General features: G+C 39.0%; 1 protein-coding gene across 2 annotated transcripts; it reads left to right on the forward strand.

The window, feature by feature from the left end:
- Positions 1-414: 414 nt before the first annotated feature.
- Positions 415-41,853, forward strand: Vom2r54 (vomeronasal 2 receptor, 54). Of its 2 annotated transcripts, XM_006241129.1 has the most exons (6): positions 415-626; positions 33,050-33,341; positions 33,698-34,498; positions 35,140-35,367; positions 36,772-36,895; positions 40,925-41,853. In XM_006241129.1, the coding sequence occupies exons 1-6, from the start codon at positions 415-417 to the stop codon at positions 41,851-41,853; spliced, it is 2,586 nt and encodes an 861-aa protein (XP_006241191.1). The 2 variants fall into 2 exon arrangements, with proteins under 2 accessions (XP_006241191.1, NP_001092964.1); NM_001099494.1 differs by lacking the exon at positions 415-626 and having other exon boundaries at positions 33,057-33,341.
- The last annotated feature ends 21,324 nt before the right edge of the window (positions 41,854-63,177 follow it).

A 63,177-nucleotide genomic window follows, 5' to 3' on the forward strand; every position in this document is an offset into this window, starting at 1 on the left:
AATAAGTTCCTCTGAAGTAACATGTGTGTATTATTTTCATGGACTCCCATATGATCATTTTCTTGGTAAACCCTTGTGTCCAGACACACAAGAGAGTCCAACTCTGGGATCTTGCAATCTTGGAGGAAATAACTTTGATTCTGCCTGGAGATGAAAAATATGTTATTTTATATAATAACTTGTTTTTTACTGAGTATGGGCATGAAGGATAATGAGAATTGGAACTCTCCAAGGGTGCACAAGCACACACACACACACACACACACACACACACACACACACACACACACACACACATACACACTCCAAGGGAGAGAGAAAGAGACAGATGCAAACACACACTCAAACATATATATGCTACACAATGAGACTTAACACTTTAAGACTTAGATCTCAGCTGAAATATCTATTAACATGCTATTTTCCTGGCTTTTTATTTCCTGGTTTTTACAGATGCCAACTCTTATCTGGGACATTGCAACCTCTTCCTGCCTAGAAGAAACGAAACACCATTTATACCAAGATGGATCTGCGATAATTGGTGCATTTTTCCCTATTTTTCATTTAGACCCACTGAAAGAAACAAGAAATTGGGAAACACCTTTTGACATAGAAAATGAATTAAAGTAAGTGTATTAAATTGACACACTCCTTTGAAATATTCAAGTGTTTCAGGTTAAGTATGAATTTTAGCACTATTGTTTGTATTTCCCATCTTGAGTCTCTGTATCTTCCCTTCCAAAAAGCTCTCTTTAATTATGTTTTCTTATTGGCTCCTTTTGTTCTCTCAATTGGAAGGGTAAGAGAGAGATTTGGTTTCAGAGTTTTATGTTTTATATTATACAATTAAAATTTGTCAACCTTTTCCCTGTGCTCTCTCTAATACCTCACTATCTTAGCACATGCAATGACACCTCTGTAGTAGAAGAGTTGTTGGTAGCTGCTTGGCACACAAGTTCATGAGATTGAAGAATTTCAGTCATGAGTCTGTTAAAGCAGGTAATACCTTTGAAGTCTGTGACTTTGGATTTCCCCCTCAGGTTCTAGTTTGATAATTGTTGTTTATTTCAGCCTCGTCTGATTTGGGTGCAGTACGGTAAGAACTAGAATTATATGCAACTTCACTTCTGTTTTGTATCTTTAACATTTTGCAAAGATTGAAAGCAAATGTTTTCTACCACTTTGGGTATCATATATTATTAAAGCAGGTTTGGCCTACTCAATCCATATGCTTCCATTATACATTTATTTGATTTTATGGATTATTCATAAGAACATATTCTATGAGATATGTCCACTTGTGCTTTTCCTTAGATCATCTTAAATTTACAGGAATAAAATGTCTGGATAGACAGTTTTTTTCCAGTTACCTTGGTGAACTTAGTGAGAAATCACTATGTGCAATTATTTCAAATGAAATAAAATATATTTTGCTACACCCAGGTACTTCTATCACTGTAGGGAATAGTAAAATTAAATATTAGAAATGGAGAAACATAGCATGTGCCCAACCCCGAAGTCAACATGGGGAAATAAAAATACGCAATGAATTTTCAGCTCATGGTCAATTGACAGTAAATTGCTGAAATAGCATAGATTCTGGGGAAAGTGACATTGGAATATTTTGCTAACACCTTAGTATGGTGATAATTATCTGGTAAAGTCAGTGGATAGGGAAAAAGACTCAGAAGTGAAATGTGATTAGGTAATGAGGACATCTTTTCATATTTTGTGAGAAATTGAAATAGAAAACATGATCAGATTAATTCAAATTTCACAACTAGGTGAAATATTTCATTTGAACCTCTACATGTCCCAGTTTTTTTTTAATTTTCAAGGAATAATGCTGCACTTGTTTCTGATTTTCCTCTGCAGTGCAGTATCACCTCCATAGGCTACACTGTTTACTATGCTATGTCTCTACAGACAGTATATCAGTAGCAATATGGCTAGCATTAGCAAATGATTGCACTTACAGTAAAACAGACTTAAGGACCTAACTCACCAAATAAAAAAAAAAAGAAGAATGACTTCTTAGATGATTTAATAGGTCATGAATTAGGGAATTATTATTTTGAGATGACTTTTGCTATTTTCCATGTATAATAAATGTTTGCCTTATATAACACATTTTAAAAATATCTAGATTTGTATAAGATATGGTATATGCATAGACATGCATTAACTAATATCTACTAATCTTCAATCATGTTTCTTATTAAATTTGTATAATATAGGCCGAGAGTGTATAGTCAGTTTGAAATAGGATCTACCTGACCATCTTTAGTCCATTTTTCACACACTCTGGTTCTATGTGCACAAGTACTTAACATGAACACAGAAGTCACATGCTTAGGTGTGGCTGGCATTATCTACTATTACACTGATGTTTGAAATTACCTGTTTGTGATTGATCTTTATTTTCTTATTTTTATGTTAATTCACTCTGTAATATTTTATTGAAAGATAAGCATTTTCATATTAAAAATATATTGCAGTAAGACAAGTTTTGAAACCTCTAGCCAAATGTGTTACACATGAAGTGAAGTTGGAATAATTTTCTGTAGTAGCATTTATACAGCTCTGATATTTCTCAGCAAAAAAATTCACTGGTTATGTTATAAGCTAACATATCATTTGGTTAAATTTCAAACCACACAAAAATCTTAATTATTAAAATGTAATATCTATGGTTTAAGATTATTTACATAAAATAACAGTCAACAGTCAAATAGCAGTCTAACACAACTATGGCAGCATAGTGAAGCATAGTCCTTGCAAATAAACAAAATAATTTTTTCTATTAATTTTAAAATAAATTATTTTCTTTATTTTCTTTAAATTTCCAATGTTAACTCCTTTTCCTCTTTCCCCTTCAGGAACCCCCTATCCCATTCCACTCCCTCTGCTTCTATGAGGATGTTCTGTTACCCACTCATAAACTCCCTACCTCCACCTGACCTTGGCATTCCCCGGCACTGATGGGCCTTCACAGGATCAAGGGCCTCACCTCCCACTGATGCCCGACAAGGCCATCTTCTGCTACACGTGTGGCTGGAGCCATCGGTCGCTCCATGTGTACCCTTTTGTTGGTGGTTTAGTCCCTGGGAGCTCTGGGGTGTCTGGTTGATTGATAGTGTTATTCTTTTATGGGACTGAAAACCTCTTCAGCTACTTCAGTCCTTTCTCTAACTCCTGCACTAGGGACCCCGTTCTCAGTCCAATGTTTGGTTGCAGGCATCTGCCTCTGTATTTGTCAGTCTTTTGTAGAGCCTTTCAGATGACAGTTTTATTAGGCTCCTGTCAGTATGAATTTTTTTGCATGTCCAAAAGTATCTGGGTTTTGGGGCTGTATATGGTATGGATTCCCAGGTGGTGCAGTCTCTGCATGGCCTTTCCTTCAGTCTCTGCTCCACGTTTGTCTCTCTATTTCCTCCTGTGAGTATTTTCTTACACCTCCTAAGAAGGACTGAAACAGCCACATTTTGGTCTTCCTTCTTCTTGAGCTTCATGTGGTCTGTAAATTGCACCTTGGGTATTTTGAGCTTTTGGGTTAATATCCATTTATCAGTGAGTGCATATCATGTGTGTTCCTTTGTGATTGGTTTACCTCACTTAAGATGTTCTTTTCTTTTCTTTCTTTTTCCTTTTTTTTTTTTTGGAGCTGAGGACCAAACCCAGGGCCTCACGCTTGCTGGGCAAGCTCTCTACCACTGAGCTAAATCCCCAACCCCAATAACCCCCATGTTATTTTCTACTTCCATCCATTTGCCTATGAATTTCATGAAGTCATTGTTTTTAATAGCTGAGTAGTACTCCATTGTGTAAATGTACCACATTTTATGCATCCATTCCTCTGTTGAAGGACATCTGGGTTCTTTCTAGCATCTGGATGTTATAAATAAGGCTGCCACGAGTATAGTGGAACATGTGTTCTTATTTTATGTTGGAGAATCTTTTGGATATATGCCCAGGAGTGGAATAACTGGGTTTTAAGGTATGTCTGATATTCTGAGGAACCTCCACACTGATTTCCAGAGTGGCTGTACCAACTTGCAAAACCATCAACAATGGAGAAGTGTTCCTCTTTTTCAACATCCTTGCTAGCATCTGCTGTTACCTGAATTTTTGATCTTAGCTGTTCTGACTGGTGTGAAGTGGAATCTCTGTGTTGTTTTGATTTGTGTTTCCCTGGTGACTAAGGATGTTGAACATTTCTTTAGGTACTTCTCAGCCATAGAATATTCTTCAGTTGAAAGTCATTTGTTCAGCTCTATAGCCCATTTTTTTTTGGTTCTTTTTTTTTTTCGGAGCTGGGGATTGAACCCAGGGCCTTGCGCTTCCTAGGCAAGCGCTCTACCACTGAGCTAAATCCCCAACCCCTCTATAGCCCATTTTTAATAGAGTTATTTCATTCTGTAGGGTCAAACATCTTAAGTTCTTTGTATATATTGGATATTAGCCCTATCTTGGATGTGGGATTAGTAAAGATCATTTCCCCATCTGATGTTTGCAGTTTTTTCCAATTGACAGTGTCCTTTGCCTTACTAAAACTTTGTGCTTTCATGAAGTCCCATTTGTCTACCATTTAGTCCCTGATTTTAGTGTGGTTGCTTCAAGTCTTTTTATATTCAGTTTGATTTTGGGTACTGGTTTGATATATATTGCTTTAACTATGGTTAGTTATGGGCCTTGAATTCTTGATTTTCCAAGACTTCTACCATGAAGGGTTGTTGAATTTTGTCAAATGCTTTCTCAGCATCTAATCATGCTTTTTCCCTTTGAGATTGTTTATATAGTGGATTAAATTGAGGGAGTTCCATTATTGAACCATCTCTGCATCCCTGGGATCAAGCCTGCTTCATTACAATGTATGATCATTTTGATCTGTTCTTGGATTTGGTTTGGGAGAATTTTACTGAGTATTTTGCATCAATATTCATAAGGGAAATTGGTCTGAAGTTTTCTAAGATATTGGGACATTGTGTGGTTTAGGTATAAATGTAATTGTGGCCTCATAGAAAGAAATGGGTAGTGTTCCTTCTGTTTCTACTTTGTGAAATAGTTTGAAGAGTATTGGAATTAGTTATTCTTTGATGGTCTTACAGAATTCTGTGCTAAATGCATCTGGCCATGGGCTTTTTTTTGTTGGCAGATTTTAATCAATGCTTCTATTTCTTCAGGGGTTATGGGACTATTTAGATGTGTTATCTGATGCAGATTTAACTTTGGTACCTGGTATCTGTCTAAAATAATGTCCATTTCAACCAGATTTTCCAGTTTTGTTGAGTATAGTCTTTTGTAGTAGGATCTGAATATTTGTTGAATTTTTAGTTTCTGTTGTTATGCATTCCTTTTGATTTCTTATTTTTTGATTTAGATACTGTCTAAAGATTGATCTATTTTATTAATTTTCTCAAAGAACCAGCTCCTGGTTTTGTTGATTCCTTTTTTCTTTTTGAAACTTGGTTGATATCAGGCCTGAGTTTGATTATTACCTGCAGTTTATTCCTCTTGGGTATATTTGCTTGTTTTGGTTCTAGAGCTTTCAGGTGTGCTGTCAAATAGTTTATGCTCTCTCCAGTGTTTTTTCTTTTTTTGTTTGAGGGATGCAGAACTATGAGTTTTCCTCTTAGTACTGCTTTCATTGTGTCCCAAAAGTTTTGGTATATCATTCTTTCATGTACATTAAATTCTAAAAAGTCCATAATTTCTTTATTTCTTTCCTGACCACATTATCATCGAGTAGAGCATTGTGTAACTTCCATGTGTATGTAGACTTTGTTGTTTTGGTTATTATTAAAGAACAACCGTATTGCATGGTGATCTGATAAGATGCATGTAATTATGTCAATCTTCTTGTATCTGTTGAGGTCTGTTTTATGAACGGTTACATGGTCACTTTTGGAGAAGGTACCATGAGGTGCTGAGAATGTATATTCTTTTGTTTTAGGATGAAATGTTCTATAAGTATCTGTTAAATACATTTGGTTCATAATTTCTGTTAGTTTCTCTATGTCTCTGTTTAGTCTTGTTTTCTATAATCTGTCCATTGCTGAGAATGGGGTGTAGATGCCTCCCACTGTTATTGTATGAGGTGCAATGTCTGCTTTGTAAAGTTTTTTTTATGAACGTGGGTTCCCTTGCATTTGGAGCATAGATGTCCAGAACTGATATTTCATCTTGGTAGATTTTTGCTCTGATGTGTATGCAGTGTCTTTCCTTATCTCTTTTGATAACCTTTTGTTGAATGTTGATTTCTTTTGATTTTATAATGTCTACTTCAGCCTGTTTCTTGAGACCATTTCCTTGGAAAAACTTTTTCCAGCCTTTTCTTCTGAGATAGTTTCTGTGTTTGTCACTGATGTGATTTATTGTATGAAGCAAAATATTGCACTGTTTACATGTGCAATCAGTTTAGTCTATGCCATTTAATGTTGAATGAGTTCATTGGTATTTTAAAAAAGTGATTCTTCTTTCCTATTATTTTTGTTGTTTGAGGTGTAATTATGTTTGTGTGGCTATCTTCTTTAGGGTTAGTTGAAAGAAGACCATTTTCTTGCTTTTTCTAGGGTGTAGTTTTCCACCTTATGTTGGAATTTTCCATCTACTATCCTTCGTAGGACTGATTTGTGGAAAGATAATGTGCAAATTTGGTTTTGTCATCGAATATCTTGCTTTCTTTCTCTACATTAATTCAGAGTTTTGTTGAGCATAGTAGCCTGGGCTGGCGTTTTGTTCTCTGAGGTTCTGTATGATATCTGTCCAGGATCCTCTGGCTTTCATAATCTCTGATCAGAAGTTCCTGATAAGTCTTCCTTTATATGTTACTTGCTCTTTTTCCCTTACTGCTTTTAATATTCTTTGTTTTGTGCATTTGGTGTCTTGATTATTATATGACAAAACGAGTTTCTTTTCTGCCCTAGTCTATTTGGAGTTCTATAGGTTTCTTGTATGATTATAGGCATCTCTTTCTTTAGGGTAGGAAGGTTTTTCTATAATTTTGTTGAATATATATAGTGGCCCTTTAAGTTGGGAATATTTGCTGTTTTCTATACCTATTATCATTAGTTTTTGTATTCTCACTGTGTCCTGGATTTCCTGGCTGTTTTGGGTTAGTTTGTATTTTCTTTGACTTTTGAGTCAATGTTTTCTATGGTATCTTCTGCTCCTGAGATTCTCTCTTCTATCTCTTGTATTCTGTTGGTGATGCTTGCATATATGACTTCTGATCTCTTTCTTAGGTTTTGTATCCCAGGGTTATCTATTTTTTGTGATTTCTTAATTGTTTTTATTTCCATTTCTATATCCTGGATGGTTTTGATCAGTTCCTTCACCTCTTTAGTTGTGTTTTCCTGTAATTCTTTAAGGGAGTTATTTATGTCCTTATTAAGTTCTCTATCATCATCATGAGATGTGATTTTAAATCTGAATCTTGCTTTTCTGGTGAGATGGGGTATCCAGGACTTGGTTTAGTTTGAGAACCGGAGTCTGTGGATAGCAAGTAGCTGTAGTTTCTGTTGCTTTCTTGAGTTGCATCTCTCCATATGGTTATCTCTAGTGCTCCCTGCCCTTGCTGTCTTTGTAGGGAGTCTGTCACTCCTTTGATCCTGGTTATGTTGGAACTTCTCAGAGTCCAGCTGTCTATGTGATCCTGTGATTTCTGATCTTCTGGTTGTGTAAGAGCTCCTTGCAGCCAAGCTTTCTTAGAGTGCTGCTGGAGTGGTTGGAGAGCTAGAGCCCTGTGTTTGTTTGCTCCAGGCACTGGTGCATGCTGGAAGTAACCATTTCAGACTGTAAGGAACCTGTTCCAATTGTTGGATGGGGTTTTCTGTTTCCTTGGTTCCTGTGAGATACCAGCTATGCTGGGTGTTGGGAAAGATTTTGTGTTCTCAACTATGATCTTCAGTTTGTCCAAGCTCCAGTTCTCCTGCTTGTGTCTGATCTCCTGGGAGTTGAGCTTCCTCTGTGATCCTTGGTCCTGTGATGTTGGGTGTTTCAGAGAACCTGGGACTCAGGCTCCCACTGGGTGTCATAAGAGTGGATGCAGAGCCAGCACTCCAGGGCTGCTCTAGGTCCAGGTTCAGACAATAAGGAACTGGTACCACTGACTGGGTGGTGGTTTCTGCATCTCTGGATCCTGGGGGACCTAATTTCTCCAGAGTTTTGGGGTAGATGTTGTGGCCTCTTCTGAGTGTTTCTGTGCACCTGGGAGTTGGGCTCCTTCTGGCTGTTGTGGGACTGGGTACAGAGCCAGAGCCCCAGGTCTACTCAGGGCACTGTTTCAGACCTGAAGGAACCCATGCTATTGGCTGGGTGGAGGTTCCTACATCCAAGTATCCAGGGGACACAGTTACTCCAGGCTCTCTCGGGGTGTTCTAGGGATGGGTGCAGAGCCAGTGCCCCAGGTCTGCTCCTGGTGAAGTTTCAAACTAGAATGAAGCAGCTCCATTGGCTTGTGGGGTCTTGCTTCCCTAGATCCTGGGGACACAGTTAACTCTGGGTGTTGGGGCAGTGGTTGTGGCCTCCTTCCATGTGATTCTGGGCATGTTAGAGCACCTGGGAATCAAACTTTCTCTGGTTGTTGTGGGACTGGGTATGGAGCCAGCACCCAAGGTCTGCTTATGTCACTGATTCAGATCAGAAGGCAATTATTTTCTTTATTAACAGCCCACCTGTTGCCCCATTCCTGGTTTTCCTTCCCAGAGGCTTTTTTTTAACCTCATTCTGCCTTCCTTTAGCCTATGAGAGGTGTTGATTAGACATTTGAAATTTCTCTGTTGAGAATTATCTGTTTAGATCTCTATTCCACTTTAATTGAAACTTTTGGTTTATTTATGTTTAGGTTCTTGAGTTCATAAATATTTGGGCTATCAGAAATCTCCCTTATGTTCAGGTGGTGAAAATATTTTTCTATTTTGAAGCTCCTTTTTTTTTGGTTTTGGTTGTTTTCTTGCTGTAAATTGTCTTTAGTATTTCTAGTTATTTCTCTTGTGTCCCTTCAAGGCTTTCATCATGAATAGGTGTTGGATTTTGTCAAAGGTTTTCAGCACCTATTGAGATGATCATGTGTAGTTTTTCTTTCATCTTGTTAATAGGGTGGAATACATTGAGATACACTGGTATATTGAACAATTGCTATGTCTGAGGAATGAAGTCTATTTGATCATATGTTGCTGTAAAAATAAAATAAATTCTGTCTTTTATCTTGCACTAGGTTCAGCACCATAGTTCCCTAAGACATCTATTAGATATCTTCATCTCAGTCAGCAAAGCATCTCACCCACTTTGCTCCATCTCATATCACACTGATGATGACTGCTCTCTGAGCCTGGATATAGTCTCTCTACCCACTAGTTCCCAAGGCAGGTTTCCACCATACCAGACATACACTTCCCATTTCCGTGGCAGCTCAATGTCTCCAGACACCACACCCTCTCTTAAATTCAATTAAATTCCCACATGGATGAACACACAACACAACAACCGCTGATCCAATTGGTAAGATATAATTGACATACAAAGCCCTATACACATCCATCCCTTAAGAATATTCATAACAACCTGTAAATGTGCAGAGAGGAATCTTAGCATCCACTTTCCATGTTCTCTTAGCTGTCTTTCTCTTTTGCTCCAGCCTCTCTAATATTTTTCTCCTGCCCATCTTTCCTTCTTGTCCAATGACAGGCCTCATTCTATCTTGTACCTGCCTTCACCTGCATAATGCCATCATCCTACAGTCCCTCTCTTGGAGACCTGAGAGTCTCTCACATCCCAGGTCTCTGGTACATTTTATAGGGTCCCTTCATCTTCTACTTCCTGAGGTTGCCTGTTTCAATTCTTTCTGCTGGTTCTCAAGGGTTTAGTCCTGTTCTCCCAATTACCTGACCTTTTCCTCCTGGTCTACTTTACCCCCATAGTCTCTCCCTCCCTCCTATCCTTCTATGTTTGATCTATTCTCCCCCAAAATGGGACTGAGTAATAAACACACAAGTTCTTTGGTTCATTAGTCTTCTTGAGATCTTCTTGGATTGTACCACAGGTATTATGTAATTTTTTGTTTAATATCTGCTTATTAGTTAGTTTGTACATACCATGCATGTCTTTGAATCTGAGTTACCTCACTCAAAATGATATTTTCTAGTTCCATCCATTTGCAGGCAAAACTTGGGATGTCGCTGTTCTTAATAGCTGAGTAGTATTTAATTGTGGAATTGAACCACGTAGTCTGTATTCATTCTTCTGTTATGGGACATGTGGGTTGTTTTCAGCTCCTGGCTATCTCAAATAAGTCTGTTATGAACATAGTGGAACATATGCCCCTGTGGCATGGTGGTATCCAAGGGTAGTATAGCTAGGTCTTCACACAAAATATGATATTTAAAGTTATTTATCTTTTGTTGAGACATATCTGCTCCTAACATTTCCCCTTTGGTGGATTTAACAAAGAAATTGAGCATCTCTACCTCCAGTGAGGCAATATTTTGTGGCTAGGCAGCCACCAGCCAGGTACTGCCTATTTCAACTACAGACAAATACTGTACACAAAGAGACAAATTATGCAGAATATTTAACTGATAATCTCTGCCCAGGCAGAGTAATCAGCCCTTCTACATTTCTAGATTTCTACATTTCAAGATTCTGTCAGTTGATTTTAGGCCAGAAGTCTGAAGAGTAGTGCTCACATGTTCCTAACAGAGGACTGTGCTAGTGGAGATTTGTCTCTACAACTTCTCAGTTCTGGAAGCTGTGTTAGGCTTCCTTTGTTTACAGATATTTGGTCATCCTCAGATTTCTGATGGTGTTGAAGACTGATTATAGTCTTATAAACTATCAGGCTGTTTAACTTAGAAAATACATATTTTATTAGATAGTTATCAGATAGTATGCAATCTGGCAAGGATATAACAGATTTTATGACTTTCTCAAACTGAAATGGATAACTTACTGATCTGTTTAATTGATAAAATGTTGGATTAGGTGTTAGGTATATGTTATCCTTTTAATTACAAAATGATAATAATGCTTAGCTTATTTTTGAGGGAAAAGTTTTTTCTTTTAATTAAGCAAAAAGTGTGAAATGCAGGATGATCTCATTATGTAGGTGAAGGAAGGTACAGAATAGAACAAGGCCTGTCATTGGATGAGAAGGAAGGATGGGCAGGAGAAAAGTTTTAGAGAGGAGAAGGAGGCTGGCGTGAAAGAGAGAAGCAGCCAAGAGAACATGGAGGCAGATGTTAAGATTCCTCTCTGCTCATTTACAGGTTGTTGTGAATATTCTTAAGGGGTGGATATGTATAGGACTTTGTATGTCTAGACAGTCAATTATACCTTATCAATTGGATCAGAGGTTGTTGTGTTGTGTGTTCATTCATGTGGTGATTTAATTGAATTTAAGAGAGGGTGTGGTGTCTGGAGACATTGATCCACCACATAATTGGGAAGTGTATGTCTGGCGTGGTGGCAGCCTGCCTTGGGAACTAGATGGGTAGAGAGACTATTTCCAGGCTCAGAGAGTACTCATCATCAGTGTGATATGAGAAGGAGCAAAGTGGGTGAGATGCTTTGCTGACTGAGAAGATATCTAATAGATGTCTTAGGGCACTATGGTGCTGGATCTAGTACTGGATAAAAGACAGTTTTTATTTTATTTTTACAGCAACATTTAGAGAAGATGATATTTTTATTGTCTCTTCAACTTGTTTTCAAATATTTTATTGAGTATTTTAAGGTCTATATTCAGGAGAATATTAGTCTATGATTCTCTTTCTTTATTGAGTCTGTGTTTTTCCTTTTTGTATGTCTGTGCCTTTTTTTTTATTAACTTGAGTATTTCTTATTTACATTTCGAATGTTATTCCCTTTCCCAGTTCCCAGGCAAACATCCCCCTAGTCCCTCCCCCTCCCCTTCTTTATGGGTGTTCCCCTCCCCACCCTTCCTGCATTGCCACTCTCCCTCCAACAATCACGTTCACTGGGGGTTAGGTCTTAGCAGGATCAAGGGCTTCCCCTTCCACTGGTGATCTTACTAGGATATTCATTGCTACCTATGAGGTCAGAGTCCAGGGTCAGTCCATGTATAGTCTTTAGGTAGTGGCTTAGTCCCTGGAAGCTCTGGTTGCTTGGCATTGTTGTTCATAAGGGGTCTCAAGCCCCTTCAAGCTCTTCCAGTTCTTTCTCTGATTCCTTCAACGGGGGTCCTATTCTCAGTTCAGTGGTTTGCTGCTGGCATTCGCCTCTGTATTTGCTGTAATCTGGCTGTGTCTCTCAGGAGAGATCTACATCCGGATTCTGTCCGCCTGCACTTCTTTGCTTCATCCATCTTGTCTAATTGGGTGGCTGTATATGCATGGGCCACATGTGGGGCAAGTTCTGAATGGGTGTTCCTTCTGTCTCTGTTTTAATCTTTGCCTGTCTATTCCCTGCCAAGGGTATTCTTGTTCCCCTTTTAAAGAAGGAGTGAAGCATTCACATTTTGATCATCCATCTTGAGTTTCATGTGTTCTGAGCATCTAGCGTAATTTAAGCATTTGGGATAATAGACACTTATCAATGAGTGCATACCGTGTGTGTTTTTCTGTGATTGGGTTACCTCACTCAGGATGATATTTTCCAGTTCCAACCATTTGTCTATGAATTTCATAAAGTCATTGTTTTTGATAGCTGAGTGATATTCCATTGTGTAGATGTACCACATTTTCTGTATCCATTCCTCTGTTGAAGGGCATCTGGGTTCTTTCCAGCTTCTGGCTATTATAAATAAGGCTGCTATGAACATCATGGAGCACGTGTCTTTTTTATATGTTGGGGCATCTTTTGGGTATATGCCCAAGAGAGGTATAGCTGGATCCTCATGAAGTTCAATGTTCAATTTTCTGAGGAACCTCCAGACTGATTTCCAGAATGGTTGTACCAGTCTGCAATCCCACCAACAATGGAGGAGTGTTCCTCTTTCTCCACATCCTCGCCAGCATCTGCTGTCACCTGAGTTTTTGACCTTAGCCATTCTCACTGGTGTGAGGTGAAATCTCAGGGTTGTTTTGATTTGCATTTCCCTTATGACTAAAGATGTTGAACATTTCTTTAGGTGTTTCTCAGCCATTCGGCATTCCTCAGCTGTGAATTCTTTGTTTAGCTCTGAACCCCATTTTTAATAGGGTTACTTGTCTCCCTGTGGTCTAACTTCTTGAGTTCTTTATATATTTTGGAAATAAACCCTCTATCTGTTGTAGGATTGGTAAAGATCTTTTCCCAATCTGTTGGTTGCTGTTTTGTCCTAACCACAGTGTCCTTTGCCTTACAGAAGATTTGCAGTTTTATGAGATCCCATTTCTCTATTCTTGATCTTAGAGCATAAGCCATTGGTGTTTTGTTCAGGAAATTTTTTCCAGTGCTCATATGTTCGAGATGCTGTCCCAGTTTTTCTTCTATTAGTTTGAGTGTATCTGGTTTGATGTGGAGGTCCTTGACCCACTTGGACTTAAGCTTTTTACAGGGTGATAAGCATGGTTCAATCTGCATTCTTCTACATGTTGACCTCCAGTTGAACCGGCACCATTTGCTGAAAATGCTATCTTTTTTCCATTTGATGATTTTGGCTCTTTGTCAAAAATCAAATGCCCATAGGTGTGTGGGTTCATTTCTGGGTCTTCAATTCTCTTCCATTGGTCTATGTGTCTGTCTCTGTACCAATACCTTGCAGTTTTTATCACTATTGCTCTGTAATACTTCTTGAGTTCAGGGATAATAATTCCCCCTGAAGTCCTTTTATTGTTGAGGATAGTTTAAGCTATCCTGGGTTTTTTGTTATTCCAGATGAATTTGCAAATTGTTGTGTGTAACTCTTTGAAGAATTGGATTGGTATTTTGATGGGGATTGTATTGAATCTGTAGATCACTTTTGGTAAAATGGCCATTTTTACTATATTAATCCTGCCAATCTATGAGCATGGGAGATCTTTCCATCTTCTGAGGTCTTCTTCAATTTCTTTCTTCAGAGTCTTGAAGTTCTTATTGTACAGATCTTTTACTTGCTTGGTTAAAGTCATACCGAGGTACTTTATATTGTTTGGGTCTATTATGAAGGGTGTCGTTTCCCTAATTTCTTTCTCAGCTTGTTTCTCTTTTGTGTAGATGAAGGCTGTTGATTTATTTGAGTTAATTTTATACCCAGGCACTTTGCTGAAGTTGTTTATCAGGTTTAGTAGTGCTCTGGTGGAACTTTTGGGATCACTTAAATATACTATCATATCATCTACAAATAGTGATATTTTGACTTCTTCTTTTCCGATCTGAATCCCCTTGATTTCCTTTTGATGTGTGATTGCTCTGGCTAGAACTTCAAGAAGTATATTGAATAAGTAGGGAGAGAGTGGGCAGTCTTTAGTCCCTGATTTTAGTGGGATTGCTTCAAGTTTCTCTCCATTTAGTTTAATGTTAGCAACTGGTTTGCTGTATATGGCTTTTACTATGTTTAGGTATGGGCCTTGAATTCCTATTCTTTCCAGGACTTTTATCATGAAGGCGTGTTGAATTTTGTCAAATGCTTTCTCAGCATCTAATGAAATGATCATGTGGTTCTGTTCTTTCAGTTTGTTTATATAATGGATCACGTTGATGGTTTTCCGTATATTAAACCATCCCTGCATGCCTGGGATGAAGCCTACTTGATCATGGTGGATGATTGTTTTCATGTGCTCGTGAATTCGGTTTGCCAGAATTTTATTGATTATTTTTTCATCGATATTCATAAGGGAAATTGGTCTGAAGTTCTCTTTCTTTGTTGGATCTTTGTGTGGTTTAGGTATAAGAGTAATTGTGGCTTCATAGAAGGGATTCGGTAATGCTCCATCTGTTTCAATTTTGTGGAATAGTTTGGATAGTATTGATATGAGGTCTTCTCTGAAGGTCTGATAGAATTCTGCATTAAACCCGTCTGGACCTGGGCTCTTTTTGGTTGGGAGACCTTTAATGACTGCTTCTATTTCCTTAGGAGTTTTAGAGTTGTTTAACTGGTTTATCTGTTCCTGATTTAACTTCGGTACCTGGTATCTGTCTAGGAAATTGTACATTTCCTGCAGATTTTCAAGTTTTGTTGAATATAGGCTTTTATAGTAAGATCTGATGATTTTTTGAATTTCCTCTGAATCTGTAGTTATGTCTCCCTTTTCATTTCTGATTTTGTTAATTTGGAAACACTCTCTGTGTCCTCTCGTTACTCTGGCTAAGGGTTTATCTATCTTGTTGATTTTCTCAAAGAACCAACTTTTGGTTCTGTTGATTCTTTCTATGGTCCTTTTTGTTTCTACTTGGTTGATTTCAGCTCTGAGTTTGATTATTTCCTGCCTTCTACTCCTCCTGGGTGTATTTGCTTCTTTTTGTTCTAGAGCTTTTAGGTGTGCTGTCAAGCTGCTGACATATGCTCTTTCCTGTTTCTTTCTGCAGGCACTCAGCGCTATGAGTTTTCCTCTTAGCACAGCTTTCATTGTGTCCCATAAGTTTGGGTGTGTTGTACCTTAATTTTCATTAAATTCTAAAAATTCCTTCTTTATTTCTTCCTTGACCCAGTTATCGTTGAGTAGAGCATTGTTCAACTTCCACGTATACGTGGGTGTTCTCCCTTTATTTTTATTGAAGACCAGCTTTAGGCCGTGGTGGTCTGAAAGCACGCATGGGATAATTTCTATCTTTCTGTACCTGTTGAGGCCCGTTTTTTGACCAATTATATGGTCAATTTTGGAGAAAGTACCATGAGGAGCTGAGAAGAATGTATATCCTTTTGCTTTAGGATAGAATGTTCTATAAATATCTGTTAAGTCCATTTGGTTCATGACTTCTCTTAGTCTATGTCTCTGTTTAATATCTGTTTCCATGATGTGTCCATTGATGAGAGTGGGGTGTTGAAATCTCCTACTATTATTGTGTGAGGTACAATGTGTGTTTTGAGCTTTAGTAAGGTTTCTTTTACGTATGTAGTGCCCTTGTATTTGGATCATAGATATTTAGGATTGAGAGTTCATCTTGGTGGATTTTTCCTTTGATGAATGTGAAGTGTCCTTCCTTATCTTTTTTGATGACTTTTAGTTGAAAATTGATTTTATTTGATATTAGAATAGCTATTCCAGCGTGCTTCTTCCAACCCTTTCCTTGGAAAATTGATTTCCAGCCTTTCACTCTGAGGTAAAGTCTGTCTTTGTCTCTGAGGTGTGTTTCCTTTAGGCAGCATAATGCAGGGTCCTCATTGTGTATCCAGTTTGTTAATCTATGTCTTTTTATTGGGGAGTTGAGACCATTGATGTTGAGAGATATTAAGGGATAGTGATTATTGCGTCCTGTTATATTCATATTTGGATTTGAGGTTATGTTTGTGTGCTTTTCTTTTCTTTGTTTTGTTGCCAAGACGATTAGTTTCTTGCTTTTTCTAGGTTGTAGCTTGCCTCCTTATGTTGGGCTTTACCATGTATTGTGCTTTGTAGTGCTGGATTTGTAGAAAGATATTGTGTAAATTTGGTTTTGTCATGGAATGTCTTGGTTCCTCCATCTATGTTAATTGAGAGTTTTGCAGGATACAGTAACCTGGGCTGGCATTTATGTTCTCTTAGGGTCTGTATGACATCTGTCCAGGATCTTCTGGCTTTCATAGCCTCTGGAGAGAAGTCTGGTGTGATTCTGATAGATCTGCCTTTATATGTTACTTGACCTTTTTCCCTTACTGCTTTTAATATTCTTTCTTTATTTTGTGCATTTGGTGTTTTGACAATTATGTTATGGGAGAAGTTTCTTTTCTGGTCCAAACTATTTGGAGTTCTGTAGGCTTCTTGTATGTTTATGGGGATCTCTTTCTTTAGGTTAGGGTAGTTTTCTTCTATGATTTTGTTGAAGATATTTACTGGCCCTTTGAGCTGGGAGTTTTCACTCTCTTCTGTACCTATTATCCTTAGGTTTGATCTTCTCATTGAGTCCTGGATTTCCTGTATGTTTTGGACCAGTAGCCTTTTCCATTTTACATTATCTTTGACAGTTGTGTCGATGATTTCTCTGGAATCTTCTGCTCCTGAGATTCTCTCTTCTATCTCTTGTATTCCATTGGTGATGCTCGTATCTACGGCTCCTTGTCTCTTCCTTTGGTTTTCTATATCCAGGGTTGTATCCCTGTGTTCATTTTTGATTGCTTCTATTTCCATTTTTAATTTCTTCAACTGTTTGATTGTGTTTTCCTGGAGTTCTTTCAGGGATTTTTGTGATTCCTCTCTATAGGCTTCTACTTGTTTATTTATGTTTTCCTGCATTTCTAAGGGAGTTCTTCATGTCTTTCTTGAAGTCCTCCATTTTCATAATCAAATGTGATTTTAAATCTAGATCTTGCTTTTCTGGGGTGTTTGGATATTCAGTGTTTGTTTTGGTGGGAGAATTGGGCTCCGATGATGCCATGTAGTCTTGTTTTCTGTTGCTTGGGTTCCTGCACTTTCCTCTTGCCTTCAGATTATCTCTGGTGTTACTTTGTTCTGGTATTTCTGACAATTGCTAAACTGTCCTATATACCTGTGTGTCAGGAGTGCTGTAGACCTGTTTTCCTGTTTTCTTTCATCCAGTTATGGGAATAGAATGTTTTTTTCTTTTGGGCGTGTTTTTCTGGCTACTGGTCTTCATCTGTTCTTCTGGTCCTGTTTCCTGAGTCCACCAGGCAGGTCGAATGGAGCAGAAAAGTTGGTCTTACCTGTTGTCCTGTGGTTCAAATTTGCTTGGGGGTGTTGATTTTGAGCTCTCTGTGAGGGTGGCATCCAGGAGGTCCTGTGCTGCCTTTTCCGGGAGCCCCCGTGCACCGGGGTCCCAGATGGCGTTTGGTGTTTTCCTCTGGAGTCAGAAATGTGGGCAGAGTGTAGTCTCTTCTGGCTTCCCAAGCATGTCTGCCACTCTGAACGTTTAGCCCTCCCTCCCACGGGATTTGGGTGCAGAGAACTGTTGATCCAGTCCCTTCAGGTCCTGGCAATGTCTGGAATGCAGGGTACCTGCAGCTCCAGTGCCCCTTTCTTCCGGTTCCCAGAGGCAGTATACAGTTTCCTCTTGGGCCAGGGATGTGGGCAGCGGTGGGTAGCATTGTTGGTTTCTCCTGCGCTGCAGTCTCAGGAGTGTCCACCTGCCTGGGAAGTGAGTTCTCTCTCCCATGGGATTTGGGAGCAGTGAGCTGTGGGTGGGGATCAGCGAGGTTGGGAATCCCATACATTATCGTTCTTTTTTTTTTATTAACTTGAGTATTTCTTATATACATTTCGAGTGTTATTCCCTTTCCCGGTTTCTGGGCAAACATACCCCTCCCCCCTCCCCTTTTTATGGGTGTTCCCCTCCCCATCCTCCCCCCCTTGTTGCCCTCCCCCCAACCATCTAGTTCACTGGGGGTTCAGTCTTAGCAGGACCCAGGGCTTCCCCTTCCACTGGTGCTCTTACTAGGATATTTATTCATTGCTACCTATGAGGTCAGAGTCCAGGGTCAGTCCATGTATAGTCTTTGGGTAGTGGCTTAGTCCCTGGAAGCTCTGGTTGCTTGGCATTGTTGTACATATGTGGTCTCGAGCCCCTTCAAGCTCTTCCAGTTCTTTCTCTGATTCCTTCAACGGGGGTCCTATTCTCAATTCAGTGGTTTGCTGCTGGCATATGCCTCTGTGTTTGCTGTATTCTGGCTGTGTCTCTCGGGAGGGAGATATCTACATCCGGCTCCTGTCGGCCTGCACTTCTTTACTTCATCCATCATGTCTAGTTGGATGGCTGTATATGCATGGGCCACATGTGGGGCAGGCTCTGAAAGGGTGTTCCTTCAGTCTCTGTTTTAATCTTTGCCTCTCTATTCCCTGCCCAGGGTATTCTTGTTCCCCTTTTAAAGAAGGAGTGAAGCATTCACATTTTGATCATCTGTCTTGAGTTTCATTTGTTCTAGGCATCAAGGGTAATTCAGGCATTTGGGCTAATAGCCACTTATCAATGAGTGCATACCATGTGTGTTTTTCTGTGATTGGGGTACCTCACTCAGGATGATATTTTCCAATCCGACCATTTGCCTACGAATTTCATAAAGTCATTGTTTTTGATAGCTGAGTAATATTCCATTGTGTAGATGTACCACATTTTCTGTATCCATTCCTCTGTTGAAGGGCATCTGGGTTTTTTCCAGCTTCTGGCTATTATAAATAAGGCTGCGATGAACATAGTGGAGCACGTGACTTTTTTATATGTTGGGGCATCTTTTGGGTATATGCCCAAGAGAGGTATAGCTGGGTCCTCAGGCAGTTAAATGTTCAATTTTCTGAGGAACCTCCAGACTGATTTCCAGAATGGTTTTACCAGTCTGCAATCCCACTAACAATGGAGGAGTGTTCCTCTTTCTCCACATCCTCGCCAGCATCTGCTGTCACCTGAGTTTTTGATCTTAGCCATTCTCACTGGTGTGAGGTGAAATCTCAGGGTTGTTTTGATTTGCATCTCCCTTATGACTAATGATGTTGAACATTTCTTTAGATGTTTCTCGGCCATTTGGCATTCCTCAGCTGTGAATTCTTTGTTTAGCTCTGAACCCCATTTTTTGATAGGGTTATTTGTCTCCCTGCGGTCTAACTTCTTGAGTTCTTTGTATATTTTGGATATAAGGCCTCTATCTGTTGTAGGATTGGGAAAGATCTTTTCCCAATCTGTTGGTTGCTGTTTTGTCCTAACCACAGTGTCCTTTGCATTACAGAACCTTTGCAGTTTTATGAGATCCCATTTGTCGATTCTTGATCTTAGAGCATAAGCCATTGGTGTTTTCTTCAGGAAATTTTTTCCAGTGCCCATGTGTTCCAGATGCTTCCCTAGTTTTTCTTCTATTAGTTTGAGTGTATCTGGTTTGATGTGGAGGTCCTTGGGGGACTTAAGCTTTGTACAGGGTGATAAGCATGGATTGGTCTGCATTCTTCTGCATGTTGACCTCCAGTTGAACCAGCACTACTTGCTGAAAATGCTATCTTTTTTCCATTTGATGGTTTTGGCTCATTTGTCAAAAATCAAGTGCCCATAGGTGTGTGGGTTCATTTCTGGGTCTTCAATTCTGTTCTATTGGTCTATCTGTCTGTCTCTGTACCAATACCATGCAGTTTTTATCACTATTGCTCTGTAATACTGCTTGAGTTCAGGGATAGTGATTCCCCTGACGTCCTTTTATTGTTGAGGATAGTTTTAGGTATCCTGGGTTTTTCGTTATTCCAGATGAATTTGCAAATTGCTCTGTCTAACTCTTTGAAGAATCGGATTGGTATTTTGATGGGATTGCATTGAATCTGTCGATTGCTTTTGGTAAAATGGCCATTTTTACTATATTAATCCTGCCAATCCATGAGCATGGGAGATCTTTCCATCTTCTGAGGACTTCGTCAATTTCTTTCTTCAGAGTCTTGAAGTTCTTATTGTACAAATCTTTTACTTGCTTGGTTCAAGTCACACCAAGGTACTTTATATTATTTGGGTCTATTATGAAGGGTGTCATTTCCTTAATTTCTTTCTCGGTTCGTTTCTCTTTTGTGTAGAGGAAGGCTGTTGATTTATTTGAGTTAATTTTATACCCAGCCCCTTTGCTGAAGTTGTTTATCAGCTTTAGTAGTTTTCTGGTGGAACTTTTGGGATCACTTAAATATACTATCATGTCATCTGCAAATAGTGATATTTTGACCTCTTCTTTTCCGATCTGTATCCCCTTGATCTCCTTTTGTTGTCTGATTGCTCTGGCTAGAACTTCAAGAACTATATTGAATAGGTAGGGAGAGAGTGGGCAGCCTTGTCTAGTCCCGGATTTTAGTGGGATTGCTTCAAGTTTCTCTCCATTTAGTTTAATGTTAGCAAATGGTTTGCTGTATATGGCTTTTACTATGTTTAGGTATGGGCCTTGAATTCCTGTACTTTCCAGGACTTTTATCATGAAGGGGTGTTGAATTTTGTCAAATGCTTTCTCAGCATCTAATGAAATGATCATGTGGTTTTGTTCTTTCACTTTGTTTATATGATGGATCACGTTGATGGTTTTCCGTATATTAAACCATCCCTGCATGCCTGGGATGAAGCCTAAATGATCATGGTGGATGATATTCTGGATGTGCTCTTGGATTCGGTTTTCCAGAATTTTATTGAGTATTTTTGCATTGATATTCAAAAGGGAAATTGGTCTGAAGTTCTCTTTTTTTATTGGGTCTTTGTGTGGTTTAGGTATAGGAGTAATGTGGCTTCCTACAAGGAATTCGGTAGTGCTCCATCTGTTTCAATTTTGTGGAATAGTGTGGATAATATTGGTACGAGGTCTTCTAGGAAGGTCTGATAGAATTCTGCAATAAACCCGTCTGGACATGGGCTCTTTTTAGTTGGGAGATCTTTAATGACTGCTTTTATGTCCTTAGGAGTTATGGGGTTGTTTAACTGGTTTATCTGTTCCTGATTTAACTTCGGTACCTGGTATCTGTCTAAGAAATTGTCCATTTCCTGCAGATTTTCAAGTTTTGTTGAATATAGGTTTTTATAGTAAGATCTGATGATTTTTTGAATTTCCTCTGAATCTGTAGTTATGTCTCCCTTTTCATTTCTGATTTTGTTAATTTGGATACACTCTCTGTGTCCTCTTGTTAGTCTAGCTAAGGGTTTATCTATCTTGTTGATTTTCTCAAAGAACCAACTTTTGGTTCTGTTGATTCTTTCTATGGTCCTTTTTGTTTCTACTTGGTTGATTTCAGCTCTGAGTTTGATTATTTCCTGCCTTCTATTCCTCCTGGGTGTATTTGCTTCTTTTTGTTCTAGAGCTTTTAGGTGTGCTGTCAAGCTGCTGACATATGCTCTTTCCTGTTTCTTTCTGTAGGCACTCAGCACTATGAGTTTTCCTCTTAGCACAGCTTTCATTGTGTCCCATAAGTTTGGGTATGTTGTACCTTAATTTTCATTAAATTCTAAAAAGTCTTTAATTTCTTTCTTTATTTCTTACTTGACCAGGTTATCATTGAGTAGAGCATTGTTCAATTTCCACGTATATGTGGGCATTCTTCCGTTATTGTTATTGAAGACCAGTTTTAGGCCATGGTGGTCCGATAGCACGCATGGGATTATTTCTGTCTTTCTGTACCTGTTGAGGCCCGTTTTTTGACCAATTATATGGTCAATTTTGGAGAAAGTCCCATGACAGCTGAGAAGAGGGTATATCCTTTTGCTTTAGGGTAGAATATTCTATAAATATCTGTTAAGTCCATTTGGCTCATGACTTCTCTTAGTCTGTCTACATCTCTGTTTAATTTCTGTTTCCATGATCTGTCCTTTGATGAGAGTGGGGTGTTGAAGTCTCCTACTATTATTGTTTGAGGTGTAATGTGTGTTTTGAGCTTTAGTAAGGTTTCTCTTATGTATGTAGGTACCCTTGTATTTGCGGCATAGATATTTAGGATTGAGAGTTCATCTTGGTTGATTTTTCCTTTGATGAATATGAAGTGTCCTTCCTTATCTTTTTTGATGACTTTTAGTTGAAAATTGATTTTATTTGATATTAGAATGGCTACTCCAGCTTGCTTCTTCTGACCATTTGCTTGGAACGTTGTTTTCCAGCCTTTCACTCTGAGGTAGTGTCTGTCTTTGTCTCTGAGGTGTGTTTCCTGTAGGCAGCAGAATGCAGGGTCTTCGTTGCATATCCAGTTTGTTAATGTATGTCTTTTTATTGGGGAGTTGAGGCCATTGATGTTGAGAGATATTGAGGAATAGTGATTATTGCTTCCAGTCATATTCATATTTGGATGTGAGGTTATGTTTGTGTGCTTTTCTTCTCTTTGTTTTGTTGCCAAGACGATTAGTTTCTTGTTTCTTCTAGGGTATAGCTTGCCTCCTTATGTTGGGCTTTACCATTTATTATCCTTTGTAGTGCTGGATTTGTAGAAAGATATTGTGTAAATTAGGTTTTGTCATGGAATATCTTGGTTTCTCCATCTATGTTAATTGAGAGTTTTGCAGGATACAGTAACGTGGGCTGGCATTTGTGTTCTCTTAGGGTCTGTATGACATCTGTCCAGGATCTTTTGGCTTTCATAGTTTCTGGCGATAAGTCTGGTGTAATTCTGATAGGTCTGCTTTTATGTGTTACTTGACCTTTTTCCCTTACTGCCTTTAATATTCTTTATTTTGTGCGTTTGGTGTTTTGACTATTATGTGATGGGAGGTGTTTCTTTTTTGGTCCAATCTATTTGGAGTTCTGTAGGCCTCTTGTATGCCTATGTGTATCTCTTTTTTTAGGTTAGGGAAATTTTCTTCTATTATTTTGTTGAAGGTATTTACTGGTCCTCTGAGCTGGGAGTCTTCACTCTCTTCTACACCTATTATCCTTAGGTTTGATCTTCTCATTGAGTCCTGGATTTCCTGTATGTTTTGGACCAGTTGCTTTTTCTGCTTTACATTATCTTTGATAGTTGAGTCAATGATTTCTATGGAATCTTCTGCTCCTGAGATTCTCTCTTCCATCTCTTGTATTCTGTTGTTGAAGCTCGTATCTACAGCTCCTTGTCTCTTCTTTTTGTTTTCTATATCCAGGGTTGTTTCCATGTGTTCTTTCTTGAGTGCTTCTATTTCCACTTTTAATTCCTTCAACTATTTGATTGTGTTTTCCTGGAATTCTTTCAGGGATTTTTGTGACTCCTCTCTATGGGCTTCTACTTGTTTATTTATGATTTCTTGGAATTCTTTCAGGGATTTTTGTGATTCCTCTCTGTAGGCTTCTACTTGTTCTCCAAGGGAGATCTTCCCGTCTTTCTTGAAGTCCTCCAGCATCATGATCAAATATGATTTTGAAACTAGATCTTGCTTTTCTGGTGTGTTTGGATATTCCGTGTTTGCTTTGGTGGGAGAATTGGGCTCCGATGATGCCATGTAGTCTTGGTTTCTGTTGCTTGGGTTCCTGTGCTTGCCTCTCGCCATCAGGTTATCTCTAGTGTTACTTTGTTCTGCTATTTCTGACAGTGGCTAGACTGTCCTATAAGTCTGTGTGTCAGGAGTGCTGTAGACCTGTTTTCCTGTTTTCTTTCAGTCAGTTATGGGTCCAGAGTGTTCTGCTTTCTGGCGTATAGTTTTTCCTATCTACAGGCCTTCAGCTGTTCCTGTGGGCCTGTGTCTGGTGTTCACCAGGCAGGTCACTTCCAGCAGATAAGTTGGTCTTACCTGTGGTCCCGAGGCTCAAGTTTGCTCGTGGGGTGCTGCCTATGAGCTCTCCATGGCGGCAGCAACCAGGATGATCTGCGCCGCCGTTTCCTCTGTGCACCAGGGTTCCAGATGGCGTTTGGTGTTTTCCTCTGGCGTCAGAGATGTGTGCAGAGTGCAGTCTCTTCTGGTTTCCCAGGCGTGTCTGCCTCTCTGTAGGTTTAGCTCTCCCTCCCATGGGATTTGGGTGCAGAGAACTGTTTATCCTGTCTGTCCTTTCCACTTTATCATTCTTATCACATAACTATATCATTTGTCACCAACCTTCCTGTTACAAAATCTCCTTTGTCATTCTCCACACAATCTCATATCTCCCAAATTATCTCTCTCAAATTAATGGCCTACTGTTTTGTTGTTATTAGTTATATATTTGTACACAATACACTTATATACCTACAGCCTGTTGAGCCCATTTAATGTTGCATGTCTACATTTGGTTTTGGTACTGAGTATTTGGAATTGGATAAGTAATTTGATGCTCATTCCCCCCAAATGACTATTTCTCCTGCTTTCAGAAGTTATTAGTTTCTATTATCCAAAGTCTATGGGCGAGTCTCTAAGAGTTCTCACCCTGTGAACAAGGTCTACAGGTTTTTTTCAACATGAGTTGTTTTATTTGCATCTATATTGTTGGGGTATTGTGTGTATTTTCTATCTTACCTATAGGGTATACTCTTTTAGTAATTTGACTCTGTTTTTAGTCCAATGTTAACAATATTCCCCAAAGTTAATAACAGGATATGCAGTAGATTTTCAGTTTTCTGAGAATGCCTCTACTTGGCTTCTTCTTCTTTGCCCACTTATGTCATTCTTTTTTTTTTTTTTTGAGATTCAGACTCTTTTATTGTCCTTTCTCCTTCCATGGGTTAACTTCCACACTTAACAATATTCTCTTAAGTATGTGTTGATCTTGATGGCATAATTTTTATTTTCTTTTTTTTTTTATTAACTTGAGTATTTCTTATATACATTTCGAGTGTTATTCCCTTTCCTGGTTTCCGGGCAAACATCCCCCTCCCCCCTCCCCTTCCTTATGGGTGTTCCCCTCCCAACACTCCCCCCATTGCCGCCCTCCCCCCATAGACTAGTTCACTGGGGGTTCAGTCTTAGCAGGACCCAGGGCTTCCCCTTCCACTGGTGCTCTTACTAGGATATTCATTGCTACCTATGGGGTCAGAGTCCAGGGTCAGTCCATGTATAGTCTTTAGGTAGTGGCTTAGTCCCTGGAAGCTCTGGTTGCTTGACATTGTTGTACTTTTGGGGTCTCGAGCCCCTTCAAGCTCTTCCAGTTCTTTCTCTGATTCCTTCAAAGGGAGACCTATTCTCAGTTCAGTGGTTTGCTGCTGGCATTCGCCTCTGTATTTGCTGTATTCTGGCTGTGTCTCTCAGGAGAGATCTACATCCGGCTCCTGTCGGTCTGCACTTCTTTGCTTCATCCATCTTGTCTAATTGGGTGGCTGTATATGTATGGGCCACATGTGGGGCAGGCTCTGAATGGGTGTTCCTTCAGTCTCTGTTTTAATCTTTGCCTCTCCCTTCCCTGCCCAGGGTATTCTTTTTCCTCATTTAAAGAAGGAGTGAAGCATTCACATTTTGATCATCCGTCTTGAGTTTCGTTTGTTCTAGGGATCTAGGGTAATTCAAGCATTTGGGCTAATAGCCACTTATCAATGAGTGTATACCATGTATGTCTTTCTGTGATTGGGTTAGCTCACTCAGGATGATATTTTCCAGTTCCAACCATTTGCCTACGAATTTCATAAACTCGTTGTTTTTGATAGCTGAGTAATATTCCATTGTGTAGATGTACCACATTTTCTGTATCCATTCCTCCGTTGAAGGGCATCTGGGTTCTTTCCATTTTCTGGCTATTATAAATAAGGCTGCGATGAACATAGTGGAGCACGTGTCTCTTTTATATGTTGAGGCATCTTTTGGGTATATGCCCAAGAGAGGTATAGCTGGATCCTCAGGCAGTTCAATGTCCAATTTTCTGAGGAACCTCCAGACTGATTTCCAGAATGGTTTTACCAGTCTGCAATCCCACCAACAATGGAGGAGTGTTCCTCTTTCTCCACATCCTCGCCAGCATCTGCTGTCACCTGAGTTTTTGATATTAGCCAATCGCACTGGTGTGAGGTGAAATCTCAGGGTTCTTTTGATTTGCATTTCCCTTATGACTAAAGATGTTGAACATTTCTTTAGGTGTTTCTCAGCCATTCGGCATTCCTCAGCTGTGAATTCTTTGTTTAGCTCTGAACCCCATTTTTTAATAGGGTTATTTGTTTCCCTGCGGTCTAACTTCTTGAGTTCTTTGTATATTTTGGATATAAGGCCTCTATCTGTTGTAGGATTGGTAAAGATCTTTTCCCAATCTGTTGGTTGCCGTTTTGTCCTAACCACAGTGTCCTTTGCCTTACAGAAGCTTTGCAGTTTTATGAGATCCCATTTGTCGATTCTTGATCTTAGAGCATAAGCCATTGGTGTTTTGTTCAGGAAATTTTTTCCAGTGCCCATGTGTTCCCGATGCTTCCCTAGTTTTTCTTCTATTAGTTTGAGTGTGTCTGGTTTGATGTGGAGGTCCTTGATCCACTTGGACTTAAGCTTTGTACAGGGTGATAAGCATGGATCGATCTGCATTCTTCTACATGTTGCCCTCCAGTTGAACCAGCACCATTTGCTGAAAATGCTATCTTTTTTCCATTGGATGGTTTTGGCTCCTTTGTCAAAAATCAAGTGACCATAGGTGTGTGGGTTCATTTCTGGGTCTTCAATTCTATTCCATTGGTCTATCTGTCTGTCTCTGTACCAATACCATGCAGTTTTTATCACTATTGCTCTGTAATACTGCTTGAGTTCAGGGATAGTGATTCCCCCTGAAGTCCTTTTATTGTTGAGGATAGCTTTAGCTATTCTGGGTTTTTTGTTATTCCAGATGAATTTGCAAATTGTTCTGTCTAACTCTTTGAAGAATTGGATTGGTATTTTGATGGGGATTGCATTGAATCTGTAGATTGCTTTTGGTAAAATGGCCATTTTTACTATATTAATCCTGCCAATCCATGAGCATGGGAGATCTTTCCATCTTCTGAGGTCTTCTTCAATTTCTTTCCTCAGTGTCTTGAAGTTCTTATTGTACAGATCTTTTACTTGCTTGGTTAAAGTCACACCGAGGTACTTTATATTATTTGGGTCTATTATGAAGGGTGTCGTTTCCCTAATTTCTTTCTCGGCTTGTTTCTCTTTTGTATAGAGGAAGGCAACTGATTTATTTGAGTTAATTTTATACCCAGCCACTTTGCTGAAGTTGTTTATCAGCTTTAGTAGTTCTCTGGTGGAACTTTTGGGATCACTTAAATATACTATCATGTCATCTGCAAATAGTGATATTTTGACCTCTTCTTTTCCGATCTGTATCCCTTTGATCTCCTTTTGTTGTCTGATTGCTCTGGCTAGAACTTCAAGAACTATATTGAATAAGTAGGGAGAGAGTGGGCAGCCTTGTCTAGTCCCTGATTTTAGTGGGATTGCTTCAAGTTTCTCTCCATTTAGTTTAATGTTAGCAACTGGTTTGCTGTATATGGCTTTTACTATGTTTAGGTATGGGCCTTGAATTCCTATTCTTTCCAGGACTTTTATCATGAAGGGGTGTTGAATTTTGTCAAATGCTTTCTCAGCATCTAATGAAATGATCATGTGGTTCTGTTCTTTCAGTTTGTTTATATAATGGATCACGTTGATGGTTTTCCATATATTAAACCATCCCTGCATGCCTGGGATGAAGCCTACTTGATCATGGTGGATGATTGTTTTGATGTGCTCTTGAATTCGGTTTGCCAGAATTTTATTGAGTATTTTTGCGTCGATATTCATAAGGGAAATTGGTCTGAAGTTCTCTTTCTTTGTTGTGTCTTTGTGTGGTTTAGGTATAAGAGTAATTGTGGCTTCGTAGAAGGAATTCGGTAGTGCTCCATCTGTTTCAATTTTGTGGAATAGTTTGGATAATATTGGTATGAGGTCTTCTATGAAGGTTTGATAGAATTCTGCACTAAACCCGTCTGGACCTGGGCTCTTTTTGATTGGGAGACCTTTAATGACTGCTTCTATTTCCTTAGGAGTTATGGGGTTGTTTAACTGGTTTATCTGTTCCTGATTTAACTTCGATACCTGGTATCTGTCTAGGAAATTGTCCATTTCCTGAAGATTTTCAAATTTTGTTGAATATAGGTTTTTATAGTAAGATCTGATGATTTTTTGAATTTCCTCTGAATCTGTAGTTATGTCTCCCTTTTCATTTCTGATTTTGTTAATTTGGATACACTCTCTGTGTCCTCTTGTTAGTCTGGCTAAGGGTTTATCTATCTTGTTGATTTTCTCAAAGAACCAACTTTTGGTTCTGTTGATTCTTTCTATGGTCCTTTTTGTTTCTACTTGGTTGATTTCAGCTCTGAGTTTGATTATTTCCTGCCTTCTACTCCTCCTGGGTGTATTTGCTTCTTTTTGTTCTAGAGCTTTTAGGTGTGCTTTCAAGCTGCTGACATATGCTCTTTCCTGTTTCTTTCTGCAGGCACTCAGCGCTATGAGTTTTCCTCTTAGCACAGCTTTCATTGTGTCCCATAAGTTTGAGTATGTTGTATCTTCATTTTCATTAAATTCTAAAAAGTTTTTAATTTCTTTCTTTATTTCTTCCTTGACCAGGTTATCATTGAGTAGAGCATTGTTCAATTTCCACGTATATGTGGGCATTCTTCCCTTATTGTTATTGAAGACCAGTTTTAGGCCGTGGTTATCCGATAGCACGCATGGGATTATTTCTATCTTTCTGTACCTGTTGAGGCCCGTTTTTTGACCAATTATATGGTCAATTTTGGAGAAAGTACCATGAGGAGCTGAGAAGAAGGTATATCCTTTTGCTTTAGGATAGAATGTTCTATAAATATCCGTTAAGTCCATTTGGCTCATGACTTCTCTTAGTCTGTCGACATCACTGTTTAATTTCTGTTTCCATGATCTGTCCATTGATGAGAGTGGGGTGTTGAAATCTCCCACTATTATTGTGTGAGGTGCAATGTGTGTTTTGAGCTTTAGTAAGGTTTCTTTTACGTATGTAGGTGCCCTTGTATTTGGGGCATAGATATTTAGGATTGAGAGTTCATCTTGGTTGATTTTTCCTTTGATGAATATGAAGTGTCCTTCTTTATCTTTTTTGATGAATTTTAGTTGGAAATTGATTTTATTTGATATTAGAATGGCTACTCCAGCTTGCTTCTTCTGACCATTTGCTTGGAAAGTTGTTTTCCAGCCTTTCACTCTGAGGTAGTGTGTGTCTTTGTCTCTGAGGTGTGTTTCCTGTAGGCAGCAGAATGCAGGGTCCTCGTTGCGTATCCAGTTTGTTAATATATGTCTTTTTATTGGGGAGTTGAGGCCGTTGATATTGAGAGATATTAAGGAATAGTGATTATTGCTTCCCGTTATATTCATATTTGGATGTGAGGTTATGTTTGTGTGCTTTCATTCTCTTTGTTTTGTTGCCAAGACGATTAGTTTCTTGCTTCTTCTAGGGTATAGCTTGCCTCCTTATGTTGGGCTTTACCATTTATTATCCTTTGTAGTGCTGGATTTGTAGAAAGATATTGTGTAAATTTGGTTTTGTCATGGAATATCTTGGTTTCTCCATCAATGTTAATTGAGAGTTTTGCTGGATACAGTAACCTTGGCTGGCATTTGTGTTCTCTTAGGGTCTGTATGACATCAGTCCAGGATCTTCTGGCCTTCATAGTTTCTGGCGAGAAGTCTGGTTTGATTCTGATAGGTCTGCCTTTATATGTTACTTGACCTTTTTCCCTTACTGCTTTTAATATTCTTTCTTTATTTTGTGCGTTTGGTGTTTTGACAATTATGTGATGGGAGGTGTTTCTTTTCTGGTCCAATCTATTTGGAGTTCTGTAGGCTTCTTGTATGTCTATTGGTATCTCTTTTTTTAGGTTAGGGAAGTTTTCTTCTATGATTTTGTTGAAGATATTTACTGGTCCTTTGAGCTGGGAGTCTTCACTCTCTTCTATACCTATTTTCCTTAGGTTTGATCTTCTCATTGAGTCTTGGATTTCCTGTATGTTTTGGACCAGTAGCTTTTTCCGCTTTACATTATCTTTGACAGTTGAGTCAATGATTTCTATGGAATCTTCTGCTCCTGAGATTCTCTCTTCCATCTCTTGTATTCTGTTGGTGAAGCTTGTATCTACAGCTCCTTGTCTCTTCTTTTGGTTTTCTATATCCAGGGTTGTTTCCATGTGTTCTTTCTTGATTGCTTCTATTTCCATTTTTAATTCCTTCAACTGTTTGATTGTGTTTGCCTGGAATTCTTTCAGGGATTTTTGCGATTCCTCTCTGTAGGCTTTTACTTGTTTATTAATGTTTTCCTGTGCTTCCCTAAGTGTGTTCATGTCTTTCTTGAAGTCCTCCAGCATCATGATCAAATATGATTTTGAAACTAGATCTTGCTTTTCTGGTGTGTTTGGATATTCCATGTTTGTTTTGGTGGGAGAATTGGGCTCCGATGATGGCATGTAGTCTTGGTTTCTGTTGCTTGGGTTCCTGCGCTTGCCTCTCGCCATCAGATTATCTCTAGTGTTACTTTGTTCTGCTATTTCTGACAGTGGCTAGACTGTCCTATAAGCCTGTGTGTCAGGAGTGCTGTAGACCTGTTTTCCTCTCTTTCAGTCAGTTATGGGGACAGAGTGTTCTGCTTTCGGTCGTGTAGTTTTTCCTCTCTACAGGTCTTCAGCTGTTCCTGTGGGCCTGTGTCTTGAGTTCACCAGGCAGCTTTCTTGCAGCAGAAAATTTGATCTTACCTGTGGTCCCGAGGCTCAGGTTTGCTCGTGGGGTGCTGCCCAGGGGCTCTCTGCAGCGGCAGCAACCAGGAAGACCTGTGCCGCCCCTTCCGGGAGCTTCAGTGCACCAGGGTTCCAGATGGTCTTTGGCTTTTTCCTCTGGCGTCCGAGATGTGTGTGCAGGGAGCAGTCTCTTCTGGTTTCCCAGGCTTGTCTGCCTCTCTGAAGGTTTAGCTCTCCCTCCCACGGGATTTGTGTGCAGAGAACTGTTTATCTGGTCTGTTTCCTTCAGGGTCCGGTGGTGTCTCTGGCAGGGGTCCTGCCGCTCCTGGGCCCTCCCCCACGGGATCCAGAGGCCTTATACAGTTTCCTCTTGGGCCAGGGATGTGGGCAGGGGTGAGCAGTGTTGGTGGTCTCTTCCGCTCTGCAGCCTCAGGAGTGCCCACCTGACCAGGCGGTTGGGTCTCTCTCTCATGGGGTCTGGGAGCAGAGAGCTGCTGCGGGTTGGGATCCGCGGGTGTGGGACTTCTGGTAAACACAGAACGTGCCTGGTCCTAGAGAAATTCTGCTTCCGTGTGTCCCAAGCTCACCAGGCAGCTTTCTTGCAGCAGAAAATTTGGTCTTACCTGTGGTCCCGAGGCTCAGGTTTGCTTGTGGGGTGCTGCCCAGGGGCTCTCTGCAGAGGCAGCCTGTCATTCTTTAGTTATTTGTTGCAATACAAACTTTCTTTTGTGAGCCAAAAGAGGTACAATTATCTTTGAATATATGCAAGCATATTTAGTAATCATTTATGCATGGTTCTGATTTAAAACTCTAAGCCTACTTTGAAAATTGTAGAGGAATAAAGAAAAGGATCCAGTTTGATCATACTGGACTGTGAAATGCTGTGGCCTTTTTTGCTTTTCAGATAACCTTCAGTGAATCAACCTATTTGCCAAAATATGTTTAGAAATGATAAAAATAATATGGAATTAAACGAATCTATTAAAGTATGTTCATAGAAATTATAATTTTGGATATTGAACTAAAGACCAATTTGAAAAATTAGGAATGTTGGTGACACATAGCTTTTTGAACAATAAATGTTGAAAGTATTATTGTTTGACACCACATATGTGTATAGATTTACAATCTCAAGTATAATTTATATTCTTCACTAGATGTCATTGTTGTAAAAGTGAGGGGATGACATATTATATAAAATAGTTATGTTATAGGAGAGGAACATGAGTTCAGATTTATAGAGCTGGTATCACTCTGGGAATTGCAGTACCCTATTACATTGAAGTATTCTTGCAAGGAGATGGGATGATGAGACAGAAAAATTCAGAGCAACTCCCTTGGAATATATAAGGATAACAACAGAGTCACAAAACCTGAAGAAGACTGAAAACAAAGTCAGTCAGAGAAACATTATCATCTGCATTTCATGTACAAGCATTGACATGAGTTCCCAACACCAAGATATGTATATATAAATATTCCAGAGATAGATACCCTGACCCAAAGAATACAAATGCAAATATAAAAATACGTATATTTGCATATATATGTATATATATATTTTCGAAAAGCCAACTGTTGCAACAGATAGATAAAAATTATTAAGTGGGGTCTTTCATAATAGTCTGTCTCAGGAATCTGGTGCTTTAATGAAGAAACAATTGTTTTCTCATTTTTTTGAGGCTAAAAACTCAGAAAAGTAGAATGTTTAGTGAAGGATTCCCACATCATTTGAGGGTAGAATTAAGTTATAGTCTCACATCTCAGGATCATAGAAAGCAAGCTCTGTTGGGCTGGTAATTAATAAATATGCCACTTCAGTATCTCATCAACCTCAAATGTCATAGCATACCATTTGAATGGAAGCATTTAATTGGTAGTTATAAAAGTATGTGTCCTGTCAAAACATAAACTTTCAAACTGTACAAATTTTAGATAAACTTGGCCTGAGTTCCCCTTAGAAATGCTATAACACTTCTATGCAGGGTCAAAGTACAGAACTACCAGCTTGTTTTGGCCATGTTATTTGCCATCAATGAGATCAACTGGAACTCCGACATTTTACCAAACACCTCTCTTGGACTTGAGATTTATACTCTGCCACATTATGAAAGGAATATTCTGAGGAATATATTCCACTGGCTCACTGGCTTGAACACCTTCATTCCTAATTTCAGCTGTAGACAACAGAGCAAATTAGCTGCAGCACTTACGGGAGTATCATGGGAAACATCTGAAAATATTGCAAGACTACTGAATCTTTACAAATTTCCGCAGGTGAGTGAGAGTTATGTGGGTGATGGGCTGCCAGGAGTCTTTTTTTCAGATTGTAGCTATGTACAAAATAAAAGGTAGAGATTTTGATTGCTTAGTATAAAAGAACAACCACAGAGTCAGAGAAATATACTCCCATCTTTTTTATTTTGAATTACGGTAAATAGAATGGATTGTACAGCCAAAAATTTAAAGTCCTGAGTCTCTTCCTTAATTTTCTAAAAATACTCAGAAACTTACGTTTGTCATTAGGAAGTGTTGAACAGTTTCATATCTATCACTTCAAACTTTTGTTTATGACATAAGTTGTTTTCTTTTCTTTTTTTAAAATTACAATTCTTGTTCTGTATTTCTTTCAGCTTACTTTTGGACCTTTTAATCATGTTCTGACTGACAGAAGTCAATTTCCTTCTCTGTATCAGGTGGCCCCCAATGGAGCATCTCTATTTTGTGCTATTGTCTCTTTGATGCTTTATTTCAACTGGACCTGGGTGGGACTGCTCACCACAGATGACCACAGTGGTGTTCAGTTTATATCAGACTTGACAAAGGAGCTGGACAAGAATAAAATCTGTATGGCTTTTGTGAGGACAGTATTTTTGCTAGGGGAAGAAATATATAATGTGTCACATGATTTTTGGGTGAATATTCTGGAGTCATCAGCAAAAGTGATCATAATTTATACAGACATTACTTTTATATTTTTTGAAACAGAAAATATCTACAGAAAGTTCACACTGGGAAAAGTTTGGATCACAACCTCAAAATTGCTAGGCTCAAAATATTCAAAATACAATATGTTAAGTTTATCCCACGGTATTCTCACTTTTTCACCTCATCATGGGGAGATTCTTGGTTTCACAAAATTTATACAGGAAGCTACACCCATCAAGTACCCAGATGACAGTTTTCTTCATTTTGTGTGGAGTTTGAGTTTCAACTGCCCACTTTCTGATTGTAAAATCCTGGAAAACTGTATGCCCAATGCCTCTTTGGAATTGTTGCCAGGGAAAATATTTGACATGGTCATATCTGAAGAGAGTTACAATGTATACAATGCTGTGTATACCATTGCCAACAGTCTCCATGAGATGATTCTCAATCAGTGCCAAATTCAACCACAGGCAAACAAAAATAGGAATACCTATTTCCCCTGGCAGGTAATGAACCTTTCATTGTATTGTAATATCGGCACCATAACTGATGTTTTTAAAAGTCCTAAACTAGTTAGAGTAGATTTCTAATTTTTCTTTCAGTAATCTGTTAAAGGTAATATATACTTGGGTACTTAGATATGAAAGTACTCCCATGTTTATGTGGAAGTTTTCATTTAAGGAAACAATTCTTTCTTTGGTAAAAGCAACTGAGATAGGCTCTTTGTAGTATCTCTTTAGGAAAATTCAGCTTTTTATGCTCATTCTCACAAAACCTGTACAACACTAGACATGTTCTGTTCTCTAATCCATTTCTGATTTCACACCAAACCAAATAAACTCACATTCTACATGAATGCTGTCAAAAAAATTCAGAAAATAGGAGACAGCTATATTTAAAGAAATTGAGATTTGTTCACGCTATATTCCTTGATTATTAGTATTGCTTAAATTAGATTGTTCTTTAAAACTGACATTTTAGAAACCAAATTATACTTATTTTAAACTAAGGTGTTCTTTGTTCAACATTATAGAAAAGTGATTTTAAACAGTTCTATATCATGCATTACAGCCAGGAAATAACTTGTGTGTGTAGTTCTACATTCCTAAGAATGTAACTTTTTCATAGTATTTCACATATCTTTTAGCTTCACCCTTTTCTGAAGAACATTCAAGTGATAAATTCTGCTGGTGATCATGTTGTCCTGGACTGGAAAAGGAAGACAGATCCAGAGTATGATATTACCAACCTATGGAATTTGCCAACAGGTCTTTCAGTCTTTGTGAATGTGGGTAGATATTCTCCAAGTTCTCCCCAGGGTCAACGGCTGTCATTATCAGAATATATGATTCAATGGCCCATAGAATTTACAGAGGTGGGTGTGTTCCTTATTTAAAAGAATTTAATGCATGTAAATAATGTATGATTCTGAATTTAGTGACTCTTTGTTGTTTCTGTAGACCCCATCACACTTAACTAAAAATATAAAGAATTGACTGATTGCTCACTCATTCTGGTGGATGTGATTTCAAATATTTTCAATATCATAATTATTTTGTCAATTAAAGCAGGATATGAATTTATAATTTATGGCATCATTGTAACCAAACAGCTGTTAACATGACATAAATTAGAGTTACCCTGGAAGAATGTCAGTAGGGAAATATTTACAAAAACTGTCCTAAGCTAAACCTGTCAGGAGTGGTACAGATACAGCATTTACATAGGAGCACTTTCATTTTGTTTACATACATTAAAATGGGAGAAGTGACAATTGTTCTTTAGTTTTCCAAAAAAGGAAGCTGCAAATGCCATGGTTAATTAGCAAGCAACTATGCAGAAGTCTTATATGGTCTCCATTTTAAGTATTTTCTCAGCTTTCTGACTTGAACTCCTATCCTTAATTTTATCAATGATAAATAGTGAGATGGAAGTGGAAGTTGAAATGAGAATTGCTATTCACACATTGCTGTTGGTGTGTTGTTTTATTACAACAATAAAAACTCTAACACAACTGATGTGCATAGTTGGGCTTTACTTAGGTGTTTGACAAACAAATCAGCAAAGTGAGAGCAAGCTCCTTTTTTTCTTACCTGTCATTATAAGAATGTAGGCAGTAAAATTAATGTGAGGAAAAGATTTTGCGTTTTCCATCAAAGATTGAGGATGAAATCCAAGATTACAGTGATTCATGATAGCATTGATTTTAGGAATTCAGGAAGATTTCCTAAAAAATCAGGAATATGAGTGTAATGGCTGCTGCTGACAGGACTTGATTTCCATTTCTATTTATATGCCAAAAATGATAGCACTCATTTTGAGCAGGTTTTCAAAACTTAGTTAATGGAATGTAGTAAACACTTCTCAGAAATGCTGTGTCATTTGTTTTTATGGTGGCATTAACTCATGCAATGCTGACAGACAGACACATGGAAGATAAATCTCCTCATTTGTGTAGCCAGGAATTTCAGGGACACAATCAGTCTGGAGTTCCAACATGCCCTCCTTAGACTTTTTTATAGCAATCTAATATACCCCTTCTTGGTTAGACTTTTAAAAATCTTTACAGGCCTTAGAGAATTTTATAGTCTTAAGACCTGACTTAAAACAGAATGTACATGTATATCATGCTACATGAAAATGTGGAGAAAAAAACAGCTAATACCTATAGTTTTAAATATCCAATTTATTAATAAATGATCTGTATTATAAAAACATTCTTTACTTGCACACTGATTAATACACATGCATTTTATACCTCCTATTAAACATATTTCAGATCCCTCAGTCTGTCTGCAGTGAGAGCTGCACTCCTGGATTTAGGAAAATCATCCAGGAGGGCAAGCTTACCTGTTGCTTTGACTGCATTCCTTGCCAAGAGAATGAGATTTCCAATGAGACAGGTAAATGACAAGACTCTGAGAAGATTTTCCCTCCTTTCACACTGTTCTGACAAATTAATCTATTAGAAAAAATTAGACAAGAGGACCAAATAGTCATTCCTTTACTTCAGTTTAGCAATTTAAATCGCTCCAGTCCATTTTCTTTTAAAACAATACATATGAATGATGTACATTTTGATCATTGTAGGTATTCTTGTCTCAAGAAATTAATTTCTCACAACACACATCAATGTTTCACTCCAGCATAGAATTTAATTGACTGTTCTGAGTTTTGTCTTCATACTCATGAAAATATATATTTAACTTCTATATTTATTTATTCTATTTATTTACTTTACATCTTGCTTAATGCCCCTTTTCTGTTCACCACCTCCCACAATCCTTATTACCATTCCTTGTGTCCCTGAGTAGTTGGTGCTCCTCTAGGCATCACCCCACCCTGACACATGAAGTCTCTGTGGGTCTAGTCACATCATTTCTGAGTGAAGCCAGAAGAGGGAGCCCAACTAGAAGAACATATGTCACACAATTGGAGACCTCACAGACCCACATAAAGACCATGCTGCACTTCCAATGGACCCACATGTAGGACAGGCTGCACATTTGCTAAATATGTATGGTAAGGCCTTTGTCCAGTTCCTGTGTTCTCTTTCACTGGTGGATCTGCCTCTTAAGGCCCAAAGGTCCAGGTCAGTTGTTTCTGTTTGTTTTTCTGTGGAATTTCTGTACATTTTGTCTCACAATCCTTCCTGCTATTCTTCTATAAGTGTTCCCAGATTGATTCTACTGTTTCAATGTGGGTATCAGCAACTGTCTAAATCAGCTGCTGGGTAGAGTCTCTCAGAGTCAATTTAGAATCCTGTCTACAAGCATAACAGTGTATCATTAATAGTGTCAGGGATTGGTGCTTGCCCATAAGAGGGGTCTCAAGTTGGGCCAGTTGTTGATGGGCCATTCACTCAGTCTCTTCTCCATTCCGGTCCCTGCATTTCTTGTAGACAGAATGCAATTTGGATTTAAGGTTTTGTTTTTAGTTGCTGTCTCTATTGTTTCACTGCATTCCTGCCTGGCTAAAGGAGGTTTTGTTTTCAGATTTCAAATCTCTAATTCTGTTAGTTACAGCTAAGATCACCCCTATTCATTTTGGGTACTTCTCTTTTCCCCAGTATATCCCTTGTACTATCCCTTGAGTCTTTGATCTTAGCCATTCTGATGGGTGTAACATGGAACCTCATAGTTGGTTTGATTTGCATTTCTTTGATGATAAGGATTTTGAACCTTTAAGTGCTTCTCAGCCACTTGAGATTCCTCTGTTGAGAATTCTCTATTTAGTTCTGTACCCCATTTTTAATTTTATTAACTTTTTTGCATTCTAACTTTTTGAATTCTTTACAAATTTTGGATATTAGCCCTCTGTAAGAAGGAAAGTTGCTATGGACTGACCCTGGACTCTGACCTCATAGGTAGCATTGAATATTCTAGTAAGATCATCAGTGTAAGGGGAAGCCATGGGTCCTGCTAAGACTGAACGTGATTGTTGGGGGAAGGGCGGCAATGGGGGGAGGATGGGGAGGGGAACACCCTTATGGGTGAAGGGGAGGGGGAGGGATTAGGGGGATGTTGGCCCGTAAACTGGGAAAGGGAATAACACTCGAAATGTAAATAAGAAATACTCAAATTAAAAAATAAAATTAAAAAAAAAAGAAGGAAGGTTGTTGAGGATCCTTTCCCAACTTTTAGGCTGCCATTATGTCCTATTGCCAATGTCTTTTGCTTTACTGAAGTTTTTAATTCATGAGGTCTCCTTTTTTCAATTGTTGACTGTAGAATGTGAGTCATTGGTGTTCTGTTCAAGAAATTGTCTCCTGTACCAGTGCATTCAAGACTATTTACTATTTTCTTTTCTCTGAGATTTAGTATATCCAATTTTATTTTGAGGTCCATGATTGACTTGGACTTGAGTTTTGTTTACAGTGATAAATATGGGTCTATGTGCATTCTTCTACATGCAGGCATTCTGTTAGACCAGCACCATTTCTTGAAGATGGTTTCTTTTAACCACTATTTGGTTTTGGCGCTTTCTCTTAAAATCAGATATCAAGTGTTAGAGGTGTTTGGGTTCACCTCTGACTTTGATTTGACTCCTTTGATGGACCAGTAGTTTTCTATTATGAAACCAGTTTTATCACTATTCTTCATAAGTACAGCATGCAGTCAGAAATGTTTCTTCCACAAGTTTTTTTAATGTTTGATATTGTTTTGACTTTTCAGGATTTTATTTGCTTGTTGCGGTAAAAAATAAGAACGGGTGACACTACCACTAGACATTTTCTCTCCTGGGCTTCCTCTGACCCAGGCAGTCAGCAAGCCTTTTACTCAGTGTCCTTAGTGATTTGTTGCCATGCCTGGCATATACATCCCAATTCTCTGGTGGCCCAGTGCATCCAGCCACCACACACTCTCTTGAATTCAATTAAGTCACCACATGAAAGAACAGACCACACAATAACCTCTGATCCAATTTATAAGATATAATTTGCCCATCTAAACAACACAATATCCTATACACACTCATCTCTTAAAACTAGCCATACCAATTTGTATCTATGTGCAAGAAGAATCTAAACATCTGCCATCATGTTCTCCCAGCAACTCCTTGCTCCAACTCTCTCTCTAGTGCTTCTCCCTCCCTTCAAAATTCTATTTTCCTGCCTCCCTTTCTTCTTGTCCAATGACAGGCCTCAATTTATCTTGATTGCCTTCTCTGCATAATGACATCAACCTGCATATTTTTTCTTTGTTTTGGTTTTGTTTGTTTCATATGTAAGTGAAAATTGCTGTTTCAAGGTCTCAAAAGAATGTGTTGGTATTTTGATGGGGTTGCTTTGAACCTGTAGGTCACTTTTGGTAAGGTGGCCATTTTTACTAGGTTAATCCTACCTATCCATGAGCATGGAAGATCTTTTTATTTTCTGGTATCTTCTTCAATTTACTTCTTCAGGGTTTTGAAGCTTTTGTCATGCAGATCTTCCCCATGATTTGTGAGAATTAGAACAAGATAATTTACATTATTCCTGGCTATTTTGAAGGTTGCCTTTTCTCTAATTTGTTTCTTCACCCATTTATCATTTGCATAAAGGAGGGTTACTGACTTCCTTGAGTTAATTTTGTAACTAGACACATTACTGAATTACAAAAGAAACTTATAAAAAATTGAATGTGTCATACATCTGAAACCATGATCAATTTAGACAAAAATCAGTAAACAATGTATTTCTTAAAATTAGATTCATACAACCATTTTGAAATTAAAAAATATTCCATGAGAATTGGTGTAAGGACTGAATTAATTTTTGCTGGATAATTTTGTATTCTCACGACTGAAAAGTATGTGTCAACTATATTGCAAAAATATAAACAAATCACTTCGGTAATAAGAGAAAAAAAACATGGGATAGTGGAAGACAACAAAAATATGTAGTCTTTTGGAAGGTGGTGTTCTGAATGTTTTGATTGTCAATTTGATACAATTTATGTAATGAAACAAAACTACAGTTTAAAAATACCTTCAAGAATTGGCCTTATTTGGTCATATTTGTGGTTAGCAATTCCAGTGGGTTGGCCTAGTACACTATGTGTGGTACAATCTCAGAGGTGAACCTGAGCTACATAATAAAGCATGTTGAATATCACAGTACAGGAAGGTTATACAAAACATCACCCCCATGGACTCAACTACAGCCTTCACATCCTACATTGAGTTCCTGCCTGGTTTTCTCAGTGATATATTTATAAGTTGTATGGTGAAAAATAGCCTTTTCTCCATAATTTGCTTTTGCTAATGGGGCTTTAGAAATGAGTAGAAACCTTATCCAGTGAGATCGTTTACCTTAGAATACTCACTTATTTACACCGAAAATAACAAGTGAGCATAGTTGTAATAACAGTCAATGACTTGTAACTATAAAATATATCAGGATAAAGGAAAAACTTGACCATGCATTCATGACCGAATTCTATTACCCCCAGATATGAACCAGTGCATGAAGTGTCCAGAAACTCATTATGCAAATGCAGAAAAGAGACAGTGCCTCAAGAAAACTGTAACATTTCTGTCCTATGATGATCCCTTGGGGATGGGACTCACAATCATATCTATGGGATTCTCTGCACTCACAGCTCTTATTATTGGGGTCTTTGTAAACTACAGAGATACTGCAATTGTAAAGGCCAATAATAGATCTCTCAGTTACATCCTGCTCATCACTCTCACACACTGTTTCCTCTGTCCTTTGTTCTTCATTGGACTTCCAAACACAGTTACATGTATCCTGCAGGAGAATCTACTTAGACTTCTCTTCACCATAGCTTTATCCTGTGTGTTGGCCAAAAGCATCACTGTTGTCATGGCCTTTCAGATTACTGCTCCAAGAAGAAAGACAAGATGGTTGCTATTTTTAAGGGCCCCAAATTTGGTCATTCCAGTTTGCCTCCTGGTACAAGTGATTTTCACTAGTATATGGCTGGGTACATCTCCTCCATTTGTTGAGATGGATGTTCAATCTGAACATGGATATATCATCATTCTATGCAACAAGGGTTCAGGTCTTGCCTTCCATGGCACTCTGGCCTACTTGGGTGTCATGGCTATTGCTAGCTACATCATGGCTTTTTTGTCCAGGAATCTGCCTGACATATTTAATGAGGCTAAATTTCTGGCTTTCAGCATGCTGGTGTTCTGCAGTGTTTGGGTCACCTTCCTCCCTGTCTACCACAGCACCACAGGGAAGACTACAGTGGTTATGGAAATTTTCTCTATCTTAGCTTCCAGTGCAAGCATTCTAAGCCTAATCTTTGCTCCAAAGTGCTATGTTATTTTGTTTAGATCAGAGAAAAACACACTTCATCAAATCAGGAATAAAGGACATCATAGGAGCAAAATTCTATTTAAGATATAGTTCACATGATTTTTCAACTAAATTGAATATGACTTATTATCTACCACTCCAGTCATCAATTATAAGGCTATAATATGGTGTTCCAAAAATGGCTTTGTGGGTTATGTTCGTCTTACCAGACCTTATATTCTGACTGTGATCTTCTGGAATCACACAGTAAAGAAACCAACTTTCTGAATTCAACTATTGTTTGTCCAGGGCTCAAAATAAATAAATGTGTAATAAATCTTTTGAAACCACTATAATTTGAGATATCATTACATGAACTTGCACTGTTTTTTCTCACTTAATTTTTTTTTCTGTTGAGGTCTGTTATATTTTGGTATCATGATTCCTTTTTGTAATTTAATTATTTAAATTTTATTTTTCTTGGATATTTTATAAATTTACATTTCACATGCAATCCCCTTTTCCTCCTTTCCCATACTCCCTCCTCCCTTTCCCTGCTTTTATGAGGATACTCCCACTCCCACCTTACCACTCCCACCTCAAAGCCCTGGCATTCCCCTACATTGGGGAAAGGAGACTTCACAGGACAAAGGACTTTTTCTCCTATTCATTCTAGACAATGACACCCTCTGCTACATATGAATCTGGAACTCCATGGTCCCTCTATGTGTGCTCATTGATTGTTGGTTTAGTACTTGGGAGCTCTGGTGGGGTCTGGAGAGTTGATATTTTTGTTCTTCCAATGGGGTTGTAAACCCCTTCAGTTCCTTCAATTTTTTTCTCTAACTCTTCCATTGGGGTCCCCATGCTTAGTTCAATGGTTAGCTGCAAGCATCCTCATCTGTATCAGTAGGACTCTGGCAGAGTCTCTCGGGAGACATCCATATAAGGATTCTTGGCATCAACAATAGTGATGGAGTTTGTTGACTGCATAATGGATGGATCCTCAGGTGGGACACTATCTGGATTAGCTTTTTTTCAGTCTCTACTCCATTCTTTGTAACTGTATTTCCTCCCATGAGTATTTTGTTTTCCCTTGTACAAAGGACTGAAGCATCCTCATTTTGGTTTCCCGCCTCTTAAGCTTCATATGATCTGTGAATTTTTCGTAGGCATTCCAAACTTCTGGGCTGATATCTATGTATCAGTAAGTGTACAACAAACACGTGTATGCTTCTTACTCAGAATGATATTTTCTAGTTCCATCCATTTGCCTAAGAATTTTATGTAGTCACTGTTTTTAATAGCTGAGTAGTACTCCATTGTGTAAATGTACCACATTTTCTGTATCCACTTTTTGGTTGAAGGAAATCTTCGTTATTTCTAGCTATTATAAATAAGGCTGCTACAAATATATTGAAGTATGTATTCTTGCTATATGTTGGAGCTTCTTTTGGGTGTATGCCCAAAAGTGGTATATCTGGGTCCTCAGGTAGGACTATGTCTAGTTTTCTGAGTAGTTGCCAGACTGATTTCCAGAGTGGTTGCATCAGCTTTCAATCCCACCGACAACGGAAGAGTGTTCCTCTTTCTACACATCTTTGGTAGCATTTATTCTCACTTGAGTTTTTGCACTTAGACATTCCTATTGTTGGAAGGTAGAATCTCAGGTTTGTTTTGATTTGTATTTTCCTGATGACTAAGGATGTTGAAGATTTCTTTAAGTGCCTCTTGGTGATTCGAGGTTACTTTGTTGAGAATTCTTATTTTAACTCTGTATTACATTTTAAGCTGTTATTTATCATTTTGGAGTCTAAATTCTTCAGTATTTATATATTTTGTATATTTGTCCTCTATCATATGCCAGGTTAATAAAGATTTTTTTCCATTCCATAGGTTGCAATTTTGTCATATTGACAGTGTCCTTTCCCTTACAGAGCCTTTTCAGTTTCAAGAGGTCCCATTTATTAAGTGTTGTCTTAGAGCTTCAGCAACTGGTGTTCTGTTCAGGAATATTGCCCTGTGCCAATGCAGTTGAGGCTATTTCACAATTTCTCTTCTCCTAGATATAGGGTATCTGATCAACTTGGACTTGAGCTTTGTACAAGGTGAGAAATATGAATCAAGTTGCCCACTTCTACATGCCAAATTCCAGTTAGACCAGCATATTTTTGCAGATATTTTCTTTTTCAGTCTATAGCTTTGTCAAAGATCAAGTTTTCATAGGTAAGTGGATTTATTCCGTGGTCTGTAATTCTATTCCATTGTTTTATCTGTGTGTCTCTTTTCTGATACCACCCACATTAATAAATCTTAAAGTATAAAATTAAAGAAAAATAAACATTCTACAATGTTTTCTGAAGAAGCAGTAACTTTTTCATCACATTAAATCAAGAGAAGAGAAAAGAAAATAATCTCCATCAAATACCCAAAAGAACATATTATGGAAGTCAATTTTTAGAATTTAATTTTAGTTTTCACTTATTCTTTTTACTTCCTGCTCAGTGACCCTCCCACTAACCCCTCCCACAATCCTTTCCTCTTGCTCATTTCCCTTCTCCTCTGAACTGAGCCCCTTAGGTACCTGACTGTACTGGGACTTCAAGTCTCTTTAAGACTAGGTGCTTCCTCTCTTACTGAGGTCAGACAAGGTAGCCCAGTTAGGAGAACAGATTCCACTTATAGGCAACAGCTATCACAATATTCCTCAAATTATTCCACAAAATATGAACAGGAGGAACACTACCTAATTCATTCTCTGAAGCCACATTTACTTTGATATTGTCTTAGTTAAGGTTTTACTGCTCTGAACAATTACTATGACCAAGCCATCTCTGGTAAGGAAAACATTTGATTGGGACTGACTTACAGATTCAGAGGTTCAATCCAGTATCATAAAAGTGGGAGGATAATAGCATCCAGGCAGGAATGGTGCAGAAGGAGCTGAGTTCTACATCTTCATCTGAAGGCTGCTAGCAGGATACTGACTTCCAGGCAGCTAGGATGAGGGTCTTAAAGCCCATACCCACAGTGACACACCTACTCAAACATGGCCATACCTCCTAATAATGCAACTCTCTTGATAGAGTATATACAAACTATCACATTACACTCCCTAGCCCATATATATTTCTTCAAACATATGAGTCTATGGAAGCCATACCTAAACATAACACAATGCAAAATACATTTAATACAACTTCAAAAGTCTTCATAGTTTATAGAAGTCTCAACAATATTGAAAGTTCAAAGTCTCTTTTGAGATTCAGCCAATCACTTCACAATAATTCACAGGAACTCTAAACTCTAAACTCTGCATCTCCAGGTCTCAGGTTAAAGTTGTCTTCAGACCTCCAACTCCTTTTGTGTCTTTGTTGAATGCAACAAACTCTTTCTCCTGGACTTATTTCACTCACTGTTAGCAGATTTCCTCATCAGATAGCCTGCTGTTATGATATCTTGAACATTTTGGGGTCTCCAAGGCAACTTCAATGTTACCTCTTCCTAATTTTCTGGGCTCATTCAAATGGCTGGCATCATTTCTCCACCTCTGTGCTCTGTTTCCCTCTAAGCTCAGGTTGATGCACTCCACTGCTGCTAATCTTCTTGGTGGTCATCCCATGGTACTGGCATCTCCAATACAGTGGTGTCTTCTGCTGTAACTAGGCTTCACCAACAGCCTTTCAAAGGTTCTTTTAAAGGTACCAAGCCTCAATTTCTTTGCATTGCCCCTTAGTCTTGGGCCATCAGCTACAACTGAAGCTGCACCTTCAGTAATGACATTTTATGGCCTCTCACAGTGCCAAGCCTCAGCTGCTCTTCTTTATACCTTCTTGCCTTCAATGCCAATACCAACTGGGTGACTCTTACACATTACTAAGTACAGCTCCAGCAAAGGTACAATTTTTGTCTCTTGAATGCAGCTTCATTGTACTCTCAGAAAACACTTCTCAGATTTTACCTCATTGATGCTAGTCTCTTCTTAATCACACCTAGGTAATCATCATCAATTGTCCAAGTAGTACCTTTTATTCTGGACTATAAAGACAGAGATAGCACCATAGATAAAGCTGCCAAGTTCTGCTGCTTGCTGGGGCTGGAACATGGTCCTCTTGTTCTGACATTACCACTAGTGTTCTGTTTTCGAATTCATTCACTGCCTAAGCTTTGTTGTCCTGGAACTTGCTTCCTAAACTGATTTTAAACTCAGAGATCTACATGCCTGTCTCCTAAGCACTGGGATTAAAGGTATGGTCCACCAAGCTGGGGTTTAAGTTTTTCTTCATGTAGAACTTGCTTTGTTTTAGTCTGACCTTCAACTCAGAGATCTGCTTTGCCTCCTGGGATTAAATGCTTATACTACTATACCTGTACCTAATTTTAACTAGGTGGTACCTTGCTCCAAGGTCATCACTCCCTTAATTCAGTTTAACATTATTGAACTCAGGATTTAGCTCCATTTGACTTCTTTGTGCCGCTTTAATAATCAAACCATATATTTTATGTTTCCTTTCTCAGCTTGCTATCTTGTTTAAAATGCTCAACCATGAGATTTAACAACCATGAGAACTAATTTCTGAAATTTCCTCTGTCAATGCAATTAATCTGAGTGTCTTCATCTTAGTCTCAGGCATACTTTTCAGAAAATGGCCAAAAGTAGCCACATTCTTCACCAAAATGTCACAAAAATAGTATCTAGGCCAAGTTGCCCTGACATGCAGGGCAGTCGACCAGGGTCTAGGGTCCACCTAGGGGAGAATGGGGAACAAGAGACTCAAAGAACAGACAGCAAGTCAAGAAGTCTGATCAAGCTGACAATTTTTAATTTTTCTCAGACTGAAAATATACTAATAGAAGCAAAATGTGGGGAGGGGTTAGGTAACCACAAAAGAATGGGCCTGACTCAATGACCAGGATATTGGCTGGGTAAATTGGACAAGCAGGGGGAACAGTAGGGTGGATTGCTTAGTGACCTGACCATCAGTGCTTGACCACTGGTGCTCAGTGACCTGACAACCAGATTTATTCTATCTATTGAATTCAAGCAGAACTGCAGGTGAAGGCTTGGTATGGCTGCTTTGATATAACACAAGGTTATTGCTTTTGTTCTAACATAAGGCTTAAATATAATTGCTTTTTAACCTTAAGGCTGCTTTTGCCATCTTGAGGCTGCTCCCAACAAGGCCACTTGTTGAAATTCTCCACAGAAATGTCTTGGGCCTGGTCCACACAATTCAGATCATTCTCAGTAACAAAGTCTTCTGTATTCCTACTAGGATAGCCCATTAAGCCCCGTTTAATGCATTCCACTGCTTTCCAAATCCAAAGTACTAATATCCACATTCTTCTAAACAAAAGTGTGCTCAGGTCTATGACAGCAATATCCCAATTCCAGTACCAAAGCGTGTATTAGATAGGGTTTTACTTCTGTGAACAGACACCATGACCAAGGCAACTCTTTTACAAACAACATTTAATTGGGGCTGGCTTACAGTTTCAGAGGTTCAATCCAGTATCATAAAGGCAGGCAGCATCATATGCATCCAGGCAGGCATGGTGCAGGAGAAGCTGAGTGTTCTAAATCTTCATCTGAAAGCATCTAGCAGAATACTGACTTCCAAACAGTTAGGATGAGGGTTTTAAAGTGCCCTGGCCTGCGGGGTTTCAGAGGAAACCTGGGAGGGGGGATGAAAGAATAGGGGACAGGAGGTGCAAAGAAGGAGAGCTCTGTTCTGATCAAGCTCTCAAACTTTATTAAAAAAAAAACAGTGGCTTATAAAGACAAGCAGGCGGGAAGGCCACTTAGGATGATCCATCGCTGCCTCCACCCTCCCTATAGCCCTAAACCATAAATTGCAGGTATAAACTGATAAAAACAGAGGACTGGAGACAGAGGCTGTAAAAGTGATCAGAAGAGACAACTGGCTAGGTGTTGCAGAGCTGGAGGCTGGCTTAATCTTCCTGAAGATAGGGGTCATATAATGAGCACAGCATTCCTGAGAAAAATTCCTGAGACTATTGTGCTTGACTCGCATCATTAAAGCCCTCATCCACAGTGACTCACCTACTTCAGGAGGGCCATACCCTCTAATAGTGACACTTCATGGGCCAAGCATATGCATATAATCATCACAGATAACTAAAAACACTGGGCCCAACAAAAAAAAAATAGAAGTTTAGAACAATTTTTCTTATGAGCATCGATGCAAAAATACTAAATAAAATACTTGAAACGTTAATCCAGGAGCACATCAAAGACATCATCCATTGAGGTCAAGTAAGTTTCATCCTAAGAATGGAGTAATTCAATATAAAAAAAAATCCATGAAGTAATCCACCATATTTAGCAATTGATAGAAAAAAACATCACATAAGCTTATTAGATGCTGACAAAGCTTTTTTTTGGGGGGGTCTTTTTTTTTATTAACTTGATTATTTCTTATATACATTTCGAGTGTTATTCCCTTTCCCGGTTTCCGGGCAAACATACCCCTCCCCCCTCCCCTTCCTTATGGGTGTTCCCCTCCCAACCCTCCCTCCATTGCCGCCCTCCCCCCATAGTCTAGATCACTGGGGGTTCAGTCTTAGCAGGACCCAGGGCTTCCCCTTCCACTGGTGCTCTTACTAGGATATTCATTGCTACCTATGGGGTCAGAGTCCAAGGTCAGTCCATGTATAGTCTTTAGGTAGTGCCTTAGTCCCTGGAAGCTCTGGTTGCTTGACATTGTTGTACTTTTGGGGTCTCGAGCCCCTTCAAGCACTTCCAGTTCTTTCTCTGATTCCTTCAACGGGGGACCTATTCTCAGTTCAGTGGTTTGCTGCTGGCATTCGCCTCTGTATTTGCTGTATTCTGGCTGTGTCTCTCAGGAGCGATCTACATCCGGCTCCTGTCGGTCAGCACTTCTTTGCTTCAACCATCTTGTCTAATTGGGTGGCTGTATATGTATGGGCCACATGTGGGGCAGGCTCTGAATGGGTGTTCCTTCAGTCTCTGTTTTAATCTTTGCCTCTCCCTTCCCTGCCAAGGGTATTCTTGTTCCCCTTTTAGAGAAGGAGTGAAGCATTCACATTTTGATCATCCGTCTTGAGTTTCATTTATTCTAGGCATCTAGGGTAATTCAAGCATTTGGGCTAATAGCCACTTATCAATGAGTGCATACCATGTATGTCTTTCTGTGATTGGGTTAGCTCACTCAGGATGATATTTTCCAGTGCCAACCATTTGCCTACGAATTTCATAAACTCGTTGTTTTTGATAGCTGAGTAATATTCCATTGTGTAGATGTACCACATTTTCTGTATCCATTCCTCTGTTGAAGGGCATCTGGGTTCTTTCCATTTTCTGGCTATTATAAATAAGGCTGCGATGAACATAGTGGACCACGTGTCTCTTTTATATGTTGAGGCATCTTTTGGGTATATGCCCAAGAGAGGTATAGCTGGATCCTCAGGCAGTTCAATGTCCAATTTTCTGAGGAACCTCCAGACTGATTTCCAGAATGGTTTTACCAGTCTGCAATCCCACCAACAATGGAGGAGTGTTCCTCTTTCTCCACATCCTCGCCAGCATCTGCTGTCACCTGAGTTTTTGATCTTAGCCATTCTCACTGGTGTGAGGTGAAATCTCAGGGTTGTTTTGATTTGCATTTCCCTTATGACTAAAGATGATGAACATTTCTTTAGGTGTTTCTCAGCCATTCGGCATTCCTCAGCTGTGAATTCTTTGTTTAGCTCTGAACCCCATTTTTTAATAGGGTTATTTGTTTCCCTGCGGTCTAACTTCTTGAGTTCTTTGTATATTTTGGATATAAGGCCTCTATCTGTTGTAGGATTGGTAAAGATCTTTTCCCAATCTGTTGGTTGCCGTTTTGTCCTAACCACAGTGTCCTTTGCCTTACAGAAGCTTTGCAGTTTTATGAGATCCCATTTGTTGATTCTTGATCTTAGAGCATAAGCCATTGGTGTTTTGTTCAGGAAATTTTTTCCAGTGCCTATGTGTTCCAGATGCTTCCCTAGTTTTTCTTCTATTAGTTTGAGTGTGTCTGGTTTGATGTGGAGGTCCTTGATCCACTTGGACTTAAGCTTTGTACAGGGTGATAAGGATGTATCGATCTGCATTCTTCTACATGTTGCCCTCCAGTTGAACCAGCACCATTTGCTGAAAATGCTATCTTTTTTCCATTGGATGGTTTTGGCTCCTTTGTCAAAAATCAAGTGACAATAGGTGTGTGGGTTCATTTCTGGGTCTTCAATTCTATTCCATTGGTCTATCTGTCTGTCTCTGTACCAATACCATGCAGTTTTTATCACTACTGCTCTGTAATACTGCTTGAGTTCAGGGATAGTGATTCCCCCTGAAGTCCTTTTATTGTTGAGGATAGTTTTAGCTATCCTGGGTTTTTTGTTATTCCAGATGAATTTGCAAATTGTTCTGTCTAACTCTTTGAAGAATTGGATTGGTATTTTCATGGGGATTGCATTGAATCTGTAGATTGCTTTTGGTAAAATTGCCATTTTTACTATAATAATCCTGCCAATCCATGAGCCTGGGAGATCTTTCCTTCTCCTGAGGTCTTATTCAATTTCTTTCCTCAGTGTCTTGAAGTTCTTATTGTACAGGTCTTTTACTTGCTTTGTTAAAGTCACACCGAGGTACTTTATATTATTTGGGTCTATTATGAAGGGTGTCGTTTCCCTAATTTCTTTCTCGGCTTGTTTCTCTTTTGTATAGAGGAAGGCAACTGATTTATTTGAGTTAATTTTATACCCAGCCACTTTGCTGAAGTTGTTTATCAGCTTTAGTAGTTCTCTGGTGGAACTTTTGGGATCACTTAAATATACTATCATGTCATCTGCAAATAGTGATATTTTGACCTCTTCTTTTCCGATCTGTATCCCCTTGATCTCCTTTTGTTGTCTGATTGCTCTGGCTAGAACTTCAAGAACTATATTGAATAAGTAGGGAGAGAGTGGGCAGCCTTGTCTAGTCCCTGATTTTAGTGGGATTGCTTCAAGTTTCTCTCCATTTAATTTAATGTTAGCAACTGGTTTGCTGTATATGGCTTTTACTATGTTTAGGTATGGGCCTTGAATTCCTATTCTTTCCAGGACTTTTATCATGAAGGGGTGTTGAATTTTGTCAAATGCTTTCTCAACATCTAATGAAATGATCATGTAGTTCTGTTCTTTCAGTTTGTTTATATAATGGATCACGTTGATGGTTTTCCTTATATTAAACCATCCCTGCATGCCTGGGATGAAGCCTACTTGATCATGGTGGATGATTGTTTTGATGTGCTCTTGGATTCGGTTTGCCAGAATTTTATTGAGTATTTTTGCGTCGATATTCATAAGGGAAATTGGTCTGAAGTTCTCTTTCTTTGTTGTGTCTTTGTGTGGTTTAGGTATAAGAGTAATTGTGGCTTCGTAGAAGGAATTCGGTAGGGCTCCATCTGTTTCAATTTTGTGGAATAGTTTGGATAATATAGGTATGAGGTCTTCTATGAAGGTTTGATAGAATTCTGCACTAAACCCGCCTGGACCTGGGCTCTTTTTGGTTGGGAGACCTTTAATGACTGCTTCTATTTCCTTAGGAGTTATGGGGTTGTTTAACTGGTTTATCTGTTTCTGATTTACTTCGATACCTGGTATCTGTCTAGGAAATTGTCCATTTCCTGAAGATTTTCAAGTTTTGTTGAATATAGGTTTTTATAGTAAGATGTGATGATTTTTTTAATTTCCTCTGAATCTGTAGTTATGTCTCCCTTTTCATTTCTGATTTTGTTAATTTGGACGCACTCTCTGTGTCCTCTCGTTAATCTGGCTAAGGGTTTATCTATCTTGTTGATTTTCTCAAAAAATCAACTTTTGGTTCTGTTGATTCTTTCTATGGTCCTTTTTGTTTCTACTTGGTTGATTTCAGCTCTGAGTTTGATTATTTCCTGCCTTCTACTACTGCTGGGTGTATTTGCTTCTTTTTGTTCTAGACCTTTTAGGTGTGCTGTCAAGCTGCTGACATATGCTCTCTCCTGTTCCTCTCTGCAGGCACTCAGAGCTATGAGTTTTCCTCTTAGCACAGCTCTCATTGTGTCAAATAAGTTTGGGTATGTTGTACCTCCATTTTCATTAAATTCTAAAAAGTCTTTAATTTCTTTCTTTCTTTCTTCCTTGATCAGGTTATCATTGAGTAGAGCATTGTTCAATTTCCACGTATATGTGGGCATTCTTCCCTTATTGTTATTGAAGACCAGTTTTAGGCCGTGGTGGTCCGATAGCACGCATGTGATTATTTCTATCCTTCTGTACCTGCTGAGGCCCGTTTTTTGACCAATTATATGGTCAATTTTGGAGAAAGTACCATGAGGAGCTGAGAAGAAGGTATATCCTTTTGCTTTAGGATAGAATGTTCTATAAATATCCGTTAAGTCCATTTGGCTCATGACTTCTCTTAGTCTGTCGACATCACTGTTTAATTTCTGTTTCCATGATCTGTCCATTGATGAGAGTGGGGTGTAGAAATCTCCCACTATTATTGTGTGAGGTGCAATGTGTGGTTTGAGCTTTAGTAAGGTTTCTTTTACGTATGTAGGTTCCCTTGTATTTGGGGCATAGATATTTAGGATTGAGAGTTCATCTTGGTGGATTTTTCCTTTGATGAATATGAAGTGTCCTTCCTTATCTTTTTTGATGACTTTTAGTTGAAAATTGATTTTATTTGATATTAGAATGGCTACTCCAGCTTGCTTCTTCTGACCATTTGCTTGGAAATTTGTTTTCCATCCTTTCACTCTGAGGTAGAGTCTGTCTTTGTCTCTGAGGTGTGTTTCCTGTAGGCAGCAGAATGCAGAGTCCTCGTTGCATATCCAGTTTGTTAATCTATGTCTTTTTATTGGGGAGTTGAGGCCATTTATATTGAGAGATATTAAGGAATAGTGATTATTGCTTCCCTTTATATTCATATTTGGATGTGAGGTTATGTTTGTGTGCTTTCATTCTCTTTGTTTTGTTGTCAAGACGATTAGTTTCTTGCTTCTTCTAGGGTATAGCTTGCCTCCTTATGTTGGGCTTTACCATTTATTATCCTTTGTAGTGCTGGATTTGTAGAAAGATATTGTGTAAATTTGGTTTTGTCATGGAATATCTTGGTTTCTCCATCAATGTTAATTGAGAGTTTTGCTGGATACAGTAACCTGGGCTGGCATTTGTGTTCTCTTAGGTTCTGTATGACATCAGTTCAGGATCTTCTGGCCTTTATAGTTTCTGGCGACAAGTCTGGTGTGATTCTGATAGGTCTCCCTTTATATGTTACTTGACCTTTTTCCCTTACTGCTTTTAATATTCTTTCTTTATTTTGTGCGTTTGGTGTTTTGACAATTATGTGACGGGAGGTGTTTCTTTTCTGGTCCAATCTATTTGGAGTTCTGTAGGCTTCTTGTATGTCTACGGGTATCTCTTTTTTTAGGTTAGGGAAGTTTTCTTCTATGATTTTGTTGAAGATATTTACTGGTCCTTTGAGCTGGGAGTCTTCACTCTCTTCTATACCTATTATCCTTAGGTTTGATCTTCTCATTGAGTCCTGGATTTCCTCTATGTTTTGGACCAGTAGCTTTTTCTGCTTTACATTATCTTTGACAGTTGAGTCAATGATTTCTATGGAATCTTCGGCTCCTGAGATTCTCTCTTCCGTCTCTTGTATTCTGTTGGTGAAGCTTGTATCTACAGCTCCTTGTCTCTTCTTTTGGTTTTCTATATCCAGGGTTGTTTCCATGTGTTCTTTCTTGATTGCTTCTATTTCCATTTTTAATTCCTTCAACTGTTTGATTGTGTTTTCCTGGAATTCTTTCAGGGATTTTTGTGTCTCCTCTCTATGGGCTTCTACTTGTTTATTTATGTTTTCCTGGAATTCTTTCAGGGATTTTTGCGATTCTTTCAGGCATTTTTGCAATTCCTCTCTGTAGGCTTCTACTTTTTCTCTAAGAGAGTTCTTCCCGTCTTTCTTGAAGTCCTCCAGCATCATGATCAAAAATGATTTTGAAACTAGGTCTTGCTTTTCTGGTGTGTTTGGATATTCCATGTTTGTTTTGATGGGAGAATTGGGCTCCGATGGTGCCATGTAGTCTTGGTTTCTGTTGCTTGGGTTCCTGCGCTTGCCTCTCGCCATCAGATTATCTCTAGTGTTACTTTGTTCTGCTATTTCTGACAGTGGCTGGACTGTCCTATAAGCCTGTGTGTCAGGAGTGCTGTAGACCTGTTTTCCTCTCTTTCAGTCAGTTATGGGGACAGAGTGTTCTGCTTTCCGGCGTGTAGTTTTTCCTCTCTACAGGTCTTCAGCTGTTCCTGTGGGCCTGTGTCTTGAGTTCACCAGGCAGCTTTCTTGCAGCAGAAAAGTTGGTCTTACCTGTGGTCCCGAGGCTCAAGTTCACTCGTGGGGTGCTGCCCACGGGCTCTCTGCAGCGGCCACAACCAGGAAGACTTGTGCTGCCGTTTCCGGGAGCTTCAGTGCACCAGGGTTCCAGATGGTCTTTGGCTTTTTCCTCTGGCGTCCGAGATGTGTGTGCAGAGAGCAGTCTCTTCTGGTTTCCCAGGCTTGTCTGCCTCTCTGAAGGTTCAGCTCTCCCTCCCATGGTATTTGGGTGCAGAGAACTGTTTATCCAGTCTGTTTCCTTCAGGTTCTGGTGGTGTCTCAGGCACAGGGGTCCTGCCGCTCCTGGGCCCTCCCCCACGGGAGCCCAGAGGCCTTATACAGTTTCCTCTTGGGCCAGGGATGTGGGCAGGGGTGAGCAGTGTTGGTGGTTTCTTCCGCTCTGCAGCCTCAGGAGTGCCCACCTGACCAGGCAGTTGTGTCTCTCTCTCACAGGGACTGGGGGCAGAGAGCTGCTGCGGGCCAGGATCCGCGGGTGTGGGCCTGATTTTGTTAATTGGACGCACTCTCTGTGTCCTCTCATTAGTCTGGCTAAAGGTTTATTTATCCTGTTGATTTTCTCAAAGAACCAACTTTTGGTTCTTTTGATTCTTTCTATGGTCCTTTTTGTTTCTACTTGGTTGATTTCAGCTCTGAGTTTGATTATTTCTTGCCTTCTACTCCACCTGGGTGTATTTGCTTCTTTTTGTTCTATAGCATTTAGGTGTGCTGTCAAGCTGCTGACATATGCTCTTTCCTGTTTCTTTCTGCAGGCACTCAGCGCTATGAGTTTTCCTCTTAGCACAGCTTTCATTGTTTCCCATAAGTTTGGGTATGTTGTACCTTCATTTTCATTAAAGTCTAAAAAGTTTTTAATTTCTTTCTTTATTTCTTCCTTGAACAGGTTATCATTGAGTAGAGCATTGTTCAATTTCCATGTATATGTGGGCATTCTTCCCTTATTGTTATTGAAGACCAGTTTTAGGCCGTGGTGGTCCGATAGCACGCATGTGATTATTTCTATCTTTCTGTACCTGCTGAGGCCCGTTTTTTGACCAATTATATGGTCAATTTTGGAGAAAGTACCATGAGGAGCTGAGAAGAAGGTATATCCTTTTGCTTTAGGATAGAATGTTCTATAAATATCCGTTAAGTCCATTTGGCTCATGACTTCTCTTAGTCTGTCGACATCACTGTTTGATTTCTGTTTCCATGATCTGTCCATTGATGAGAGTGGGGTGTTGAAATCTCCTACTATTATTGTGTGAGGTGCAATGTGTGTTTTGAGCTTTAGTAAGGTTTCTTTTATGTATGTAGGTGCCCTTGTATTTGGGGCATAGATATTTAGGATTGAGAGTTCATCTTGGTGGATTTTTTCTTTGATGAATATGAAGTGTTCTTCCTTATCTTTTTTGATGACTTTTAGTTGGAAATTGATTTTATTTGATATTAGAATGGCTACTCCAGCTTGCTTCTTCTGACCATTTGCTTGGAAATTTGTTTTCCATCCTTTCACTCTGAGGTAGAGTCTGTCTTTGTCTCTGAGGTGTGTTTCCTGTAGGCAGCAGAATGCAGGGTCCTCGTTGCGTATCCAGTTTGTTAATCTATGTCTTTTTATTGGGGAGTTGAGGCCATTGATATTGAGAGATATTAAGGAATAGTGATTATTGCTTCCCGTTATATTCATATTTGAATGTGAGTTTATGTTTGTGTGCTTTCATTCTCTTTGTTTTGTTGTCAAGACGATTATTTTCTTGCTTCTTCTAGGGTATAGCTTGCCTCCTTATGTTGGGCTTTACCATTTATTATCCTTTGTAGTGCTGGATTTGTAGAAAGATATTGTGTAAATTTGGTTTTGTCATGGAATATCTTGGTTTCTCCATCAATGTTAATTGAGAGTTTTGCTGGATACAGTAACCTGGGCTGGCATTTGTGTTCTCTTAGGTTCTGTATGACATCAGTCCAGGATCTTCTGGCCTTCATAGTTTCTGGTGAGAAGTCTGGTGTGATTCTGATAGGTCTGCCTTTATATGTTGCTTGACCTTTTTCCCTTACTGCTTTTAATATTCTTTCTTTATTTTGTGCGTTTGGTGTTTTGACAATTATTGACGGGAGGTGTTTCTTTTCTGGTCCAATCTATTTGGAGTTCTGTAGGCTTCTTGTATAGCTATGTGTATCTCTTTTTTTAGGTTAGGAAAGTTTTCTTCTATGATTTTTTTGAAGATATTTATTGGTCCTTTGAGCTGGGAGTCTTCACTCTCTTCTATACCTATAATCCTTAGGTCTTATCTTCTCATTGAGTCCTGGATTTCTTGTATGTTTTGGTCCAGTAGCTTTTTCCGCTTTACATTATCTTTGACAGTTGAGTCAATGATTTCTATTGAATCTTCTGCTCCTTAGATTCTCTCTTCCATCTCTTGTATTCTGTTGGTGAAGCTTGTATCTACAGCTCCTTGTCTCTTCTTTTGGTTTTCTATATCCAGGGTTGTTTCCATGTGTTCTTTCTTGATTGCTTCTATTTCCATTTTTAATTCCTTCAACTGTTTGATTGTGTTTTTCTGGAATTCTTTCAGGGATTTTTGTGTCTCCTCTCTATGGGCTTCTACTTGTTTATTTATGTTTTCCTGGAATTCTTTCAGGGATTTTTGAGATTCCTCTCTGTAGGCTTCTACTTGTTCTCTAAGGGAGTTCTTCACGTCTTTCTTGAAGTCCTCCAGCATCATGATCAAAAATGATTTGAAACTAGATCTTGCTTTTCTCGTGTGTTTGGATATTCCATGTTTGTTTTGATGGGAGAATTGGGCTCCGATGGTGCCATGTAGTCTTGGTTTCTGTTGCTTGGGTTCCTGCGCTTGCCTCTCGCCATCAGATTATCTCTAGTGTTACTTTGTTCTGCTATTTCTAACAGTGGCTAGACTGTCCTATAAGCCTGTGTGTCAGGAGTGCTGTAGACCTGTTTTCCTCTCTTTCAGTCAGTTATGGGGACAGAGTGTTCTGCTTTCCGGCGTGTAGTTTTTCCTCTCTACAGGTCTTCAGCTGTTCCTGTGGGCCTGTGTCTTGAGTTCACCAGGCAGCTTTCTTGCAGCAGAAAAGTTGGTCTTACCTGTGGTCCCGAGGCTCAAGTTCACTCGTGGGGTGCTGCCCACGGGCTCTCTGCAGCGGCAGCAACCAGGAAGACCTGTGTTGCCGTTTCCGGGAGCTTCAGTGCACCAGGGTTCCAGATGTTCTTTGGCTTTTTCCTCTGGCGTCCGAGATGTGTGTGCAGAGAGCAGTCTCTTCTGGTTTCCCAGGCTTTTCTGCCTCTCTGAAGGTTTAGCTCTCCCTCCCACGGGATTTGGGTGCAGAGAACTGTTTATCTGGTCTGTTTCCTTCAGGTTCCGGCGGTGTCTCAGGCAGGGGTCCTGCCGCGCCTGGGCCCTCCCCCACGGGAGCCCAGAGGCCTTATACAGTTTCCTCTTGGGCCAGGGATGTGGGCAGTGGTGAGCAGTGTTGGTGGTCTCTTCAGCTCTGCAGCCTCAGGAGTGCCCACCTGACCAGGCGGTTGGGTCTCTCTCTCATGGGGTCTGGGAGCAGAGAGCTTTTGCGGGCCGGGATCTGCGGGTCCCTTTGGTTTTTTATATCCAGGGTTGTTTCCATGTGTCCTTTCTTTATTGCTTCTATTTCCATTTTTAACTCCTTCACCTGTTTGATTGTGTTTTTCTGGAATTCTTTCAGGCATTTTTGTGATTCCTCTCTATAGGCTTCTATTTGTTTATTTATGTTTTCCTGCGTTTCTCTAAGGCAGTTCTTTATGTCTTTCTTGAAGTCCTCCATTTTCATGATCAAATGTGATTTTAAGTCTAGATCTCACTTTTCTGGTGTGTTTGAATATTCAGTGTTTCCTTTGGTGGGAGAAGTGGACTCTGATGATGCCATGTAGTCTTGGTTTGTGTTTCCTGGGTTCCTGTGCTTGCCTCTCGCCATCAGGTTTTCTCTGGTGTTACCTTGTTCTGCTATTTCTGACAGTGGCTAGACTGTCCTATAGGCCTGTGTGTCTGGAGTGCTGTAGACTTATTTTCCTGTTTTCTTTCACCCAGTTATGGGAACAGAGTGTTCTCCTTTCAGGCGTGTAGTCTTTCCTGTCTACTGGTGTTCAACTGTTCCTGTGGGCTTGTGTCCTGAGGCGATTAGGCAGATCGCTTGGAGCAGAAAAGTTGGTCTTACCTGTGGTCCTGCAGTTCAAGTTGCTCATGTGGGGCTGCTTTTGAGCTCTCAGTGAGGGCAGCAACCAGGAGGGCCTGCACTGCCTTTTTCCGGGGCCCCTGTGCTCCGGCGTCCTAGGTGGCAATAGGTGTTTTCCTCTGGAGTCAGAAATGTGGGCAGATTGTAGTCTCTTCTGGCTTCCCAGGCGTGTCTGCGCCTCTAAAGGTTTAGCTCTCCCACCCACGGGATTTCGGAGTAGAGAACTGTTTACTGGTTCCTTTCAGGTCCATGTGGTGTCAGCACTGTCAAAAACTGGGAGTCTTAGGGGAGTCATTGTGTGCAATGAACAGAAAGCTAGTGGAACCATTGAGTTAAGGGTTAACTTGATTCTTTTTGACCACTGCCTGGAAGCTTTGCCTATGTCATTTATCATTAGAGCTTCACAGGAAAATGCAAGTAGCTGATTAGGAGCTTTGACTTCTAAAGTATAATAAGTTAATAGTTAAAGTTTAAATAATGATAAGTTTACAATTATTATTATTTTGGCCACAGGCCTGGGAATAGGGGAAGGTTGAAACTTTGGGGAGCAATTGTTATTCTTAGTTCTTTATGGGATGTGGTTATTCTTTTGAATTTGATGTGGCAATGATTATACAATGTCTTTTTGAATTATCAATAAAAGACTGGGGCAAGAGAAAGGCTGGAAACCATGAGAAGAGCATGCGAAGAGTGTGTGAAAACATGTGAAGAGTGAATGAGAGAGTAAATGAAAGAGCATGTGAAGAGTGAATGAGAGAGTACATGAGGGAGTGAATGAGAGAGCGCATGAGGGAGAAAATGTGAGAGCAAGTGAGAGAGCATGAGAAGAGAAAGTAAAGAGTGAGTGAAGAGAGAATGTGAGGTGTATATGAAGATTGTGTGTGAGTGAAAGGAGAGTGCATGCGGTGTGTGTGAGATCTATGTGTGCGGTATGTATGAAGTATGTGTGAGAATGAAAGAATGATGAGCAGAGTTGTGCATGAGTGTGGGAGTTTAAGAAAAGAAAACCACAATAAAAAAGCATAGTGCACAAGAGAAATCAGAGAGTATGTAGCCTCAAACTTCAAGAGAGAGAGAGAGAGAGAGAGAGAGAGAGAGAGAGAGAGAGAGAGAGAGAGAGAGATATTGGTTGATTTTAAGCCTGGAAATTGCCTGTCTGTACCCAAAGAGTAGTCTGTGTATATTTATTATGGGTCTTCCAGATATCCCTGCTTCCAATTGAGAACTCCAATGCTGTGTCAAGGATGGACCCCGGCATGAGGTGTGTTTCCCGTACACAGGATGCAAGAAAATCAGGACATAGTGAAAAGAACAAAACAACGAATAATTAATAAAAATGAAGAAGGTGAAGAATTCCAACTCAAAGTGCCAGAAAACATCTTCAACAAAATCAGTGAAGAAAATTTCCCTGACCTAAAGAAAGAATTTTCCATAAATGGAATACCAAATGGATTGGACTAGAAAAGAAAAAATTTCTCATCACATAATAATCAAAACACTAAATGTACAGAACAAAGAAAGAATATTAAAAGCAGTAAGCAAAAACATCAAGTAACATATAAAGGTAGACCTATCAGAATTATACCAGACTTTTCACCAGAAACTATGAAAGTTAGAAGGTCCTTGGCAGATGTTATCCAGACCCTAAGAAAACACAAATGCTGGCCCAGGCTAGTATACTCAATAAAACTCTCAATGACCATAGATGGAGAAACCAAAATATTTCATGAGAAAACCAACTTCAATAATATCTTTCTTTTAATCCAGCCCTACAGAGGATACTGGCAGGGAAACTCCAACAGAAGAAGAGATAAAACATCCAAGAAAAGTAGAAAAATTAAACATCACACAACAAACCCCAAAGAAGAGATTCATACACATATAGTACACTGTTCTGCAACAAAAATAACAGGTATTAGGAAGCATATGTCCTTAATACCCCTCAACATCAGTGGAATTAATGCCCCAATTAAAAGATACACGCTAACAAACTGGATACATAAAGAGGATCAAGCATTTTCTTGCACACAAGAAACACACCACAGTGACAAAGGCAGACAATACCTCAGAAGTAACAGCTGGAAAAAAGGTTTCTCAAGCAAATGTTGCCATAAGCAAGTTGGAGTTGCCATTCTAATATCAAATAAAATGGATTTTCAACCAAAAGTAATCAAAAGACCTGGGGAACAACACTTCATATACTTCAATTGAAAAATTCACCAAGAAGAAGTCTCAATTCTGAACATCTATGCCCCAAAGACAATGACACCAACATTTATAAAAAAAACTTATTAAACCTGAAAACAAATACTGAATCTTATACATTATTGGTTGGAGACTCCAAAACCCTTTCTCACCAATACACATGGCATTTAAACAAACTATAGAGATACATTATGAAACAAATTGAAGCTATGATCCAAGTTGATTTAAGAGATACCTATAGAATATTTCACCTTAAAAGAAGAGAATATACCTTCTTTTCAGCACCTCATGCAACCTTCTTCAAATCTGACACGACTCTAAAGAAACAAAATAATTTAAATGATCCCATGTATTCTATCAGGCACCTCAGCCATGGCTGAACTTCATTAACAAGAAAACAACAAAAATCACATACTCATAGAAACTGAAAAAGGCTATTCTCAATGATAATCTGGACAGAGGAGAAATAGAGATGAAATAAAAGACTTTATAGAACTCAGGGAAAATGAAGACACAACACACCAAAAATAATGGGAAACAATGAAAGCAAATATAAGAAAATTGATAAGGTCCCACACAAGTAATATAAGAGCATACCCAAAAGCTCTAGACCAGAAAGAAACAAAAACAACAAAGATGAATAGATGGCAGGAAATAGTCAAATTCAGGGTTGAAATCAACGAGTTAGAAATGAAGTGAATGAAAGCTCAAAGCACACATTGCACCTCACACAATAATAGTAAGAGATTTCAACACCCTACTCACATCAATGGACAGACCAAGGTAGCAGAAATTAAACAGAGACAGAGAGACACTAACAGAAGTTATGAACCAAATGTATTTAACAGATATTTATAGAACATTCCAACCCAAAACAAAAGGATATACCTTCTCACAACCTCATGGCACCTTCTCCAAAATTATCATATAATTTGTCACAAAGCATGCCTGAACCAATACAGAAGGTAGAAATAATCCTGTGCATTCTATCAGAACACCATGAACTAAGGTTGGTCTTCAATAACAACAATAAGGAAAGAATGCCCACATATACACTGAAGTTGAACAATGCTCTCCTCAATGATAACCTGGTGAGGGAAGAAATAAAGAAAGAAATTAAAGACTTCTTAGAATTTAATGAAAATGAAGGTACAACATACTGAAACTTATGGGACACAATGAAAACTGTGCTAAGAGGAAAACTCATAGCTCTGAGTGCCTGCAGAAACAGGAGAGAGCATATATCAGCAGCTTGACAGCACACCTAAAAGCTCTAGAACCAAAAGAAGCAAATACATGCAAGAGGAATAGAAGGCAGGAAATAATCAAACTCAGTGCTGAAATCAACCAAGTAGAAACAAAAAGGACTATACAAAGAATCAACTGAACCAAAAGCTGGTTCTTTAAGAAAATCAACAAGATAGACAAACCCTTAGCCAAGTCTGACCAGAGGTCACAGAGAGTGTGACCAAATTAACAAAATCGGAAATGAAAAGGGAGATGTAAAAACAGAATCTGAGGAAATTAAAAATATCATCAGATCCTACTACAAAAGCCTATATTCAACAAAACTGGAAAATCTGGAGGAAATGGCCAATTTTCGAGACAGATACCAGGTACGAAAGTTAAATCAGGAGCAAATAAACCATATAAACAACTCCATAACACCTAAAGAAATAGAAGCAATTATTAAAAGTCTCCAAATCAAAAAGAGCCCAGAACCAGATGGGTTTAGTGCAGAACTCTAGCAGAACTTCATTGAAGACCTCATACCAATACTGTCCAAAATATTCCACAAAATTGAAACAGATGGAGAACAACTAAATTCCTTCTATGAAGTCACAATTACTCTTATAGGTAAACAAAACAAAGACCCAAGAAAGAGAATTTCAGACCAATTTCCCTTATGAATACTGATTCAAAAATACTCAATAAAATTCTTGCAAACCAAATCCAAGAACACATCAAAATGATCATCCATCATGATCAAGTAGGCTTCGTTCCAGGTATGCAGGAATGGTTCAATATACAGAAAACCATCAACATAATCTACTATATAAACAAACTCAAAGATAAAATCCACATGATCATTTCATTAGATGCTGAGAAAGCATTTGTCAAAATTCAACACCCTTTCATGATAAAAGTCCTGGAAAGAACAGAAATTCAAGGCCCATATCTAAACATAGTAAAAGCCATATATAGCAAACCAGTAGCTAACATTAAACTAAATGGAGAGAAACTTGAAGCAGTTTTACTAAAATTAGAGACTTATCAAATCTGCCCTCTCTCTCTCTCTACTTATTCAATATATTTCTTGAATTCCTAGGAGCAAAATCAGACAACAAAAGGAGGTCAAAGGGATACAAATTGGAAAGGAAGAAGTCAAAATATCACTGTTTGCAGATGACATGACAGTATACTTAAGTGACTCCACAAGTTCCACCAGAGAACTTCTAAGCCTGGTAAACAAATTCAGTGAAGTGCCTGGGTATAAAATTAATTCAAACAAATGAGTAGCCTTCCTGTACACAAAAGACATATGGGCTGAGAAAGAAATTAGGGAAACAACACCCTTCTTAATAGTCCCAAATAATATAAAATACCTC

This window comes from Rattus norvegicus, chromosome 7 (genome assembly GCF_036323735.1).
Source record: "Rattus norvegicus strain BN/NHsdMcwi chromosome 7, GRCr8, whole genome shotgun sequence".
Taxonomy (NCBI): domain Eukaryota; kingdom Metazoa; phylum Chordata; class Mammalia; order Rodentia; family Muridae; genus Rattus; species Rattus norvegicus.

What these genes read in the sequence shown, in the direction of transcription:
- Vom2r54 (XM_006241129.1), top strand. Translation starts at nt 415, where the DNA reads ATGCTATTTTCCTGGCTTTTTATTTCCTGGTTTTTACAGATGCCAACT. An exon ending in ATCTTTACAAATTTCCGCAG is followed by an intron (nt 33,342 to 33,697) that starts GTGAGTGAGAGT and finishes TATTTCTTTCAG; the next exon opens with CTTACTTTTGGACCTTTTAA. An exon ending in ATACCTATTTCCCCTGGCAG is followed by an intron (nt 34,499 to 35,139) that starts GTAATGAACCTT and finishes CATATCTTTTAG; the next exon opens with CTTCACCCTTTTCTGAAGAA.